General features: G+C 34.7%; 1 non-coding gene and 1 pseudogene across 1 annotated transcript; both read left to right on the plus strand.

Annotated features, from left to right (window-relative positions):
* Positions 1–19,472: 19,472 nt before the first annotated feature.
* On the plus strand, positions 19,473–20,079 carry LOC114091845 (E3 ubiquitin-protein ligase RNF13 pseudogene; annotated as a pseudogene).
* Positions 20,080–43,043: 22,964 nt separating this feature from the next.
* LOC114092410 (small nucleolar RNA SNORD42) lies at positions 43,044–43,106 on the plus strand. Its single transcript, XR_003582712.1, has one exon. It is a non-coding gene; the product is annotated as a small nucleolar RNA SNORD42 (small nucleolar RNA).
* Positions 43,107–72,089: the final 28,983 nt, after the last annotated feature.

A 72,089-nucleotide genomic window follows, 5' to 3' on the forward strand; every position in this document is an offset into this window, starting at 1 on the left:
GTAATTTTAGAATCTCTAGGTAGTTACAGAAGCTGTGTATCCCATGATTTGCTACATAGAATTTCCTTTGGTCAGTTCAAATGATTCTAAAATTTAAAAAATATATATATATTTCTTTCAAATTTCTGTCAATTTGTGTATCGTTGTCTTAGTAATTACTAAGATGAGGATGTGAAATACTTTTTTTTCTTTCTGAGACATAATCTCACTATACTGCTCAGGTTGGTCTCAAATGTGGGGGTTCAAATGATCCTCTGGCCTCAGCTTCCAGACTAGCTCAGACTATAAGTGTGTGCCAAAAACAATACACACTTTCTGTTAACCCATTCCTTAGCCTTCTCAAATATTGAAACCTCATATAACTATAGTCTAGTCAATAAAATCACAAATTATAAATGGGCAAATAAATTAAACAGACACCTCTTGAAAGAAGAAATACAAGTGGCCAATAAATACATGAAAAAATGTTAAATATTATTAGCAATTAGAGAAATACAAATCAAAACTACTCTAAGATTTTATCTCACTCCTGTCAGAATGGCAATCATCAAGAATATAGGCAACAATAAATGTTGGTGAGGATGTGGGGGGAAAAAGTTATACTCATTCGTTGCTGGTGGAACTGCAAATTTGTGCAGCCACTATGGAAAGCAGTATGGAGATTCCTCAGAAAACTTGAAATGGAACCACCATTTGACTCAGCTATCCCACTCCTTGGTTTATACCCAAAAGACTTAAAATCAAGATACTACAGTAATGCAGTCACATCAATATTTATAGCAGCTCAATTCACAATAGCTAGACTATGGAACCAACATAGGTGTCCCTCAATAAATGAATGGATGAAGAAAATGTGGTATAAATACTCAATGGAATATTATTCAGCTTTAAAGAAGAGTGAAATTATGGCATTTGCCAGTAAATGGTTGGAGTTGGAGAATATCATGCTAAGCAAAATAAGTCAATCCCACAAAACCAAAGGCCGAATGTTTTCTCTAACATGTGGATGCTAATTCACAATAAGGTGGGGGGGGGGCAGTAGAGAAGAATAGCGTTACCTTAGATTAGGTAGAGGAAAGTAATGGGAGGGAAGGGATGGGGATGTGGGGATAGGAAAGATAGTAGAATGAAACAGACATTATTACTGTATGCAGATATGTGAGTACATGACCAATATGATTCTACAACATGTATACTCAGAAAAATGAGAAATTATATCCCATCTGTGTATGATATATCAAAGTGCATAAATGCATTCTACTGTCATATATAAAACAAATTAAAATTTTTCATCTCACTCCAGTCAAAATGGCAGTCATCAAGAATGCAAACAATAATAATTGTTGGAAAGGACATAGAGAAAAAGGAAAACTTTTACACTGTTGGTGGGATTGTAAATTAGTACAACCACTATGGGAATAAGTATGGAGGTTCCTCAAAAGATTGGCATATACCACTCCTTGGTATTTACCCTAAAGAATTAAAGTCACTGTACTATAGTAATACTTGAATACCCATATTTATAGCAACACAATTCACAATGGCCAAACTATGGAACCAATCTAGGTGTCCATCAATGATTAAATGGATAAAGAAAATGTGATATATATTAAAGAAGAATTAAATTATGTCATTTGCAGGAAAATGGATGGAAATTGAAACCATTATGCTAAGCAAAATAAGTCAAACTCAGAAGGTTAAGGGTCACATATTTTCTCTCATCTGTGGAAGCTAGAGGGCAAAAAGGGAAAGAAAAGTGTGGGGGAGGGGCAGGGATCTAATGAAAGTTAAAGAGAGATCCATAGAAGTAAGGAATCAAGGGGTGAGAGGAGGGAAGGGATGGGGGAATTCCTGGGGATTGGTATTGGTCAAATTATATAGTTATATTGTGTGCATGTATGAATATGTAACAACAAATCCCATCATTATGTTCAACTATAATACACCAATAAAAATATGAAAAGGAAAAAGAAGTAAACAAACAAAAATACCCAGAAATTTTCACTAATACCTAGCTCTCATTGTTGACAATGTATTTACATGTTTGCTCAATCATATTATGCACATAGTTCTAGAACAGCTAACTCATACCTTCATGAAAAACAAACTGGCACACAAGCATATAGTTGAGAACCAATTGCTACCCACATTGAGAACCATGCTTCCAACACATGAACTTTTGAAGGACACTCTCAAATTTTATCTAAAGCATACCCACGTATATGTTAAAACACAATTTTCTAAATTTGCTTAGATTCATTCTATTCTTCACTGTCCTCCATCATTGTGACTGTAATTGATTTATAATGAAGTTAGATTGACATGTTGATATTTCCATTTTATTTTCCTTCATTCCCTGTATTCTGTTTGAGTCCATTGATTTACTAATTTTTTTGTTCATTTAGAACACTATCATGGTTCTAAAAGTCAGAAGTAGTTTTTGAAATCCCCAAAAAAATCCCCTTTTTTTAATAAAAAGTGTTTATCACTTTTGCCACTGTTCCCATTTCCCTGTTCTGTCCACCTCATTCCTACCCATTTCCTGTACTTGACTAATCTGATTAGCTTCTTGATCATTCCTTGTTTTTATTTTGCCAAATAGATAAAAACTTGTCAATTTCCTTATGGACCTTTCCTTTTTTTACATAAAAGATTTTATAAATGTATACATTTTGATTTTTTTTCATTTAATAAGGATTGGAAATCATTTAATCTCAGTTTATAGTTCTTTTCCTCATTCTATCTTAGACCTGCATGATACTCCAGTTTGTGGTTGTAACAAGGATCTTTATCTTGTTGGAAGTATGGTATTGATCTATGTGTCTATTTTTTTTCCTAAAACCACAGTGCTCTGATTGTTTTGATTATTTGAATTTTTGTTAATATCCCATTTTATCTTATATTGATTTTTATGCATTGTCTCTTGCATTTTTTGTGATTGTACTCCAGATTTTAGTATACATTTTCACAGTCTACTTAAAGTGACTGCAGTCTTACAACCACAAAAATGTATTATTCTCTCCCCTGTATGTTATAGTTTTCATATGTATAACATCTATATACTTTTAAATGCCCCCCCAAAAGTGTATATATATATATATATTGTACTAGGGATTGAACGCAGGGGCACTCAACCACTGAGTCATATCCCCAGCCCTATTTTATATTTTATTTAGAGACAAGGTGTCACTGAGTTGCTTAGTGCCTCACCTTTGCTGAAGCTGGATTTGAACTTTTGACCCTCCTGCCTCAGCCTCCAGATCATCTGTAATTACAGGTGTATCTTTGAGGGTGATGCCTGGCTCAGAGATTTTAAGAGAAAAAGGATTATGCATTATATCTACCTGGATGCTAATGCCTCTTACTATTCCTTTAATAATCTGAAGATTATTACTTAAGATTACTACTTCCGCTGGGCTCAGTGGCACACACCTGTAACCCCAGTGACTTGGGAGTTCTGAGGTACAAAGATCACTAGTTCAAAGCCAGCCTCAGCAATGGTGAAGTCCTAAGCAACTCAGTGAGATACTGTTTCTAAATAAAATACACAAAAGTGCTGGGGATGTGACCCAGTGGTTGAGTGCCCCTGAGTTCAATCCCTGGTACCAAAAAACAAACAAACAAACAACAACAATTACTACTTCCTTTAACAATATGAAGATTAATAAATAATCTGAAGATTATTCTAGTATCCTTTCCTTTCAGCTTGAAGAAGATCCTTTAGCACTCTTTCAGAGTAGTTCTGTTAGTGGTGAATCTTCTTAGTTTTCTTTTAACTAAAAATGGACTGATTTTGCCTTCATTCCTAAAGGTTATTTTCACTAGCACTTTAAAGGTATTTTAGCCTCTATGGCTTCTAATCGTAAATATTGTAATTATTCCAATTGTTGTTCCCTTTTATGAAGGAAAGATTTTTTTCTTTATCTTTGGTGTTCAGTAGCCTATGATGTGTATGAGCATCATTTTCTTTTGAGTTTTTCTGGTTTGTGGTTCACAGAGCTTCATGAATATGTTAATTTATATATTTTACCAAATCTTATAAGTTTTGTCATTAGCTTTTTTCAAGTATTAGTTTTTCAAGTACATTTTTCCTGCAAATAAAGAATCTCTTCTCCTCATGGACATGAGTATTAAATATTTTGAAACCATTCAAGAAGTCCCTGTCACTTGGACTGTATTTCGGTTCAAGTGGTAAGAGAAAATATGCAAAATATACAAATATGCAAATTATGAGGTGGTAAGAGAAAAGATACATATGCAAATTATGAGGTTTCCCCTGCACTGTGCAAAACAGGGCCCTTGCTTCCCGATTCCTCTTTTCAGAGAGATGGACTTTCTGTCTTGGTTTTGGGTGATCATGCCATAGTTGATGTGCCTTAGATGAGACCAGTGTTAAGGCAGGGCTGAGAGAAAGAAAGTCAGTCAAAGAAAATGGAGATTTCTACCTTTCTGTTGCACTGAAAGATAGAAAAAATTATGGTCTATTTCCTGATGCCTGCTATCTACTTACTGATATGTTCTGGCCCAGAGTTAAAACTGGAAGATGAAGCAAGGAGAAAAAGGTAAACAAAACAAGAGAATACCTCCTACATGTAGGTCTTTCCTTATGTTTTGATTTCCTGTTCCAATGTGCTTATAATTTACTTTTTGGGGGGGGGCAAGTGCCAGGGATTGAACTCAGGGGCACTCGACCACTTAGCCACATCCCCAGCCCTATTTTGTATTTTATTTAGAGACAGGGTCTCACTGAGTTGCTTAATAACTTGCTTGTGCTGAGGCTGGCTTTTTGCTCACCATCCTCCTGCCTCTGCCTCCCAAACCTCTGGGATTACAAGCGTGAACCACTACAACCAGTTTTATCATTTACTTTAAATCTCAGGTAATTTATTTTATTTATTTATTTGTTGGTCTTAGTTTTCATATGTAATTAATGTAATGCTGTAGGCTTATTCATTGTGGCTGGAATCATGTCCTGTCTTCTTATTTTTAAGTGATAATTTTATATGTAGTTCACAAATAACAATGTGAAGTAATGGCAGATACTAAACCTTGATGTTAATATTTTCTGAATGAAATCTAACTCTCCTTACCATCAGCAATCCATTAGTTAAAAAATCTACAGTTCTTATGAGGAAATGAAGTTGACAAAATTATGCTATGTGCATGTGTGAATATATCACAATGAGTCCCACTATTATGTATAGTTATCATGCACCCATTAAATTTTTTAAAATCACCATTGCCTAAAGTTGAAGGAAGGAAAAGTTGCATGAACTCCACTTCTCATTCTGCTGTCTGGTTTTCCTTTTGAATGAGAAGGCAGATCTCACTTATCTCAACCTAAATACAAAACAAGAGTGTTTTATCTTGAGACAAATCACAGTCAGCAAACTAGACACAGGAAGAAGAGAAAGTTCTTATAATTTGCTTCCAAAAAAAGTTAGCAACGACTTTTCAGGTGTCAGGTTATCTTCAATTTTCCAAACAACACTTTTCTAAACAATTGCTTATATAGTGTATCCCCAACAATCTGAGTCGACTAGAAGTCACTATGCAATTCCTTCTAAACTGGAGATCTCATAATGGAAAAGACACACCTCAGCAGGCATACTGAAATTTCAGATATTCAAATAACAGGTAATAATTTTGTGATTTTTCAGAATATAACTGCGTACTTTTTCTTAGCAGGTAATTTCTGCAAATGGCCATATCACCAAACCTATGAGTTTGCTATTTTTGATGATTATCAGAGACTAATAAAACTTTTCTTTAGTAACCCCGAAAGTGAAAATATGGAATAAGTCTGCTTTTTTTCATCATAAAATGGGTCATAGAAATTGACAGAAGCCCATTTTAGTAGATACATTTACTCAAGTCAGTACACCAATAAAGCCTACATTACATCCTATTTCTCTGACCTACAGTCATTACCATTCAAGATTTTAAGTTAAAATATAAACTATTTTTTAAGAAAATTACACTTTACTTAAAAAGATTGAAAATGCAAGTAAATAAGAGCATCTTGTTAATTCTATTATATTTATTTATTTATTTATTTTTTAGCATTTATTTTTTTTATTTTTTTAATTTTTTTTTAATTTTTTATTGTGGGTTGTTCAAAACATTACAAATTTCTTGACATACCATATTCCACACTTTGATTCAAGTGGGTTATGAACTCCCACCTTCACCCCATACACATATTGCAGAATCACATCAGTTACACATCCATTCATTTACATATTGCCATACTAGTGTCTGTTGTGCTCCGCTGCCTTTCCCATCCTCCACCCTCCCCCCTCCCCACCTCTCCCCTCCCCTCCCCTCCTCTCTCTCTACCCCCTCCACTGTATAACCCTGAGGGTCTCCTTCCATTACCATGCAATTTCCCTTCTCTCTCCCTTTCCCTCCCACCTCTCATCCCTGTTAAATGTTAATCTTCTAATTCTATTATATTTAGCTGTAAGTTCAACTCCAAAATTCTGCACACGTTAAAAAACATTGGTGTGATTCATAAATTTTAAAAAAGAAAGTTTAAAAGTTATAGATAAGCAAATCCTTGAAACTAAACTCTGAATAATTACTGATTGGCTAATATAGGAGCAATGTTAGATAAAGTAAAAGGCATCCTCAAATCTCTGTCAGAAGACACTAATGTTCTCCTAAAATAATTTAATTTACTTATCTTAACACCAAAACAAATAAGTAAAACACAGGGAATGATATTATTAAAATTTAGAGATGTCCTTTCTTCATAGAATTGGAAATACATAATTGTTCAGTGATATAAATTGATTTATCAGAAGTTCTTCTTACCTTTGGCTTCCAATTGGGTTGACCATTCTCCATTTTATTTTTTAAATGTAGCTATTTAGAAAAAAAAAAACTTTTTAAATTTTGTTTTATTTTATGTTTTTAAGCAGTGCTGGGAATGCCCGGGTCTCATACATGTTAGTACTTTACCACTGAGTTCCACCCTGCCCATAATTGAGCTATTAAAATACACAATACTTTTTAACCTGAATATGTTTTAACTTGAAGATGTTGGTTAAATACCAGTTTGTGTATAGGGTGCTCCCAAATTATAATTAAGTTCTGCTTATTGGTAACTTTGGGTTCTGTTTTGCACATTATTGATTGGGTTGAGGGTACAACACAGTGATAAAATACTTTCTTAGCATGCATGAGGCCCTGGGTTCCATCCCCAGCCTGGTAAAAATAAAGTGAAAAATGCATGTGTATGTATGTGTGTAGTTGATTATGTACCATGTGCCATGAGAAGTTGTAGTTAAGAATATAAAAAACTACACTCAAGAATATAAAATACATAATTTTATTTGGTTCTCTTTTCAAGAAATAGCAGAAAGTATCAATATTATAGAAGACGTCAGACAGCTAAACTTCAAGTCAATGAATAGGGTAAAACTGCCTTCATAAACCTATTTAAACCTCATAATAGCAGTGGGAGACTTTCCCAGAGACAAGCTAAATTTAAAATTATCTGAACTTTCCTGAAAAATATCCAAGATTTTAAAGTGGAGGAGGCCTTAGCGGCCATTCATCCTAAAGGCTACAAATTCATTTTGCACATTATCTGCAAATGTACCACAGCTTTGAAGTAGGATTGATATGTGAAGATAGAAAGATTGGGATAGTTATTAAAGCAAGGTTGGGAATAGGGTTTGGGCAATGTTTACACTGAAATTCAGTTCTCAAAGCCTTTGTTACTTTTTCTTTGGGTATATTCTGTGCATGTGCAGTTCAGGAGTGAAGGGAAGGACTATGGCAAGTCTGAGATCATAGGCCTACCTGAACCTTTCTAATTCATTTGCTAACATTACATAGACCAAAGCGTTTTTTAATAAAATCCATCTGATATGGCACTTGAACTGTGATATTCTAGTTTGCCACCTATGATGTATTTAATTTTTTAGAGAGAGAGAGAGAGAATTTTTAAATATTTATTGTTTAGTTTTCAGTGGACACAACATCTTTATTTGTATGTGGTGCTGAGGATCTAACCCAGCACCCCCGCACATGCCAGGCGAGTGTGCTACCGCTTGAGCCACATCCCCAGCTCCAATGTATTTAAACATACATTTTTCCAGGAGAGAAAATTGGGGTTCTAAATGAAAGTGATTTAGGCTAAAAGCAATTTGTTTAATTAGCTAAGAAAGTAAGAATTGGAATTAGGTTATCTATGGCAGCGCCCAGTGCTTTTCCTACTAATCCCAAAGACCTTCTTTCTCTATTACTCTATTTTTAATAACAGTAAATTCTTAAATAGAAATAAAATACAAAAAGAATAACTGGAAACACATTTAAGGTTAAATAAAGAAAGTAATCTTACTTTGAGAGAATTAGCAAAGCAGAACTGAGATGCTGGGAATAACTCAGAAACACCCTAAATAAGTCTTCTGGGAAGTGAGCACCTTCTGTTTAGTTTAAAGAGTTAAATTCCTTTCACAAAAATGCATTTACACAGATACTGTACATAATAGCACTATTATAGAAAGGAGATACTTACTATAAATTAATGTTCGTAGATATCCTTTATTGCTTGGGCTGCTTCTAGGTAAGACTGCACATGTGAGCAGTGGCCTATGTGACCTTTCTCATCAACTATAATGAGGTCACCTTGTAGGTTTTCCAATCCTTGACATGTGGAATCACTTTCACTTAATTAAAACATAGCCGCAAAATATAGCTCTTGAAATGAAGCCTATTATAAAGATAATTGCCTAGTGTGAAGCATTTGGACATTACAAAATAAACACCTTAGTTTCCTATCTTCTGTTTCAACTTGAAAATATTATATCCTCAATTCAGATTCAAAATTCATGTTGTGGAGGGCTCACCCCCTTTTCTCCTCCTCTTTTTTGCTTTCCTCTTCTCTCACCTTAGATCTCTTATTCTAATTCAAATATTTAATCAAACATTCATTCATTTAACAACCATTTGTTGAGATTGCTGCTAGGCCCTGAGGATACAAAGATTTTCAAATTGTGCTAATATGGCTTAAACTCTACTTGGAAAGCAAGATATATAAGTAAATAAAAATAGTAGGTAATAGCTATTAAAGTAGAGATGTGCAAAAGTGTCTGAGGACACAGAAGAGTGAGTGGCTATCTCTAATTGGTATAATCAGTAAAGGCTTCACAGAGGAAACTATGTTTAAGCTCATTCTAAATAAATAAAGACTTTTCCAGACTGACAAAATGAGAATTGCAGTATAGATAGGAGAAATACTATGATTAAAGGAGTTTATTAAAGAAATGGACTTTGTCATCCATCTTTTTATACATAGTACTTAGTTCCATGTCTGGGATATTATAGGCAAGCAGTAAATGTTTGTTGTAAAAAAAGAAATAGTGTCTATAAGGAGCTATAAATTTTGGGTTTGATGAGAGTATGAGATTAATGTGAAGGAGATGTGGTAATGACATAGGTTTGGATAGATAATAAAATATCATTAATACCAAGCTAAGGAGTTCAACCTTTATATCATGATCAGATGAAAGGAATAACGTGTTACAATAGAATGTTGACTGATTTGAGCGGAGTAATAGTGGGAAGAAAATGAAAATTAGTAGGCTCTAGAAGTGGTCCTAAGAAGAGACAATATGCCTTGATGAAGAGAGGTGGATTTGAAAATAGCAATACAAAGGACAAAATGGATAGGGGAAAACCTGGTGACAGTAGGACCTGATAGGAATCCATTACCATAATGCGTGGAGAAAATTATATACCCCTGAATAAAGAAAAAATGATCAGGACTAAAAGAAAGTGATGGACTTTAAAAGTACATTGAAGGTATAATCTCCATATCATAGTGCTTGAGAATCATTGTTGCAGAAAGAAATCAAAGATGAAAGTTACATTCTGGGCTTGAGCACATTGTTCATTAACTTAGGAGAAGAGAAAAAACAAATTTTGGGTGAATTCTAGAAATGTAATTCTGTTTTGGAGATAATACATTTGAAATAGCATGGGTTAAATGAAATTGACAGTTAAAAATTTAGAGCTTACAAAAGAAGTGGATATTGTTTATGTTATTTTTTATTTTATTTTATTTTTTGGTACCAGGGATTGAATTCAGGGGCACTTGACCACTGAATCACATCCTCAGCCCTCTTTTGTATTTTATTTAGAGACAAAGACTCACTGAGTTGCTAAGTGCCTTGTAGTTGCTGATGCTGGCTTTGAACTCATGATTCTCCTGTCTCAGCCTCCAGAGCCACTGGGATTACAGGTGTGTACCACTGTACCAGCATTGATGTTATTTGAGGGAGGAAGATATTTTCCATTTTCCCTCTCTCCAGATATTTTTTCTGTCCTTCTCTGCCCAGCTCTTGTTCCAGGAGGCTAAACTTTATGGAGTATATCACTGGAATCTCTTGCCCTCATGTTATCCTTGAATTTAGCTCATTACAGGAATCAGCAGAAAGTAAGAGGGCAGATGGATGTAAATCTCAGTGACTCAGGAGGCTGAGGCATGAGGATTGCAAGTTCACAGCCAGCCTCAGCAATTTAGCAGGGCCCTAAACAAGTTAACAAAACCCTGTCTCTAAATACAATATAAAAAGTGCTGGGGATGTGGCTCAGTGGTTAAGCATCCCTGGGTTCAATCCATAGTACCAAAAAAAAAAAAAAAGTAGTAGAGACGTATGTGTGAGTATTTATTTCTTTGATCCTTGCCTGTAAGGTCATGGATTAACTCTGTCCCTCTATTGAAGCCTCTCCCCTTTTCCCTGAACCCATCCCCCTAACTGACCTCTACTATAAGCTTTAGCTCTCTATTCAGATTTTAATAATTATGCTTGCCCCATATTTTTCCTTCAGGTCTAGAATTTGTAACAATTTCTTTTTTCTTTAAAGATGTTGATGGACCTTTATTTTATTCATTTATTTATATGTGGTGCTGAGAATCAAACCTAGTGCCTCACACATGCTAGCAAGTGTTCTGCCACAGAGCCCCAGCCCCAGCCCCACAATTTCTTCTATTGTTACTGCAGCATACTACCCTGTCCCTAGCTGGCTCCCTTTAAACCTTTCTCATATCTGTATAAATAATCTCTTTTTTAAACTCTCCTTAATTCCATATTTGACTGTGGTTATTCTTTGCCATACCCTGCTTTATATAATCAGCAATGGAGGTATTTGTTATAAACCTATATAAAGTAAATAGGAAAATTATATTAGAAAGCCAATATAATATAAAACCCATAAATAAATATCAATAAAGTCATCAAAAATTATAATTAATGAGTCAAGAAGGCCTTTTAACAAAAAAAAAAGATATAATCAGAACTTGGAAGAAGAGTTGAAAATCTAAATAAATAAATTACTTTATCTGTTACATAGGAATAAAAGTTGAAGACTCAGGATGACATTAAACTCAAGATGAAAAATAAATAGAAACTCATAATCATAAAAACAAGTGGTTATTTTTTCCCAAATGACATTATAGTAGCCTATAGTATTGTTACCATACCCACCACCAGTGTATGTCTTGGATCATCTTAGTTGTAATTTAATGACTGAGTTTTGGTATCAATACAGTTTTCCACTAAAAGAAATGAAGAAATTTTCTGAGTAGAAGGAAAACAAATATGAGCCTGTCCCTCTATTTTTATTCCACAAAGTCAGTAGAGGAAGGCACAGAGTTTCAAACCAAAGGAATTAATAATCTATTCAATGAAATAATATCAAAAAATTTTCCAAACATGAAGAATGAATTGGAAATCCAAATTCAAGAAGCCTACAGGACACCAAATGTATAAGATTACAACAGATCCACACCAAGGCACATTATAATAAAAATACCCAACATACAGAATAAAGAGAGAATTTTAAAAGCTGTGAGAGAAAGGAATCAGATTACATATAGGGGAAAACCAATTAGGTTAATAGCAGATTTTTCAACACAGACTCTGAAAGCTAGAAGATCCTGAAACAACATATTTTAAGCTCTGAAAGAAAATAGGTGCCAATGAAGGATCTTGTATCCAGCAAAATTAAGCTTCAGATTTGAAGATGAAATAAAAACCTTCCACAATAAACAAAAGTTAAAAGAATTTATAGGTAGAAAACTAGCATTACAAAACATCCTTGGCAAAATATTCCATGAAGAAGAGATGAAAAACACCAATGAAAATCAGCAGAGGGAGGTAGTACCCTAAAGGAAAACCTAATCAAACAAGAAAATCAAGTCAAGTTAAATAACAAAAATAAACAAATATGGCTGGAAATAGAAACCATGTCTCAATAATAATATGTTATAATATTAATGGCTTAAATGTTAATGGCTTAAACTCACCAATCAAAAGACACAGGCTGGCAGTCTGGATTAAAAAAAGTCTCAACAATATGCTACCTCCAGGAGACTCACAGGAAAAGACATACACAGACTGAAGGTGAAAAGTTAGGAAAAATCATTCCACTCACATGGACTGTGGAAGCAAGCAGGGGTTTCCATCCTCATATCAAATAAAGTAGGTTAATAAGCCAAGGTTAATCAAAAGGGATAAAGATGGACATTACATACTGCTCAAGGGAAACATACACCAACAAGACATAACAATCATAAATATATATGCCCCAAACAATGCTGCAGCCATGTTCATCAAACAAACACTTCTCAAGTTCAACAGTCAAACTGATCACAACACAATAATCTTGGGTGACATTAACAAACCTCTCTCGTCACTGAACAGATTGTCAAAACAAAAGTTGAATAAAGAAACTATAGAACTCAATAATACAATCAATAACTTAGACTTAACTGACATATATAGAATATTTCAACCTGTGTCAAGTGGATACAATTTTTTCTCAGCAACACATGGATTCTTCTCTAAAATAGACTATATAATATGCCACAAAGCAACTCTTAGCAAATATAAAAAAGTAGAGATATTACCATGTACTTTATCAGATTATAATGGAATAAAATTGGAAATCAATGACAAAATAAAAAATAAAAATTTCTCCATCACATGGAGACTAAACAATATGCTACTGAATGAACAATGGGTTACAGAAGACATCAAGGAAGAGATTAAAAATTCTTAGAGGTAATTGAGAACATAGACACAACATATCAAAATCTCTGGTACTAAGAGGAAAATTCATTGCATGGAGTTCATTCCTTAAAAGAAGAAAAAGTCAACAAATAAATGACCTCACACCACATCTTAAATCCCTATAAAAAGAAGAACAAATCAACAACAAAAGCAGTAGAAGGCAAGAAATAATTAAAATTAGAGCTGAAATTGATGAAATTGAAACAAAAGAAACAATTGAAAAAATTGACAAAACAAAAAGTTGGTTCTTTGAAAAAATAAATAAAATTAACAGGCCCTTAGGAATGCAAACGAAGAGGAGAAAGAAAACTCAAATTACCAGCATACATGATGAAAAAGGTAATTTCACAACAACATTACAGATATACAGAGGATAATTAGAAATTATTTTGAAAACTTATACTCCAATAAAATAGAAGACATTGAAGGCATTGACAAATTTCTTAAGTCATATGATTTGCCCAGATTGAATCAGGAAGATATACACAATTTAAACAGACCAATATCAAGTGATAAAATAGAAGATGCCATCAGTAGCTTACCAACCAAGAAAAGCCCAGGACTAGATGAATACACAGCCGAGTTCTACAAGACCTTTAAAGAAGAACTAATCCCAATACTCTACAATTTATTTCAGGAAATAGAGAAAGAGGCAGCACTTCCAAACTCATTCTATGAGGCCAATATTACTCTGATCCCAAAACGAGGCAAAGACAAATCAAAGAAAAAAACTTCAGATCAATATCTCTAATAAACATAGATGCAAAAATTCTCAATAAAATTCTGGCAAATCGAATACAAAAACATATCAAAAAGTTTGTGCACCATGTTCAAGTGAGATTCATCCCAGGGATGCAAGGTTGGTTCAACATACGGAAATCAATAAATGTAATTCAACACATCAATAGACTCAAAGATAAGAATTGTATGATATCTGGGCTGGGGATGTGACTTATGCAGTAGCGCGCTCGCCTGGCATGCGTGCGGCCCGGGTTGGATCCTCAGCACCACATACAAACAAAGATGTTGTGTCCACCGAAAACTAAAAAATAAATATTAAAAAATTCTCTCTCTCTCTCTCTCTCTCTCTCTCTCTCTCTCTCTCTCTCTCTTTAAAAAAAGAATGTATGATAATCTCAATAGATGCAGAAAAAGCATTTGACAAAATACAGTACCCTTTTATGTTCAAACACTAGGAAAACTAGGGAAAACAGGAACATATCTCAACATCATAAAGGCTGTCTACACTAAGCCTCAGGCCAACATCATTCTTTTTTAAAATATTTTTTAGTTGTTGATGGACCTTTATTTTATTTATTTGTATGTGGTGCTGAGAATTGAACCCAGTGCGTCACTCATGCTAGGCAAGCGCGCTACAACTGAGCCACAACCCTAGCCCCAGGCCAACATCATTCTAAATGGAGAAAAATTAAAGGCATTTCCTCTAAAAACTGGAAAAAGACATAATTTCTATTCAATGTAGTTCTTGAAACACTGGCCAGAGCAATTAGCTGAAAGAAATTAAAGGGATATGTATAGGAAAAGAACTTAAATTAGCAATATTTGCTGATGATATGATTCTATACCTAGAAGATCCAAAAGCTCCACCAGAAAACTTCCAGAACTTGTAAATGAATTCAGCAAAGAAGCAGGATATAAAATCAACACTTATAAATCAAAGGCATTTCTGTATATCAATGACAAATTCTCTGAGAAGGAAATGAGGAAAACTCCCCATTTACAATAACCTTTAAAAAAATAAGATACTTGGGAATCAACTTAACGAAAGAGGTGAAAGATCTACACAATGAAATCTACAGAACCCTAAAGAAAGAAATCAAAAAAAGACCTTGGAAGATGGAAAGATCTACCTTGCTCATGGATAGGCAGAATTAATATTATCAAAATGACCATACTACCAAAAGAACTATACAGATTTAATGCAATTCTCATCAAAATCCCAATGGCATTTCTCATAGAAATAGAAAAAGCAATTATGATATTTATCTGGAAAAATAAGAGACCCAAAATAGCTAAAGCAATCTTTAGCAGGAAGAGTGAAGCAGGTGGCATCATTATACTAGACCTTAAACTATATTACAGAGCAATAGTAACAAAAAAACAGCATGGTATTGGCACCCAAAGAGACTGGTAGACCAATTGTACAGAATACAGGACACAGTGTCTAACCCACAAAATTACAATTATCTTATATTAGACAAAGGTGCCAAAAACATCATTGGAGAAAAGATAGCATCTTCAACAAATGTTGCTGGGAAAACTGGAAATCCATATGCAACAAAATGAAATTAAACCCCTATCTCTCACCATGCACAAAACTCAACTCAAAGTGGATCAAGGATTTAGGATTAAACGAGAGACTCTGCATCTAATAGAAGAAAAAAGTAGGCCCTAATCTGTATCATGTGGGATTAGGCACTAAGTCTCCTATAGTTCAAGAATTAAAACCAAGAATCAATAAATGGGATGAATTCAAACTAAAAAGTTTCTTCTCAGCAAAAGAAACAATCTATGAGGTGAACATCCTGGGAACAAATTTTTACCCCCCACACATCAGATAGAGCACTAATCTACTAATTTCTAGGGTATATAAAGAACTCAAAAAGCTAAGCACCAAAAAAAAAAAAAAAAAAAACAATAAAAAATTAAAAAAAAAACCCAATCAACAAAATGGGCCAAGGACCTGAACAGTCACTTCTCAGAAAAGAATATACAATCAATCAACAAATACATGAAAAAAGTGTTCATCATCTCTGGCAATTAGAGAAATGCAAATCAAAACTACTCTAAGATATCATCTCACTCCAGTCAGAATGGCAACTATTATGAAGATAAACAACAACAAGTGTTGGCGAGGATGTGGGGAAAAGGGTACACTCATACATTGCTGGTGGGACTGCAAATTGGTGCTGCCAATATGGAAAGCAGTATGGAGATTCCTTGGAAAACTGGGAATGGAACCACCATTTGACCCAACTATCCCTCTCCTCGGTCTGTACTCAAAGGACTTAAAAACAGCATACTACAGGGACACAGCCACAACAATGTTTATAGCAGCACAATTCACAATAGCTAAACTATGGAACCAACCTAGATGCCCTTCAGTGGATGAATGGATAAAAAAAAATGTGGTATATATACACAATGGAAATTTACTCAGTAATAAAAGAGAATAAAATCATGGCATTTGCAGGTAAATGGATAGCATTGGAGAAGATATTGCTAAGTGAAGTTAGCCAATCCCAAAAAAACAAATGCCAAATATTTTATCTGATATAAGGAGACTGACTCATAGTGGGGTACGGGGGGAGCATGGGAGGAATAGATGAATTCTAGATAGGGCAGAGGTGTGGGAAGGAAAGGGAGGGGGCAGGGGGTTAGCAAGGATGGTGGAATGTGATGGACATCATCATCCAAAGTACATGTATGAAGACACGAATTGGTGTCAACATACTTTATATACAACCAGAGATATGAAAAATTGTGCAGTATACATGTAATAAGAATTGTAATGCATTCTGCTGTCATTCACTTTAAAAAAAAATCAATAAAAATAGTGTCTAAGGTAGCATTGAAAGGACAAAAGTCCCAAATTAAAATGATTGTGATCATTTAGGCATCGAAAAAGAAAATAGTAATTCTAAACTATTGAAGCACATGTAATTTGTGAAAATATTGAATCTGTAAAGTCCAAATATTTAATATAGAGAATATAAAATGTCAATATAAACAAAATCAAAGAAGGATTAAAATAACAGTATAGACATAGATGGTTATTGGTTTTGTTAAGTGTCAGCCTTTTATAATTAATATTTTTCTATTTCTCTATTTAAATCATAAGTCTGTATTCCATTTCTATATCCCGTTATCATACAGAGAGAAATTTGATTTCCAAAAACTTGAAATTTTTTTCTCATTTGCAAAATTTCTCTCCAACACCACTACCAAAAATAAACCTAATAAAAATGCCAAGCTTCTTTAGAGTTATTTTGGTATTTAGATTATACTGTGCTTGAAAGTTTACATATTCTGTTTCTCTGTGTTTATCAAATTTGTTTAGTTCTGTTCATTTATCTCTGTATACATTTAGTTTTAGTGTTTGTTGTTTCCCAATCTTTTCTATTCATTTCTATTTTTGAAAATGTACAACAGTCACATCCTTATAAATCTTATCCACAACAGTGACTAGATTTGCCCTCCCAACTGAAATGATTTTTAAATCAATAAAATATATAAGATGATGGATTTCAAGATACTGGGCTTCAGAGAATGAAAGTGACCCCAAGAGAAATAAATGAGAAATAGATCCTGTTCCCAGAAATCAGAGCAAAAAAACCTCATAATTCACGAAGCATTAGGAAGGGTGCTCAGATGAGTTTTGCCTCTGAAGTAGGACAAATTATTCCTAGATTAATTGCTGCTCTCCTCCTTTCAAACCTTGAAAACAAGATTCATGAGTATCAAAATGATTCCAAGTAACTTAACTGCATCTCAGAACAAAGCTCAAAAAGACCTTTTGGAGTACAAAATAATACAGCATTGGGCAAGGTAAAATTTATCACATCTGACATCCAATAAAAGATTTTAAGGCATCTAAAGAGTCAGGAAAATAGGACCCAAAATGAGGAAGAAAGTCAAAGTACAAATCAAAGAGACTAAATTTTGTTTTGTTATGATCAGAGATTGTTGCTTTTAGCTTTTCCTCTTACTGGTACCTACTGAAATTTTCTTCATGACCTGATACATGACCAATTCTGAACATGTATTATGGTCATTTGAAGAGAAGATATATTCTCTATTATTTACTTGTTATATTGTTTAGATCTTTTACATTCTTTTCTATTTGTCTGAAAGTCTCCTTCTTTACTAAATGTATTTCATCCTGAATTCATTTTTCCTATCATCAGGATCATTATGTCTACTTATACCTTGTATTTTCTCTGTATACATTGGTTCATTACTTCATACTTTAGCCTTTCTGTGGGTTTCACTATGTGAATGAATCTAAAATTTAATAGGTGAGCTCAATCTGAAATTCTTTTTTAATAGGTAAGCTAAGTCCATTTACTTTTACAGAAATGAAATGTTTTGGTAGCAATAATTTCATGCTATTTTATGCTGTACTAATATATGCTATGCTATATTTCTAGGTGTGTTTTTGTTTTGTTTTATGATTGTCTTCTAAAATGCTGTGTACCCCCCTTTTAATTCAACTTCTGCTATTTTTAAATCACTTTAAATAACATCTTTTTGACTCCCACTTATTAATTTTCTTTGACTTATAAAAATTATATATATATATATATATTAAGGTATACAATTTAATGTTTTGATATACATATACATTGTGAAGTGAACACCACATTTTAGCTTATTATAGAGATAGATACACACACTTACATACACAAATGACAATAAGATATATATGTAGCCTCTATCTTATCATTATTTGTATATGTGTTTTATGTGTATCAAATATCAATATGGGGGCTGGGGATGTGGCTAAAGCGGTAGAGCGCTCTCCTGGCATGCGTACGGCCCGGGTTCGATCCTCAGCACCACATACAAAGAAAGATGTTGTGTCTGCCGAAAACTAAAAAATAAATATTAAAATTCTCTCTTTCTCTCTCTCTCTCTCTCTCTCTCTCTCTCTCTCTCTCTCTCTCTCTCTCTTCCTCTCTCTCTCTCTCAAAAAATATTAATATGGGTGATAGTTTAAAATACTGTATAGGTTTTGCCTCAATGGTGTTGCCCCTTCTCCAACTTATAGACTGTGGAAGTCAGTGAGGATATTCAGTTATGAAGTCAGAAACAGGACTTCTGCAGAAATTCAGGGGACACGTTTCCAGGTGACTATATTTTTGGTGCTGGGAATAGAACCCAGAGCCTCACACACGCTACACAAGCACTCTTCCACTGAGCAATACCCTTAGCCCTTCCAGGTGATTTTACTACTGGATGTTGCTCTTTCCAGAGGGATGCTCATACTGTCAGCTACAGTATGAGCATCCCTCTGGATGCTACCTATCCTGACTGATAGCTACCCTATCCTGACTGTTCAGCTCTTTGCATTCTTAAATGTACTGTCTATAGAAGCAGGCACTTTAGCAATTTAGTATAATTTTGAAAATGCATCTTAGACATTTAGTGATCTTCCAGCAAGATTCGGTTATAGATTTCCAGCTGAAAGTTTAAAGGGTTTTTCGATTAACTCACAACCAGAGAATACTTACAAACCTGTAGTGCCTCCACCAGGAAAAGACAATTCATCTCATACTTTCATAGTATTAATTAGAAAACTTTGTAATTTCAATGTAAAAGTTTTAAATACACAGATAGCAGGATACAAAGTAGACATAACTCACAATGTTGATTCTTATGACCTCATTAGCACAGAATCCAATGACAGTCATATTAAAGACAATTGACATTCTGTCTTTATTAATGAATCATCAGCTAATTGCCTTAAAGATAAATTAACATATGAAAAAGAGGCCACATCATCTTAGTTCCAGAACTTAGACTTCCTCTGGGATATTACCATTCTTCATCAGAGTGGGCATCTCTCTTATCTTGACAATCAGTTTTACCATCACAGTATTTGTACAGGACAGAGAGAACTAGAAGAAATAGACTTCGTAAAGATCAACTTAAGAAATGCCCTATACATAAATTCAAGCAGGGAGATGAGTATAATGTAAAGGCCATTTGTTAGGATAAACATGAAGATGGAGATAAGCTCAGAATTCTTCCCCATTCCCGTGTTTATCACTGCAAGTGTGCAGACCCTTGGCTCACTAAAACAAACAAACAACAACAAAAAAAAACCTGTCCACTTTGCAAGCAACAAGTTGTTCCTTCTCAAGGTGATTCAGACTGTGACATGGATAATAATCAAGAAGAAAACAAGGTGTCAGAACATACTGCTTTACTTGGACCTTTAGCTTCTGTCAGTGTCCAGTCATTTAGATGATATCACATGCATGAGCTTTGTCAGAATCCCATTCACATCAGAACCTGACAATCTTCAGGCTATGGAAGATCACAATGAAAATACAGGTAATAAGTAATACAGAAAATTAGAATTAACAAATATAGTGCTGTAGTCCAATTGCAGCTTAATAATGAATGGGATTACTACATAATACTGTTTGACTTTCAGAGGGTTTTATTTTCTTTTATGTTTATTTAAAGTTATGTAGTTTTTTTTTTCTTTGTTTTTTGTTTTTTGGCTTACAAATTGTTTATTTATTTAGTTTTCATGTCTGATTACTGAAACTGGCATTTTGATCTAGTATTTATCTCTTGGAGTTACTACTAATAAGTAGACCAGACCAGTGCTATACCTTGAGCATCAAGTCAGGTCTTTTAGGATGAAATAGAACAAAATGTTTTTAGAAATTCTTATTACAGTTTAAGATGACAGTATGCAAATGTCTTATGATTCCACAGAAAGTCATGAGCTAAACCAACTCTTAATGGCCATAGAGTTTGTTTGTTGTGGTATTTCCCCAAATTGTCATGATTAGTGACAGGAAACAAGGTAATTTAGCATTTTTCTTCTTATCAGCACCACAAGGAAACTCAAAGCTGTCTTTTTCCTTCCTGATCCTAAGTAGCCTTATTCTGATGGGAAAGGTCTGTGGCCAATGCAGATTTCAAAAAGTTTCTTAAGGTTTTTAACATTATAGTGCAATGTATTAATTTGACTCAATACTTAACATCTCTGGATCTGACTTACTGAACTTCTGTGTCATTAAGGGCTTTGTGTTGTTGTGATCAAAGCAAAAAGAAAAAAAACACAGATACACCGAACTTAAGCAACCTTAAGATTTGGAGCAGATTCCTCTTAATAACAGCATCTTATGTTAATCAGACCTGCTAAACTATTTACAGAGGAAAGTATTCTAGTATTGGATTTGAAAATAAGTGTTGATTTTCAAGAAAACTAACAATATATTGATGCAACATATTGTGAAAAGTTAAATTATATTGAACATCATTATAAGTTTGTAGAAAATATAGACATGTATAAATGAGGTGCTAAGAATTTTTTAAAGTTTATTTTTTAGCTAATACATAAAACCATATGATGCTAAAAGTTTTTATATGGCCTTGTATGAAAGGAGTTTGAAGGCTAAAAAACATGTTTTCTACTTTAAGAAAATAATACCATATATATTGCATTTACTACTCATATAACATCAGTGAAGTTTATTTACATGCCTCTCTTCACTTCCCATTTTTACATGTGCTATTTCTACTTCGTCTGAACATACAATATTTACCTTCTAATTTGTGTACTTATTCCCACTTTTTAATCTTAATTCTATGATTGCAAATATTCAGCACTCATCTTTAGTTCTTTTGCCTGGGCATCCCCAGTCATGTCTTGATTAAACAAAGTTAGTCTTTACTAAATTATTCTGAAAGGGCTCATGTGTGTGATATCATCTTACGTGACAGCAATTTTCTCCCAACAGCCTTGAAAACTGAATGATTGTTTGATTAGATGAAAACTCTTTTGCTTGCAATTTATTTCTTTGAGAATTTTTTTATTTTGATTTTTTTAAACTATTTTTAGTTGTAGATAGACACAATATCTTTATCTTATTTATTTATTTATTTAATGTGGTGCTGAGGATCAAACACAGTGCCTTATACCTGCCAGGCAAGTGCTTCACCACTGAGTCACAACCCCAGCCCAGGTTTTATTTTTAATAAAACTCCACTGTTGACTTGCTCTGCCACTGCCTGTGAAGACTGATGCCACTTGATTTTCTTTCCTTTGTAAAAGATGAATTTCCCCCATCCCTAGAAGACCTGAGGATACAATCCTTATACATTAGCTGTAATTGTTTTATTAGGCTATTCCCTTATACACTACTCAGGGATCACAATAGGGCCCTTAGATATTTAGATTTGTATCTTCTTCTACTCCTTCTTCTCCTGCCATACTGGGGATTAAACCCTGGACCTCACACATGCTAGGCAAGCTTCTACTACTAAGCTACATACCAGCCCTTTTATTTTTTCCATAAAAAAGCCTTTTTGATTATAGTCCTGAATATTATTTATGTTTTATTTTTTACTTCTCTTTTTTAAGGATTCAAATTATAAACATGCAATATTTCTTTGTTTATCTGCTATATCAATTCTTATGTAATTTTATCTACTCACTATTATTATGTTTCCATTTCCTTATTTTTAAACCCATTATTCCAGAGCTATCACATATATAAAATAAATTATAAAATAAATTTTATTTTAATTATACAGTTGTATACCTATTTCGCTTCTTAACATTTTCTTTATATATTATAGTTACAAGACTTTGTAATAAATATGTTTGCAAATATCTTCTTTTAGTCTGTTGCTTGACTTTTCATTTTCTTCACTGTGTCTTTCAATATAGATGGTTAATTTTAATAGAGAATACACTGGCTTTGCATCTTACGACCTCACTAAATTAAAAAGTTCTAGTAGTACTATCGCAATTTCCTTTTCTTTTCTGTTTTTTTTTTTTTATTTCTTATTTTTTTAGTTGTTGACAGACCTTTATTTTATTCATTTTTATGTGGTGCTGAGAATTGAACCCAGTGCCTCACACATGCCGGGCAATTGCGCTTCTGCTGAGCTATAGCCCCACCCCACAATTTCCTTTTCAATGCATATAGCCAAGTCATGTATAGTTTTCAAAGATTCATATGTAGATGATCGTGTTTTCTATGAACAGAGATAATTTTATTTTTTCTGGTCAAACTATATACCACTATATACCTTCAGTAAATGCTCCAGGGTCAAATACCAAACCACCAGAGGTAGCCCCTATGCTCCAGCACCTGCTGAAATAATTCAAACTAGCCAATCCTAAACCTGCTTGAGGTCGGTGATAGCAACTCAGAATCAAAGAGCCTGATAAAGAAGGTGTTTCAGGGTGTGGATTTATTTGGCTGCTTAAGAAAGGAAACTGACCTGTCTCTAATTTGGGCCAAGATAGTTTGTTAAAACCATACTAAAAATACCTGTTAACATTTTACAATCCACATAGAGTCAATGTTGCATAACTTCAAATAAAATGCAGAAAACTTTGCAATCATAAAGGTCAGCTTACCAGCTTCCAATTTTTTTTTTTTTGTTTGTTTTTTTGGTGGTACAGACAGGATGCAACCTAGGGCCTCACACATTCAAGTCAAGTGCTCTATTACTGAGCTATATTCCCAATCCCCCTTCCTGTCTCATATGCTATAGTTTTATGTATTACATCACCATCGATTATATACCCTAAAAAAATGTTATAAAGTTTTCCTTAAACTGTCATCTGTGTAAGAAAGTAATCTAAAAGAAAAATACTTTATATTTTATATTTTCCATTTCTAGTGCTCTTCATTTCTTTGTGCGGATCCAACTTTCCAATGACTTGGAATCAACTTCCTTCTGCCTAAATAAATTCCATTACAAATTCCTGTGATGTAGGTCTAATAGCAACAAGTTCCCTTCTATTTCTTTTCTATAAAAAGTCTTTATTTTCTTTCATTCTTGAAAGATATTTTCATTGGAAAAAGCAAACATGGTTGAAAGGTTGAGTTTTTCATTCAGCACTTTAAAAATGTCTCATTCTCTTCTGAGTTCCTTATTTCCTGATGCATAGCCAACTATTCATTCAGTCATGGCTCCCTGTATGAAATATGCCATTTTTCTGTTTTAAGGATTCAAATTATAAATATGCAGTAAATATAAATATGCTGCTTTCATGATTTTCTTCATTTTCGCTTTCAACTGTTTGATTATGAAGTCCCTAGAAATAGACTGTTCAATGTTCATTGGTTCAAATTTGTTTTTCCTCTTTATTCTTTTGATATTCTCCTTTTTGAACCCCAATTACATCTATTTTAGTCAATTTGCTATTATCATCAAATCTCTAAGGGTCTGTTAATGTCATTAAAAATTAATTTTATTTTTAAGAGTAGTCTTAGGTTTACAGAAAAAAATGACTGGAACATATCCAGAGTTCTTATATATTCTCTCCCCTGCATGTCTACAGAGCCTTTTTTTAATGTGTTATGGTCTCCCAAAAGGAGACACAGAAGAGACTCAAAAAACAAAGTTTGTAATACTCATAAGAACTAGAAAAAATAAGCATGGTATGTCACATTGAGCCACATGGGAAAGTACCATCACTGGTTAGGTAGCTGATGGGGCAGGAGCAAGGAGAGATTAGATCATGACCTATATTGGAATAGCTATGAGAAAGGCAAGGAAGCATAGTTTAAACAGCTTAGGATTGGTTGGTTTGAATAATGGATGTATTCTAAACTGCAAAGGTAAGCCCTATGTACCCAGTTGCCTGGCATCTGGCCCTGGGTTGAGTAAGGCACAGGAGTATTGCTTCCTGGGGTATACAGGTCAGATAGAGTAGATATGGCTCTGGATTGGTTAGTTTGCCTAACCAAGGCATATTCCGGGCTGAACCCTTTTCTATCTCTGAGAACTGTCAAGCCCAGAGAGGGCAATCTCTCCTCATCCAGAAAGGTTTTAAAAATTGTCAAAATATCATAATACACAGAAAATAAAAATAATAAACTATGTGGTAAACAATACATTTAACATCCTTCACCAAAGTGGTAAACTTCTTAAAATTGTTGACCCACACTGAAATATCACTATCCATAGTTTACATTAGGTTTCATTGTTGGTGTTGAACATTCATTGGTTTCGTCAAGTGTATAATGACATCTGTCCATCCTTAAAGTATCATATGAAGTAGTTTCATTGACCTGGAAATCATATGTTCTGCCTATTCATCCCTCGTGACCACCAACCCCTGGAAGTTAGTAATCTTTTACTGTCTCTATAGTTTTGCTTTTTCTAAAATGTCACATATTTGGACTCATGCAGTATGTGGCCTTCTTTGTTTTGTTACCTCCATTCTACTTTAAAGTCCATCAATAATGTGTTTTTTTTACTCTAGTAATTTTTTTCACTTTTTCAATTTGTATTTATATTTTTAAAATCTTTTATTTGTCTGCTGAGATTCTTTTCTCTTTCCATTATTTGAGTTTGTGTTTTCATGTTGTTGAGAATAATGATTTAATAGCTGTTTCAAAATCTGTTTACTAATTCCCTCAATGGTAGATCTTGGGGTTTGTGCCAGCTGATTGTCTTTTTCTCTTGAAAAGAATTAATTTATTCCCAGTTCTTCTTATCTCTTATTATTTGGATTGTTTCCAGGATATTATAGACACTATGTTCTGCAGAATCTGTATTCACATATTCTTCTGTGATGACTGTTATTTCTTTTGTTTTAGCAGCCAATTAATTTGGTTGGGTTCTAACTGAAAACTGTTGCCTGCAAAGCAGATGACATAAAATATTTGTTCTTAGTTGAGCTGCTTTGTTATGCTCCACACATATGTGGTTTGGGCATTATTCAGAGACATTAGGAGATAGAACATTAGAACAAGATTCACTCTTGTTCTTTGCCTTCTTGGTTCCCTTTTCTTTCTTTCTGGTGTTCATGATTGCACCAGACTCAACCTTCTTAGTCTTCAACCCAGGAAGCCTGCAGTTTTTCCTACAGATCACCAGCTGTGCTAACTCTCATACTAAATGCTATGAAAACAGGGAGCTCACAGTGTACATCTGCTTTGTCAGTGCATGGACCCTCTAGCCAAATCTTCCTGCTTTTGTTTACTCCCCTGTGACTTTGATTTATGCCCAGCATTTATAATTGTAATTTATGAGAGAGGTTCTTAGTCATTATCAGGCACTTAGTCATTTTTCTTTTCTTCCCCCTCTTAGATATTTATTTGAATTTTTTCTCCTTTGGGCACCTAGCAAAATAATCTTTATTTCTTAAACTTTTCTTGAATTTCATTCCTGAGTTGGATCACCTCTCACTTCTTTTTGTTTGTTTTCATGCTGAAGTTTGAATTTCAGAGTAGACATTTATTTTATATTTGCAAATCATTTTTTCCTGATGCTTAAATTCTGATAGAGTACTCAGGGTTTTTGTTGTCTTTATTTCTACAGAATTTTTATCAGCTGAAATAATTTGATCTTCACCTTGTATTTTTTATAACAGTTTTATATAGGTGTAGATTGGTGTTTAAAATGTTTTACCTCTTCCAGAAGAGCACTACTTGCCAAGTGCAAGATGTTTTAGTTACTGACTACATTGCTTATTTTAAAAGAAGTATGTGTCTATGTGTGTTTTTAATCAATGTTACATTTTTCTCCAGGTGCAAGGGTTTTTGATTTTATGATTTACTTTGGTTTCTGTATGACCCTTAATTTCCTCTCCTTGTTTCATTTTCTTTTCTCTATATCAAGCATCCAAGGGATACATCTGCCTTCTAAGTTGCCACTCTTGCTATCAGACATATTATCTTTTCAAAATTGCTACTTATTTCTGAGCACTTCCATATCCATTTTTTATAATTCATCACTACCCAGGTCTCTTATCCAGCAGCTTTCAGATTTTTCTAAGCATTTTCTTTCTCAAAGAGGATTCCTCTTTTTACTGGGAGTCATATGTTTCTGGTTCTGTATCTCTTAGTTCCCTGCTCCTTTCTCCTTTATTTCACATATTCTACTTAATTATCTACTTTGTCTTGGGTCATGATTATGCAAGTTTGGAATGTTTAGTTCACACTTACAAGTACTTTAGAATTTATACTAATCTCTGTATCTTGCTTATGCTGTAGACAAGAGATAGAAAGAATTTAGTTCGCTCTTCTTGTTTGTGTGACTTCTTGGATTTTATATATACACATATATTTTGGATGATATATCATACAAAACATATATATATATATATATATACATATATATATGTGTGTGTGTGTGTGTATATATATATATATATATATATATATATATATATTCAGATGTTAGTAGCTCAATTTATCCTACGGGAAGCCAGAAGTTCCTAGACTTTCCTTTGTTACTAATGTGCACAAAGATAGCATTGCACCTCTAAAAATATATTTATCTAGATATTTTTTTTTCATTTTACTAAAAGATATGCCACTATTTCTTAATGCCCATATGGTGATATAAGGGCTTTTTATTGCCACCTGTTCAAGAAAAATTGTTAACACTATTCAAATTCAATCAAGTTCTTGCAATGTACTTTCCAAGATGGAAAAATTTTTTGAAGTACTAATTGTAGTGGCTGTCATTTCCAGGTAGAAGACAATAATATTTCTAAACACTATGTTTATTATTGTACTCTGTTTATAGACCAATTAAAATGCAAAATTTATATAGCAAGACCATTTTTATAATCTCAATCATCATGTTTCACTAGAAATCTGTTAAAATTTAATTATGTGGAACTTACATATTGAGAAGGAAATAATCTATTTTTTGTTAGTTCTGGGCCTTTTATGCAGCCATCTGTGCTCAGCAAGTCATAAGACCTGGAAAGGGTCTCTAAGCTCTTCTTAAAAGATTCCATTGCAGAGTCCATGATCTTTTTTAACTGCCTTTACTTCACTTCAGAACATTTACACATTTTTGCTTAACATATGATAATTTATTCAGTATGTCTGCTGAGCCTCTCCTGAAATTTCTCACTAAGAAAACAGTAGAAACCAATTAAGAACCTAGATAACAAGAGACGTTCTTAATTAACTCTGTAGAAATCATTTTAAAGGTTCCCTTAATGCAATGATTGTGACCAACCAGAAATTTATATGGGCTCTGTTTTTTTTTTTTTTTTTTAAACAACAGAATGAGTTCAGTTAGTTTGCATGCCTTTTCCTACAGGGCCATGTTTTAACTCTCAATTTTGAAAATCCTTGTTATTTGTCAGTACACAAAAGACAGCAAATAGTAAAGCCATAATCCAAAAATAGATGAAGTATTGGAACACAGCACTGGAGTCTATTTTCTCACTAGATTATAAGGTGAAGAAAGGTTGTTTCATATATTTAGCAAATGCTTATTGATGTTGTAATATAATAATGCAATATCAGGTCTTATGAATACAGAAAAATCTGCTAGGTGCATTTAGATCTAGGACATCTATTGATTATATATGGTGGTTCCTCTTCAGTATAAGCTCTGGGATTATTAAACTCCTTCTGACTATTATTTATTCATTCACTTGGAGAGTGTTTATAGCTTCATGTGGAAATGAGTAGGGGAATTTCTCTTTTGAAAGAGCTATATATAGCAGGGTGTGGTGGTGCACACCTGTAATCCCAGCAGCTTGGTAGGCTGAGACAGGAGGAGAGCAAGTTCAAGGCAAGCCTCAGCAACTTAGTGAGGCTTTAAGCAACTTAGCAAGACCCTGTCATAAAATTTAAAAACGCCTGGAGATGTAGCTCAGTGATTAACCACCTCTGGGTTCAATCCCTGGAGAGAGAGAGAGAGAGAGAGAGAGAGAGAGAGAGAGAGAGAGAGAGAGAGAAGAAGGAAGGAAAAAAGAAGGGAGGAAGGGAGGAAGGAAGGAAGGAAGGAAGGAAGGAAGGAAGGAAGGAAGGAAGGAAGGGGAAAGAGAGGGAGAAAGAAAAAGGTATTGTGTTGTTTTATGCATGTTCTGCCATGGACAAGAGGCAAAACCCTACTTTTCTTAAGCCTTCTCTAAAGCAAATTAGAGAAAGACTTAGAGGGTACCACTGAGAGAGTTTGAAAATCTTATAGAATTTGGGAAGCATAGTAACTCTTGCCCAAGAAAACAAAAGATGAGAGACTAGTTAGTATTATTGGTCTAAATGGCTCTGGCCAGTCTGTCAACAAACTGAAGATGGGGGAAAAAATACATGTGTTCAAGAAGCAAATGTGGACCTCTTTAAGGAAAATAAAACCTGTTAACTTTTTTTGTTGTTGTTGTTCTGGAGATTGAACCCAGGGGTGCTTAACTACTGAGCAACATCCCCAGCCCTTTTTTTATATTGTATTTAGAAAGAGAGTCTCACTAAGTTGCTGAGGCTGGCTTTGAACTTGTGATCTTCCTGTTTCAGCTTCCTGAGCTACTGGGATTACACACATGTGCCACCACACACAGTACCCTGATGACTCTGAAAAGGGACCACGTGGGGAGATCTGAGCACAGTATTGGGATGAAATCCAAAATTTATGAGATAAATGAGGAGATTTTAAGAAGCTAGTTAAAGAAGCATTTTCTCATTAAAAGACCTATATTGGGAGATCCCTAGTAGGGAACCTCCAAAAAGAATCCCAAAGTAAGGAGGAGAGGGATATGGGAGTAGGAAGGATGGTAGAAGGAATCTGACATTATTACCTTACGTACATATGTGACTACACAACTAGTGTGATTCTACAGCATATGCAACCAGAAGAATGAGAAATTATACTCCACTTATGTATGATTTGTCAAAGTGAATTCTACTGTCATGTATAACTAATCAGAACAACAAAAAAGGTACTAGGGACAACTAGGAACAATGCCCCAAGACTGAATTTTAAATTTAATGGAGAATCTCAGTGCCTTTGAAATAAATTGTGGGCATCCTACTACCATTTTCTTTGAATTCTATGTTTTCTTAAAGAGCCACAGATTGAAAAGGTATTAAAAAGTGAACTATATTTTGCAGATTTAAAAAAAAGAATCCCAAAGTAAAAAAAAAAAAATCAATAACATTGCATTCCCCATCTTCAGAAAAACACAATGCCATTTTGTCATTTTTCTGTACTTATGTTTATCCCTCACTGAAACTTGGTAGGAGACAGAAATCTTGGCTAGTGAGCAGGGAAGAGAAAGATCAGAAGATAGGGAAACTATTGACTGTGTCCTCCTCCTCAACTCCAGGCTTTTTCTTCTGGTCAGGCTCCAGTTCAAAGAAAGCAAAACTTCAAATTAAATCAGAATTTAAGAGTTCTGTTGATTATATTGGACTGAACTGAGTAATGTAACCACTACATTGAATTAGATCCTTTAATACTTAATAAAGGAAATATTTTCTTATGACCTAAGAAAAGAAGAAAAACTCTGGGATATAAGTGAGTTCCCATTCAAGGAGTGGTTAAAAGGAAAATCTCAAGGCAGGTTTTAAAGAACAATGAAAAAAGTAATAAAATTAGTTTCTGCTTCCAACCAATTGATTGACTCCTGGTGCTTCAATAAACCAGTTAAAGAAAATATCAGATGGTATGCTCTGAGAAATTATTGTTATATATCTCTTGTGTGGTTGTGTTTTGATTTGTGAACTAATTTCTATGAAAAGCCTTATACTGAGGCAATATATTTTTCTTTTGAAAGATGGTTATTTTAAAACTCAGTTTAATGTTCATACATGCTCATTAAAATTTTTGAATTCACAGAAAAGTAGAAATGGAAAACTAATGGTCTGACCTTCATTAATAATTTGGCATATTTCCTTTCAGTAATTTTAGGCATGATTTCTTATTTGTTTCTATTATATTTGTAAGAATTTATTTTGGTACTCGGGATTGAACTCAAGGGCACTTAACCACTGAGCCACATCCCAGCCCTTTTTATGTTTTATTTTGAGACAGGGTCTCACTAAGTTTTTTAGGGCCTTGCTAAATGGCTGAGCCTGTCTTTGAACTCGTGATTCTCCTGCCTCAGCCTTAGCATGCTGGTTTTAAAAGTTTACATCATGCATTTTTTCCACCTTATAATAAAATAAAAGGCAGTTTTAGTATTATTTCAATCACTTTGAACCGTTACTTTTTTCCTTTTACTTATTTATTATTGAGTTTATATTTAATATATTAATAAGTACAGATTCTAATTATATAGTTCATTGATGTTATTGGGGTTTTTTGGGGGGAGGGTTGGTACCAGGGATTGAACTTAGGGGTACTGGACCACTGAGCCACATGCCCAGCCTTATTTTGTATTTTATTTAGAGGTAGGGTCTCTTGCTGAGTTGCTTAGTGCCTCACTATTGCTGAGGCTGGCTTTGAACCCATGATCCTCCTGCCTCAGCCTCCAGAGCTGCTGGGATTACAGGCGTACGCCACTGTGCCTGGCACCATTGAGTTTTGATAATATTCATTCATATAACCATCAACCAAAAGCAGATAAAAATTTTCCATGGTATGGATGTACTTGAGTTTGTTTAATCATTGAACTGTTGAAGGACCTTACTTTGTAAGTTTCCTCGTGCTGCTTTAAAATAATGCTCACTATCCAGGATCAACCACTGTTCTGATTCCACCCCCCACATTATAGATGTTGTTTTACTTTCTTCAAATTTCATACAAATGGAATCATGTATTTTATGCTCCCATGGGTCTACCTTTTAATGCTCAACAAATTTTGGAGATTAATCTATGTTGTGCGTATCAGAAGTTAATTGTTTTTTTATTGTTGAATAATATTCTAGCATATAACTACTTCACAGTTTTGGTTACCCATTCTCTTATCAAAGGATATTTGGGTCTTTCTACATTGGGCCTATTAGGAAGATCGTAAGGCTGCCTTGAACATCATTGTAAAAATCTGTTTGGTATTTATGAGTTTTCATTTCTCTTGGTGTAGAATTGCTGAGCCAAAGGTGTTTGATTACTGTTTTCAGAAACTATATTTTATTTCATAGTGTTTGTAGTATTCTTGATACCACTATCAAGTTTGTAGAATTCTACCTGCTCCACATCCTTTTCTGTAGTTGTTTTCCTTAGTTTTATTTTTTCCTTAACTTATCATTTTGAAATAATTATGAATTCACAGGAAGTTGCAAAAAGAATACATAGATGCTTTTTTGTTTGACATACATCTGTAGTATGTCAAACTTAGAAATGGACATTGTTTTACTTACTATTTGATATATTAATAAGTACAGATCCTAATTATATAGTAAGTAAACTACAAACTTCATTGAATTTTTACCAGTTTTTACATGCACGAACTTGAATGTGTCTCTGTGTATGAACATGTGTGTGTATAAAGTTCCATGCAGTTACATTCCATATTCATCCACAATCACAATCAAGATACAGAACTGCTTCATCATCACAAAGAACTCCCTTGTACTATCACTTTTTAGTGGCACCCCTCCACCCTTCCTGTGTGCTCTAGCAACCATAACAGTGCTCTTAGTCCCTGAAAATGTTATTGTTTTGACTTTTTCATGTGTTTGGGGGTTTTGTTTTGTTTTTTTGTTTTCTGCCTTTGTTTGTTTCTTCACAAACCAGCCTCAAACTCAAGATATTCCGGCCTCAGCCTCATGAATAGCTGAGATTACAGGTAGGGCACCATGGTTAGTTTTAATTTTTATAATTTTGTCGTTTTGAATATATTACATTAGTGGAATCATACAATAGGTGACCTTCTGTGAGTCACTTTTTTTCACTAAGCATAATGCCCATGTTGTTGGGAATATCAGTAGTTTGTTTCATTTTATTGATGAGAAATTTTCCATGGTATGGATGTACTTGAGTTTGTTTAATCATTGAACTGTTGAAGGACCTTTGAGCTCTTCTAGTTTTGTCTATAAAAATTCATGTATGGGTTTCTGTGTGAACATGAATTTTCATTTCCCTGGAATGAATGAGCAAGACTGCAAATGCTGGTTTGTATGGTGACTACATTTTTAGTTTTATAAGAAACTGACAAACTATTTTCTGAAGTGGCTCTATCATTTTACATATCCATATATCCAAGATTCCTTTCTTTCATGTGAATATCTGGTTGTAGCACATTTTGTCACAAAACATAAGTTGGTGAGGCTGGTTTTGAACTCCTGATCCTCCTGCCTCAGTCTCCCAAGCCACTGGCATATGCCATTGTAAATAAAATAAAGGTATTGTGTCCACTAGCAATTTATGAATGATCTGTTTCTCTGTATCCTTGCCAGCGTTTGGTATTGTTGTTGCTATTATTACTTTAGCTGTTCTAATAGGTGGTGTTTAACTTCTTTCCCCTTGCAAATTTGCATTCTATATATCATATTCAGGTCTTTTCACATCTTTTGCACATTTTCTATTGAATCTTTTTTTATTCTTGAGTTTCAATATTCTTATATATTCTAGATGCAAATCCTTTGGTGCATGTATGGTTTGCAGATATTTCCTCAGAGTCTGTGCCTTGTCTTTTCATTCTCTTAAATCTTTTTCAGAGAAGAAAATTTTATTTTTGAATACATTTAATTAATCATTTTTCCTTTTTGTAAGTTATGTTTTTTGGGTCATGTCTAAAACTCAGGACCTAGCCTAAGGTTCTGAAATTTTTCTTCTAAGAATTATTCCAAATGATTTATAGTCTTACATTTTATATTTCAATCCATAATTTACTTTGAAATAATTTGTGTACAATGTGAGAATTTTAGGTCAAGTTTCACATTTTGCCTACGGGTATCTAATTGCTCAAGCAACATTCTTTGGAAAGACTTTCCTCCACTGAAAATATTTTCCAACTTTGTCAAAAATCAACTGCTGGTATTTCTATAGACCTATTTCTAGTCTCTTGATTCCATTGCATTGATCTGTATATATGTCTTTCAGGCAATAATACACTTTCCTGGTACTATAGCTAGACAGTAAGTTTTAACATCAGGTCAAATGATTCATCCCAATTTATTTTTTTACAAAATTGTTTTACTATATAATATTTTTTGCCTTTTGGTATAAATTTTAGTTTGTCAATATCTGATGAAAATCCCAATCGAATTTTAATAGGAATTACACTAAACATTCATTTGGGGGAAATTCGCATCTTTACTATGTTGAGTCTTTCAGTCCATGGACACACTATGTATCTTCTGTTAGTTAGATATTCTTCAACTTCTTTCATCAACATTTTATTTATAACACATCATTCCTATGTTTTGTTTTGTTTTTGTGGTGCTTGGGATTGAACCCAGGGCCTTGTGCATGTGAAGCAAGCACTCTATCAACTTAGCTATATCCCCAGCCCCCATTCCTGTTTTTGTTAGATTTATACCAAAATTTTTCATTTCTCTGATGAATTTAAAATGGTATTGAGCTTTTTCATTTTGGTTTTTAAGTATTCATTGCTAGAATAGAGTTATAAGACGATTATTTTTATCTTTTGATCTTATATCCTGAGACTTTATTGAATTCAATACTTCTAAACATTGTTTTCGCTGTTTTTTGTTTGTTAGTATGTTTTGAATTTCCATGGAAATTTTTACATTGAAAAATTGTGTCTGGCCTGGGGTTGTGGGTCAGTGGTAGAGCATTTGCCTACCACGTGTGAGGCACTGGGTTTGATCCTCAGCACCACATAAAAATAAATAAATAAAATAAGGGTATTGTGTCCATCTACAACTAAGAATATATTTTGTAAAAAATTGTGTCATCTATAAACAATGACAGTTGCATTTCACTTTTTCTAATCTGACTTTTCTTACCTTATTTCCATGGCAAGGATATAAAAACTATGTTGAATAAGAAGAGTAACAGTGAACATCATTGCCTTTTTCTGTCTTTTTATGTGTATGTGTGTGCAGGGGTACTGAGGATTGAATCCAGGGGTGCTTTACCACTGAGCTACATCCCCGGCCCTTTTTATTTTTTTATTTAGGAATAGGATCTCTCTAAGTTGCTGGGGCTGGGTTTGAACTCCCGATCCTCCTGCCTCCAAGCCACTGGCATATGCTATTGTACCTGGCTTGTTCAGCCTTTTTAATTGGAAATTCTAGAATGTGAGTTGTAGTATCTCATTGCAGTTTAGTTTGCATTTTCTTGCTAAGTAATGATAATAAGAACTTTTCAGCATGCTTAATCTTCATTCATATTTTTTTAAAAAGCTTTTTTTCTTATGCTCTTTTATAAAAGCATTAAATGATATACATCAACATAATTTTGGTGTATAGTAAAGATAGGTTTCCTTTCTTTCATGTGAATATCTGGTTGTAGCACATTTTGTCAGAAAACATTTTCTGTCCTCATTGAACTGAATTGGTGACTTAATTACAAACTAGGTAATAATACATGTATGAATTTATTTCAGACATTCTATTCTGTTCCTTTTGTCTACATACCTATCCTTCATAACAATCCCACAATGTCTTAATTATTACAGCTTTATAGATATCTTGAAATAAAATAGTGTGAAGTCATCAAACTTTGTACTCTTAATGCCGTGTTTCTGGCTATTTCAAATTTTTTAAATTTCTTCATAAACTTTAGAACTAAATTGTCAATTTCTGAAAAAGAAAATCTGCAAGAATTTTTAGAGAAGTATATTGTATCTACTGATAAATTTAGGAGAATTATGCCTTACAAACATTTTTCCTATCAGTGAAAATATTACATCTCTTCATTCATTTAGGCCTTCTTAAATTCAATTTTAGTTCTTCCACTAGTTTTTAGATAAAAACTCTTTTTTTATGTTTGCTTTTCTGATGGCAAAATGCATAGTCAACTTATTTTATATACCTTAAATCCTTATGATGTCATTCAACTTACCATGTAAAAAGGAATAATTAGTTACCATTTATTCTACTCCAAATCATTGTGCTAGTGTTGTTTAATATTTCACTTTCACATATGCCATAAACTCCAAAATATATATTTTTTTAACTTTAGTTTACTGTATTTTCTGCCCTTGGTATTCTGAAAATTCACTTATAGTAAAGCAAAATTCTGTGTTTGTCCAGCATTTCATTTCTATTTGATAAGTACCTGGGAGTGAAATGGTTAAGATTTACAATAAGTATATATTGAAATTTTAAAAAAATATTTTCCAAAATGTTTGTAGCATTTTACATTCCACCAGCATTACAGGCATTTTCTAGTTACCCTATCTTTGGTAACTTATAGTATAGTTAAGTTTTTACATATAACTTGCCTAAGTTGAATGAAGCAGTATTTTTTCCTTATGGTTTCCATTTGCATTTCCTTAATGAATAATGACACTGAGCATCTTTTCATGAGCTTATTTGTCACTTATATATATTTTTTGATTATTAAAATCTTTGAACTATTTTAAATTAGGTTTCCTTACAACTGAGTTCTCTATATATTCTAGATATATGTCTTTATCCTAAGTTTTACAAATATCTCACCTATTCTAAAATTTTATTCTTTCTAAGAGCTTTTTGAAGAATTAAAGGTTTGGGCTGGGGATGTGGCTCAGTGGTAGAGTGCTTGCCTAGCATATATGAGTCCCTGGGTTCTATCCCCAGCACCAAACATATAGATAAAGAAGAATGAAAGGTTTATTTTAATTTTTTAAATATCCAATTAATTGAACTTTTTTAATAGCTTGTTGGGGGTTTTGTTGTTGTATCTTAACACTTATATTTGTATCTATGATGCCTTTTTAGTGAATATTTGCATATGGTATTAGGAAAAGGCACACTTGTTTTTAGCACAGGTATATCAAATTATCTGCTTTATTGGTTTGTGTGTATGTGTGTGTGGTTGCTTTGGAGTTTACAGTATACTTCTTTAACTATTATGATCTCTCTTTAAGTGGTCTTTTTCTATTTCATGAATGGTATAAGAACCAAGGGTATATTCTATTTTTTTCCTTGTTGCCTTTGGACAATTGCTATTATACATTCTATGTCTTCATTTCTTATAAACTTCATAATACATTATTACTATTTTGCTTTAAATAATTAATATCTTCTAGATAAATGTATTTAAAAATATATACTCACATATTTATCATTGCCGTGCTTTTCATTCCTTTTTGTAGATTCAGATTTCTATCCAACATTATTTTCCTTTGGCCTGAAAGATTCAGCATTTCCTATATTAACATATAATAAATCTGTTGGTGATAACTGTTTCAGCTTTTTGCATGTGTGAAAAAAAATTTGTTGTCATTTTTGAAAGATATTTTCACTAGTTATTTCAGTTGTCAGGTTTTTGTTCTGGCTGTCATTTGTTGTTTTTGTTTGTTTGTTTGCTCGTTTGTTTGATATGTCATTACTTCAATGATGATGTCCCACAACCCTCTGGCTTGCATTTTCCTGAAGAGTTATCTGATCTTATATTTCTCCCTCTGTTTAAATGAGGGGACATTTCCTACACCCTTAGAAGAAGAAAATAGTTTTCCTGACTCTCTAACTCTAAAATCTCTTCTTTATTGTTTCCATGAAGGGTTAAATCAATGTAACTTTTTTTCTCCCTTGAGATATGCCATTTCTCCATACTGATCACATTATTTTTATTTGGGTCTCCATGATCTGTTCAGATTAGATTATACACATAGTAGTTTTCCTCCATGTGTGTAAAGCAAGGTTTTGATTAATTTAATTTGAGTACCTAGAGCCAAAGTTCATAGGGTCCTTAACCATCAGATGCTTACATAGTCTCTTTTGTGCTCCTTGAAAAAGTAGAGCTTACATGCTCTCTTCCAGTTTTAGGTACTGGCCTTAAAGACACTTTAGAAACTGGTCATAAAGCTTCCCATGCTTAGTGATTACCCTTCATTTTGAGGACAAGTTCCTGTTATCAATTCAATTTCTAAGTGTTCTGGCTCCTAAAGTCATTCTATTATTTTAGTGTCCTTTCTTCCTCATACTGAGTAATACTTTGTATTTGGTTTAAGTCTAATATCTCATATGTTGGAATGCATAATATTCATATGACCTATAGAAATTGAGGTTCCTTTTTTCTTTTACTACTAAGAAAAAAGATAAAATTAAGAGTCATTGGCTTTCCTGAGCCCTAGTGCAACTAGAAATAAGACTTAAATTTTTGTTTCCAAATATAATGTGGTTTCTATCATATAAGGAAAATAAAATATATATCATAAAAGTGAATAAAATAGTTTTGGGTTCTTCAGATAATAGTAGCCACACTCAAAACTGCATCTATATATATTATGTATATAATATATATATATATATATATATATATATATATATATATATATATTCTTCAGAGAGACTATTTCATTCATGAAATTATGTGTGTTCTTTTTTGGAATCTGTAATTCTATGTTATAAATTCTGGTTTCTGTTAAGATCTTTATATATTGGTTATTTTCCTACCAAAAATAAAGCAATTTTTCCTTTCTGTTCATAGAGCCTTAAAATATTATGTAACTGATTTTCTAGGCCTCACTTTTAGAAAATATAGACTGACAGAAAAAACACTTCTAGAAATACAGCCATAGAATATAACTACTGAAATGATATAGATATCATCTAATCCAAATCATTCATTTAATAGATGAATAAAGCCAAGTCAACCATCTGCTGACAGAATCTGGACTAGAAGTCAGTCTTCCCCATACTCACAGTCCATAGCTATTTCAGCTACATTAGGCTGCTTACCCCTTCATGTAATGACATCCCCCTTGGGTAGCTCAGCCTCTGCTTCACCTCTCACAATTTTGCTTCACTTACACCATTTGAATTTTTAGGATCACACATTGGAAACTCCCTTTATAATGTATGTACTTCAGATAGCTATTGAACATAAACAAGCAAGAAGCCTATCCAAAATGCAATAGAAATTTAATCTTCTCACAGCCTACTAACCACTGAATTCATCTTTAAAACATCCTTATGTGATCATACTAACAGACTTGCATTTATCAGAATGCAAAGCAAATGGCAGTAAATTATTTTTTTTTTGCATGTGGAGAGTTAATCGCTACTGTATCATAATATAAAATTAAGAGAAAATTGTACTTCTGAGATGAATATAGACTTGATCAAACTTCTTGATGTGTTTATGCTCACAAGAATAAGAACTAATCATTTTAAAAATATTTAAAAGGCAAATGATGATCTAGTCACAAGAGCAGAAAACTTTTTGTCGTTCTTTAAGCTCAGTTCTCCATTATGAAAACTCTTCAACTAATTTTAAAGCTAAAAAATAAGTTAAAATACATTGGCTGGTAACTGCAATCAACCAGTGAAACAACTTATGGTTGTCACATTATAATGGTCAATTTATTCTTGCCACCCTCCTTAGAAACAGGTTTTTGGACATTCATTGATCATCATTTAGAACATTAGTATACCAGGTGGTATATGTATTTGAAACAAGGTAATTTTTCAAAAGACTCATTAATATTAGAATTTCCAAAGCTGCCATTTGTTTTATTATGTGTTTTGGCATCCAGCACAATTTTATGTCCTGAAAAACAGATTGTAGCCATTTCATCACTGTCTCTGCCTGATCAACGTCAATATTATTGTATTAGCAACAAATCACTATTAAGAATATGTTCCTTGATAATGGTGATAAATTATGTTGGGAAGTTCCAAAAGATAAGTATTATAGTTGGGCTGGGAAAGATTTTCAAAGTTCATTCTATAGCCTGAGAACTTAACTTCAGTCTCCTTAATCTTCCCCTAAATTTAATTTATGTTTTTTGAGAAGAGAAAATTTTTGTTTACCCTTTAATATAATTCAAATATGTAGGTTTTTGAAAAATATGTTATGATCCAAGGCAAACAAATTAAAACATTCATTTGTACTTTGCATCCCTTAAAATATTACAAATAATTATAATACCTAAAATCTGAGAAGCAATTTGATTTTACAAGGGGATTGCTAGCAATATTAAAATTATCTCCAGTTTGAGAAAGAGTGTCAGGGTGACATTTACCTTAAACTTATAATAAAATGGGAGTTGAGAGAGAGTTTGCATGATATACATAAATTCAAAATGTCTAACATTTTAACCTATGTGTTTTGTCTTGCACTCCATTCCTCTTTTCATTTAGCCACAGTTTTTCTAGCATATCCTCTGTAAATGCACTGATTAACCCTCATAACTGTGTCTATGTGGGACTTTAGGCCTTATCATTTGATTGAGTGAATTATACTATCAATGGCATCAAATAAATGTTTTTCTTCTATCAAATTTGATTTTCTTCAGATCTCAGTTTAGACCTGAAAGTCAAATTTTATCCTTCCAAGCTGAATTAGTGGCCCTTCTTCATCATTATATGAGAACATTTTATGTTCTCTAACTTAACGCTTATTATTCCCCAGCATTATAATTGTTCTATTATTTGCTGCCTGCTCAACTAGATCATGTGCAATTAAAGGGCAGGCACCTTTTGTTTCCCTTGTTCATCCCACAGCTCTATTACCTAACATAAGTCCTGGTACATTGTAGATGTTATATAAAATCTTAATGAAATATTGAATTTTAACTGTTAATAGTGGTACTAGATAGGAATGGTTCTAAATGGGTGATATTTTTAACCTCTATTGAGAATATTTCCAGATCTGAATTGATTGGGAATTTGTAATGAACAATCTGTTCTGTTTCTACTTCTACCTTAAGCCAACATTTATTGCTCAGATAAGAGGGATGAAAACCATTGTCCTGCCAGTTGTACAGATGTTCACTCAATATTCAAGCATTACAAATTTAAGAACTAATCATTAGTGATGTCTAAGTCAATGATTTAGTTGTAGGCTGATTATGTTTTCTGATGATTAATGATTTTTAGAAACCTGCCATAATAGAAGGCCTAGTTTCATTTCAATAAAGACCTCTTATTCCATTTTACCCAAAGATAGCTTTCCAGAGGAAGTTGGTTAAGATTCTGTCAGATTTGGAACAAAAATCAATCATCATCATTGAATATACAGCTTAAGGTTCCTGCTCAAATTTTTACAGGCCACCAAATATGGGAGAGGGGACTATAGATTCTAAATATGGTGTTGCTCTGAAATTATGACAGGAGATGAGAAAAACATCATGCTCCAAACCTTACAGTGATTAGGAGCACTATTAAATAAACAAAATTGATCATATGCAGAAGTCCTCCACCATAAAAGATGAATTATAAATTTATTTTGAATGAAGTTTCTCCCACAACTTCATCCTAGGTACTATTACTCCATCTTATCAAAAGGACTAAAATATATATGTCCATTAAGCTTTGAAAACATACTGTTGTAAAACTTTCATGGTGGAACTGTTTGTAGACAAGAGCGATTCAGAATTAAGATTGGATTGGTGTTGATCCAGCCCTGTCCAAGAGAATAAAGTCTATATTTCAACAGATGTGATTTTTCTCTTCATATACTCATAAGAAGTGTTCTTTATAGTGGAATAGGGAGAATACTCTGGGTTTTCCACCACCTGCATTAACTATCCATGTTAGATTTCTTCAACTGATTTACTCATTTAAAAGCCTATTATTGACTTGTGTACTCAATTCTAGATGAAGAGTAAACACTAGGCAACAGAGATTATCAAGAAAGTCTTTCTTGACCATGTCTTTTTTAAAAAAATGTACATTTTGAATGTATCAATCCATTTCAAGTAGGTGGTAGGGATGATTGAGGGAAGAAATTTCCAGAGTCCTTGTCTCTACCAGCTAATACATATGTGCACATAACAGTTTAGGTAATAATGCACTTGGATAATTCTATCTTGAGTGGTTATAATATTTTCCTTTTCCTTTTCACTTTCCAAATAGCCCTTTATCTTAAGAGCACTTGAAAAGAAAATATTTCCTATTGCTTAAAAGCAATACAAACCCCCCCCACATTTTAGCTGGGGATATAGGTCAGTTGGTAGAGTGCTTGCCTTGCATGCATAAGGCCCTGGGTTCAATCCCCAGCACCACCCCCCAAAAAACCCCACGTGTTATCAAAAAATGTGTGATCATTCATACTCCTCGTTGCACACCTTGATTTTTCCTTCTAGAAAGAAACTATGCTATCAACTTGGCAAATTCATTTATTTATTAATAATATTTTTTTTTACATTTGAATCAAATGGGGTATAATTTCTCATTTTTCTGAGTGTACAGGTTACAGAGTCACATTGGTCATACAGTCACGTATATACATACAGCAATACTAGTGTCTATTTTATTCTGCTGCCCTTCCTATCCCCCCTTCCTCTCCCCTCCCCTCCTGTCACTTCTCTCTACCCAATCTAATGTGACACACTTCTTTTTTTTTTCCCTCACATAATATAAATAAATAAATAAATAAATAAATGAAAGAAAAAGATCTTAGAGAAAGCTCCCTCATTCCTTCCACCATGTTGGGGACAAAAAAGCAGCATCTATGAACCAGGAAGTGGGTCATCACCAAACAAAAAAATCTACCAAGGCCTTGATCTTGGACTTCCCAGCCTTCAGAATTGTGAGAAATAAATTTCTGATATTCATAAAAATAATATTTATTAATATTAATATTTTATCTATTAATAAAATTTATTTATTTATTAATAATATATATGGTTGTATCTTACAAAGATTAAAGCATAAATTAATTAAAAAAACTTAAGAGAAGCTCTTTCCTGCCTCCCTGTACCTTCTTGATGTAAGCACTCTCATGTCTCTTTCTTTTCTGATAACATAGGGATTTTTGATATCAAAATTGAAGACTCTGCCCCAAGTATTTTATTCTCCAAAAGCACATGCATAAAAACTTGTAAGCACTTACACAGTATTTTCAGTAGAAAATTTCCCTCGAATTGCACATTGTTTATTTTGTAGTGTGTGACCTGTGTGAAGTCAGATGGGCACAAACTAGTATGTAGTCAAATTGTAGGGACTCACTTTCTCCAGAATGCACACACATATATATTGGTTATATTGCTCAATATGATACTATCAGACATTCATTCCTATGGATTTTAAACATAAATACAACTGAGTAGAGGAACTCTTAAGCTTCTGTCAGCTGAATCATTCTCTAAGAATCATGTAATGCAGAAATAACATCAGAGTTTAAATCGGAAGAATTTCAGGAACACAGCAATTTAATAGAAATGTCTAAAGAGTGGCAGAAGAGAAGCAATAAAGTCCAATATTCCTCATTTCAATTTTTGTTGGAGCTTAATGCAACCATGTAAATGAGCACATTTGTTCAGTGTAATATTTAATAAGCATCAACATTTAGGAAAATATTGGAGCAAGAAGAAATCTTAGAGATTCTATAATTCAGATTTTTCACATTATATAGGAAGAATAGCCAGAAAGAGTGACTTGAGCCCCAATTCAGTATTTCTCCTCTATAACAAACTGATCTTTTTACTGTGCTATAGAGAAAGTATTGGCATAAACTTACTAATTAAATTATTTTGTATTGTAAATGATGGAAAATTCACTATTTGGAAAAGAATGACATGAACAAAGGAACCACTGACTAGAAAAAAAGAAAAAAGAAAGGAAAAAAAGTACTTTATATGACAAGAAAATATTCCTGCCTCTTGGTAACATAAGCTGCATGTTCTAGCATTGACCTGGTCTTCTAAAATGAAAGTAGTCAGGAACATGCAAGCAAGATAACTTATCATACAGGTTGATAGAAGATAAATGCCTTACTTTAACATACACTGAAAGCATATTTGCACTACAAATGGTGTCCTATGTCTAAGAAGTCTTTTCAACTGAAAAGGTTTTAATTTGTCAGATTGCTTCCCACATATCCCCCTAGAAGATGGCACTTTGCAGAGGAATGGGTGATCAACAAGTAAAGTCTGCTAACAAAAAATAAAATTGGAGGGGCTGGGGATATAGCTCAGTTGGTAGAGTGCTTGGCTCGCATGCACAAGGCCCTGGGTTCAATCCCCAGCACCACAATAAATAAATAAATAGATAGATAAATAAATAAATAAATATAGAGGTCACAGTTTAATAATATACTCCAAGGCCAACACCCTATTGTGGCCATGTAGCCAAAACTTAAGTCATCCTGACTTCCTACAAAGGCTAACTCTAATCATAAACAAAATAACAAATATAAGCATTATGTCCTGGACAGTATGATTCAGTGAAATTAAACCAATTAGCTATAAACCAATCAGCTTAACCAGCTCTGCTAACCTTTACAAGAATGTAATGTTTAACAGTCAATCAACAAAAAGGTCAAAATACCTCCTCCTTTATGCTTTGTAAACTAGAACTGCTATGCAGGATGTGCATGAAGCTTCTTACCACTTACAGTTTGAGGTCTCCCAGTTCACCAAATTATTCTTTTGTATGCACAACAATCGCAATTTTAAAAAATTTGACAAGTTTGATGAAGAACTGGAATGATATGAAGGACATGACTCACTGCATTAGGGAATTTGGAGCAGGGAAAAAAGTGATTTCCTCCATATAAACATGTACTGTAGCTTCCATCTATAAAAGTACCAAAGTCTGCTCAAGCTTAGAAGTAAAGAAAGTAAAAGATCTAACACTTCGAGTTCTTAACTAGGTCCAATTCTCCAGGTTTATTATTCTGCAGGGCAAGTAGTTGCACATCATTGAGAGACTAATGGTGCAAAATGGAAAGAAAGTTTAAACTCATTGAAAGTCTATTATATCATTCTCAGCATAACACAGTACCCTGAGGATTTCAAATCTAGCCTTGCTACAAATTATACTCAATTCTAGCTGCACTCTAGACCCCTTTTTAGATTGGAAGCTTCAAGAATTAAACTAACTTGAAGTCAACAATACCTTATACTTCCTTTCTAGGTAAGTTTCATCTTTACCTTCATCCACTATTATCTTTGGTTCTGGAATGTGACTCTAAACCAGGTCTGGACTTTGAATCAGAGTGTTTTGATGGACAAAGGAAGTACTTGCTTCATGCAGGTTTCCTATTTTGAAGTAGTTCAACAGCCTGTTTTAAGTCTGGAATGTGAAACCAATGTCACCTCTTGCTCCTGTGGTATCCTTTGGCTTTCTGCTGTGGCTCAAACCAAATCTTTCTGGAAATTATAGGTTGCCTAAAACAAATGATCTGTACATTCCAATATGGCTCTCCTTGTTCTGGAAATCCTGCTGTATCTAACTTGAGAGTGCAGGATTCCCCACACAGGTGAGGACCATTATAAAATGTACATTAAAAATGTAGATGTGTAACCGACGTGATTCTGCAATCTGTATTTGGGGTAAAATTGGGAGTTCAAAACCCACCTGAATCAAATGTATGAAATATGATATGTCAAGAGCTTTGTAATGTTCTGAACAACCAATAAAAATAAAAATAAAAGAGAGTAAGAGTTAAAGTGCCCAGGCTGTGGAGCCAGGCTGCCTCCATTGAAATTTTCGTTCCATTTCTTGCATTTTGACCATGTGGGACATGTAATTTCACATCTCCATGTTACAGTCTCTTTATTTGAATAACTTAGATAACTAACAATCCTTACTGACTGTGATTTTCCTGAGGGTTTAACAATGCATGTAACATACTAAGAACACAAAACATTACCAATATTATTTATTATTTCTATGATTTTTATTTCATTCAAGTCTTCTGTATAAAATGAAAGTATAGGGATTAAAATCATTTTTAGTGAGGGAGGCACACAGTTATAGCATTTGGTTATGACGATAGCTAACTAGCTCTCAGGAGAATTGGGGAAAGTTGTTAGGAATATTATTCTAAAATTAGACATGCAAAATGAGCAGGAATTAGGCAGAGTATGAAGGCATGTTGTGGGAGTAATCATGTTCTAAACAGAAAGAACATCCATGAAACAATGGGGCATGTGATGAGTTCAGAGAACTAAGAAAAGTTAAGTACGAACAATGATGGGTCATACTGACACAGACTATGTAAAGACCATAAATGGCTTTGAACTATGTGCCAAGAAATTTCTATTTTACTATTAGGCAATGGGAACTCTTTAAAGATTTTAAACAAAAGAATGAGTGGGTCACATTCACATTTTAAAATTATTTACTTTGGCTGCACTATGGTAAATGTAGGGAGAATAGGCTCACTAGTGTAGCTCAGTGGCAGAGCACTTCATCTACAAGTCTCAGGTTCAATTACACACACACACACACACACGCACGCACACACACACACACACACACACAGCTGCAAGCTCACTAAAGGGAAACAGTTACATTTTAATGGAAGCAGGTATAATGTACTTGTAAAGACTGAATGCAGACCCTATGAGATTGGCATAAGGATACACAGACTCATCAATGAAACAGAATTAAGGGCTAGAGAGAAATGCTTACATTTTTGATTAATTGATTTTTGCTAAGACAATCCCATGAGAAAAGAATAATTATTTCAACAAATGATTCTGAATCAACTGGCTGTCCATATGCAAATAAAGATGAATTTAGACCCTTGCCACACATAATATGCAAAAAATAGCTCCATATGGATTATAAACCTAAATTTAAGAGCTAAAACTTTAAACTTTTGGAAGAAAAACATAAGAGACAATCTTTGTGACCTCAAATTATGCAGAATTTTTTAGATATCATACTGAAACTACAGTCCAAAAAGAAAAAAATGATAAATTGGTCTTCATCAAAATTAAAAACTTCTGTTTTTTAAAATGCACCATTAAAAATGAAAAACAAAACAAAAAAAGCCAGAATGGGAAAAATGATACTATAATACAAAATATCTGAAATATTACTCCTTTGATTTTATAAAACATGGTCACCCCAAGAACAAATTTTAAAAAAGAAAAGAATAAAACATGGTCACCCCAATACCCATGGGTTTCAAATGCATTTTGAATACATGTTGTGTAGGGACCCATGAAAATAATTACTTAAAATACACATTGCTAGAGACCTTATGAAATTCTAATAAATTCAGTTATGAGGAATTTGGTGTTTTGGAATGGGTATCTGATCTTACCCCAAATACTATTCTTTAAATATTCTAGTCCCCCCTTTTTTAGTCAGTCCCTCTAAATGAAACACATGCTGTTTGCCCTTCACCCTAACTTTTTAAAATATATTGAGGTCATGAAAAAAATGATAGGAACTATTGGGCTGCCATTTTGCCGCTTCCCCCTTAGATTTCTTCTTTATCTGTATATTTCTTCTGAAAGAAATTACACAAGGCTTTTGTTGATAGAATTATAGCCAGTCGAAATGAAATTGCCAGGAGCATAGGCTTTGAGGTAAGTCAGATTGTCTTCAAACTTACTGGTTGAAGTAGGTTATTTAATCACTCTTTAAGCTTCAGTTTTTTATCTATGTAGTGGGAGAATATTACCTATTTCTCAGGAACTACATGAAGTGATGCACTTAAAATTAAAACGTAGTACAGTAAATGGTATGACATATTGAAGGAATGGTCACTATTCTTATCACTAGGAAATGGATCTGACTTTTTTTTTTCCTGAGATGTCCTTTATTCCTGTTTCACAGATGAGGATACCAGGCTGGACCTTCTGACAAGTGAAACCACCAGGGTCTGACTAAGCAGTCACTGGCTGAGAGCAGCCATCTGCTGGCTGGGAAAGGGATTGGGTGGGAGGTACTGGGCAGCAGTCTCAGGGAGAGTGAGTGGGACAGTGTAGAGGCAGGAGGCATGGCAGAGAATTACACATAGGGATGGAACATCCTGTTCCTGTTGCATAAGTGCCATTAGCCCTGCTTCATAATATACCTGCCAGGATCTGACTTTTTAACATTAGATAAATATTAAAATGTTACTGTATACATGGTTATCATTAAATTAGACACTACATTTCTCCCCAGAGACAAAAAACTAAGAGTTGATGTCAGTGAAATTTTCTCAGAGTGCTCAAAATATAAAAATAAAGTGAAAGAACACTGAATTCAATTTTGGCCCTTGTCCTCTCCATATTCATTCATTTAAGTATTAATAGTTATATAGTTATTGAGAACCACTTAGGATATATATATATATATATATATATATATATATATATATATATATTAAACAAATATGGTACCTGAGTCTATGGAGTTTACAATCTGGTACAAGTAGCAGAAAATAATGAATCAAATAATTATATAACTCACTAAGTCCAGGGAAGAAAATGAATATAGACAGGTAATGACATGTGATGAGGGCCTCATGGTGGGTATGTAATCAGAATGGTGTCTTTAAAGAGTCACCATTTACAGTATCAATCTTGAAGAATGATAATGAGCTACTCATATAAGCCAGTGACAAAACACTGTAGATGGGAGGATGAACATGTATGAGAGCCCCATAAGGGGAGGGACCTGTCATGTGCAATGAACTGAGGGGAGGCCTGGAAAACTGGAGAGTAGTGATCAAGGGCAGAATGCCTTCCCTAAATTGAAGTAATTAGGTGGCAGATCATTTAAAAACTTGTATGTCATGGTAATTAATTTGGATTTTATTCTGAATGAAGAAAATCATGTTAAGAAGAGAAGAGAATGTGTTAAGGTTTAGATATGAGGTATCCACCAAAAAAGCTCATGTGTGAAGCAATGCAGGAATGTTCCGAAGTGAAATGATTGGGTTATGAGACCCTTAACCTAATCAGAGCATTAATCCACCCATATGAATTAACTGGGCAGCAACCGTAGGTAGGTATGGTATGGAAGGATGATTTAGGTCTCTGGGGGTGTGCCTTTGGGGTTTATATTTTGTCCCAGGTGAGTGGAGCTCTCTCTTCTTTCTGATTGCCATGTCCTGAGCTGCTGAGCTGCTTTCCTCTGTCATACTCTTCTGCCATGATGTTCTGTCTCACCTCAGGCCCAGAGCTATGGAATCCACAAGCTATGGCCTGGGATTTTTGAAAATGAGCCAAATAAACTTTTCTTCCTCTTAATGTTTTTGTTGGGTCTTTTGGTCCCAGCAACAACAACAAAAAAAGTGTTTTATATATATATATATATATATATATATATATATATATATATATATATATATATATATATATATATAATATATATATAAATTTTTAAAAGAACTTTATGACTTCTACATGTAGCAAAGACAATTTAGGAGACTCTAAGAGTAGCCTGTGGGAGTGATGACAGTAGCCTAAACTATGTTGGTGATAGTGCAGATGAAGATGTGAATTAAAGATATATATATAATATCAGCATTCATCTATGGATTATACATGTGGGATAATGGAAAGACAAATATTAAAGATATTAAGGATAACTGTAAGGGTTCTAATTTGAAAAACTAGGTTGACTTTACTGCCATTTATTGAGATATGAAAGACTAAAACAGAATAGGTAAGTGTTGATAGAGCTAAAGTTAAATTTGAAATGCCAATGAGATATCCAAATAAAGAAAATAAGTAAGCAGAAGGAATATAAATCTAGAAATTCCAGGGGCAGATCAGGAATATAGAGAGAGATTTGAGAAATTGAAGGTATCCATAGCATTTGTGGTCAGAAGACTTAGAGATTTCAGAGAAAGAGTACAGGTAGAAGAGAGATGTAAGAAGTGAGAACCCTGGCACTCTAACATTTAGTAGTCGGAAGAGAAGAGAGACCAGTAAAGGGGACCTATGTGCAAAAGCTCCCTAATGTGCTTTTGTTTCTCTTTCTCACTACTATCATTTCAATTCTGGCTACTGCTAGAGCTCTACTCAATCAAAATGGTGGAATTTTTTCAAGATGCAAGTAATATCTTGGATATTCATTTTCTTAATTCTTATTTCTGTACTTTACACAAGCTCTGAAACAGTCTTATGTAGGAACTATAAAATCGTTTCATGCCGGGCATGGTGGCACACAACCTATAAGCCAACTATTTGGGAGGCTAAGTCAGAAGTATCACAAGATGGAGGCTAGCTTCAGTAACTTAGCTAGACCCTGTCTCAAAATAAAAATTAAAAGGGGCTAGGGAGGTAGTTCAGTGGTAGAATACCCCCGAGTTCAATCCCTAATATCTCACCCCTCCCCCCAAAAAAACAGATTCAAATAATCCACATCAACACAACCACTCTCTAGATGATGCACTTCTATAATTATGTAAAATAGTTTATGCACAGAGGTTTGGGTGAAATTTTTGAGGGAATGATATCTGTTTGGTGTGTCCTTTCAAAGTATAGACCCACATGCAGGATGAAGATTAAAAAAAACACATTTAAGTCTATATACTCCTTCTACTAATGACACCGATGTGAGATTTTGACACATTTCAGAGCATTCCTCATTTGGACAGATTTGCTAAGATGAGAAAATTACAAATTGTAGCTGACTTTTGAAATAAGTGACAAGGAAAAACTGGTAAACTCTTCCATCATTCTTGTTTTATGACCTCTGCCTTATCTTCAGAAGTTAAACAATTAGAAAGGTAGGGCTGAGTGCTTTTTGTTATTTTTGAGTTAGGTATCTTAAAATGGATTAGGGTGACAGGAGATTAACATGCCAATCCAGTCATCAGTGTGTGGATTTCCATTTACCTAAATACCTAGGGATATTAACACAGATTTGTTGTATAGGTTGGGGATTACCTCTAGAATTTTCCCATCATTCGATGTCATTAAACATTAGCCTTTTTTTCTTTTTTCTTTTTCCAGACAGTTAGTAAGATTTTTTTCAAGGAGGACTATTATAATGGGGCGTAGCATTAGAAAGGAGAGGTGGGGCTCAACACCCTAGCCTTTCTTCTTAACATGGAATTTTTAAGGATATCTGAAAAAGGTGCTCTGTTTACTTCTTCTGTACTATTAATTCATTTGTCTTTTTAAAAAATGTTTTTTTTTTTCTTTTTCAGTACTGGGAATCAAACCCAGGACTTGTCACATGCTAGGCAAGCACTCTACCACTGAGCTATATCTTCAGCACCAGGAAGAACTTTATTTTATACTTTGTGAGGTGAATACACTATAAATAGTAAAATATTAATAATTACCCTCACAAATCACTGCTACTAGTCAAATAGGTAATATGACATCCCCTTCTCAACAGATACTCACCTATCTGCTTTAAAGAATGAATCTACTCATTACCAGTTAAGAAGACAGGAGGACACATACAATTGAAAGGCTGAAAGTACTATTCCTGTGAAATTTTAACCAAAATTTACTAAATTTTCTGTGGTAGTATCCATTAATGCTTGAGACAGAATTTTCTGAGGACTGAAAAAGAAAAAATAAAACTGTAAAATTTTTATGGTGTCTAGCCCCTCTTAAAAATATAAATAAAACAAATTAGGAAAATATTATGTACATATTTGTGTCTCTGTGTCTTAGCTACAGATCAAACTCCAGGTAATGGCTCCAATGAGAAGAGTTATAATATCACAATTTGGTTTTCTTTTCAGAGGAGGGAGAGAAAGCATCAAAGTCATTTGTGTATTCCTGGTACCTAGCTTGGTACAGATACATCAAAGGTATGCAAAACAGGATTGAATGAGGGATGGATACAAAGTACAAATTGTGTAATTTGTATCTTTTTTGCTTCAGCAAATTATGCTTGCATCCTTCAATCTCCTTCAAAGCATCTATTTCATCTATTTCACAGAGATTTTTTTTTCTTATTACAAAATAAATATTTTATTTTTTTAATATTTTAAATATAAGTACTGTATAAATAAATTGATTTCCTAGAGAAGAGGCACAGGGAATGAAATTAACCAAATTATGTTATGTAAATGTACAAATGTCTAATGAATCGCCTCATTGTGTATAATTATAATGTACCAATAAAAATTAATTAAAAAATTGGTTTCCCAGATCATCTTCATTACTGAAAAATGTGAGGGTTTGAGTTATGGTCACATATGTATTTTGTTTTTGCTGTGATTAAACTTAAATTTGCTCTAATTCTGACTAGAAATTCTCCATCCTCCATTTTTGTCTTTTATTTCCCTCTGTAAAAGGGAAATGATCAGAAAGGAACTTAATATTAGCATAAGGAACTTAATGTTAATTGTGTGGCCACTTCTCTCTGCTGTTACTGTAGCCTTGGTTGTGGTAAGACAACTACTTATGAATCTGCTACCAAACTTCATCATCTATGGCAAGATTCATAGTGATTTAGGACTGAGCAGAAGAAATTTTTCCAGTCTATCATAGACCACCTGGCTTCTCACAGCTCACAAATGTTTTGCACCCTTGAAGTTGTCTTCCTCTTTCAGGTTTATAGCACCCTCTGTTGGGAAAAGTCTGCCAAACCCAGAAAACTATGTAATTGGTTCTACAGGTTAGTTTTTGTTGCTATTTCATACCAGTGATTAACTGAATTTTCATGACCTCTACCTGTAGAGCTCTTTGTTTAAGGTGCTTAATTTGGGGGATTCAGAGACCTGATAAACAGACCATTAAAATCCCTCACTTTTTTTTCTGTAGGACCCAGGGGACTTGCAAATGAGACTCTTGCTGGCTTTCATGGATATCCCAGAATTCTGTGGATCCAAGAGATGTCTGTGGATATCAATTTTTATCATAACTCTTACTATCCCAACCCAAAATAGAATTCATAGAATCATAGAGTCAAGGCTTCTTTTAATCTTTAGTTGTACAAGAATTTTTTTAAGAAATGCACTAATCATTTTCAAAGCTTAAAACCAAACATAATATGCAGTATAATACAATGAAATATTTCTGTTCCTAGATCAACCTGCACACAAACTGATAGCCCAACATCTATTGGAGGGCAATTGCCTAGTCTCTGAGCTAGTATAAGAGGTTTGGGGGCCACTTGGACAAAATGGTTGGAAATGTTAGTTGTTGCACAGTCATAATGACCAAGGGAGAAAATATTTGTAAATATTATGTAATTTTTTTATTAATTAAGAACTTCATATAGGTATATCAAGGAAATAGTCTCAAGGGTTCAATTTCTTTTTTTTTAATTTTTTATTGTTGGCTGTTCAAAACATTACATAGATCTTGATATATCATATTTCACACTTTGATTCAAGTGGGTTATGAGCTCCCATTTTTACCCCATATACAGATTGCAGAATCACATCAGTTACACATCCATTGATTTACATATTGCCATACTAGTGTCTGTTGTATTCTGCTGCCTTTCCTATCCTCTACTATCCCCCCTCCCCTCCCCTCCCCTCCCCTCTTCTCTCTCTGCCCCCTCTACTGACATTCATTTGTCCCCCTTGTATTATTTTTCCCTTTCCCCTCACTTCCTCTTATATGTACTTTTGTATAACTCTGAGGGTCTCCTTCCATATCCATGCAACTTCCCTTCTCTCTCCCTTTCCCTCCCACCTCTCATCCCTGTTTAATGTTAATCTTCTAATCATGCTCTTCGACCCTACTCTGTTCTTAGTTACTCTCCTTATATCAAAGAAGACATTTGGCATTTGTTTTTTAGGGATTGGCTAGCTTCACTTAGCATAATCTGCTCTAATGCCATCCATTTCCCTGCAAATTCTATGATTTTGTCATTTTTTAATGCAGAGTAATACTCCATTGTGTATAAATGCCACATTTTTTTTATCCATTCGTCTATTGAAGGGCATCTAGGTTGGTTCCACAGTCTTGCTATTGTGAATTGTGCTGCTATGAACATCGATGTAGCAGTGTCCCTGTAGCATGCTCTTTTTAGGTCTTTAGGGAATAGACCGAGAAGGGGAATAGCTGGGTCAAATGGTGGCTCCATTCCCAGCTTTCCAAGAAATCTCCATACTGCTTTCCAAATTGGCTGCACCAATTTGCAGTCCCACCAGCAATGTACAAGTGTACCCTTTTCCCCACATCCTCGCCAGCACTTGTTGTTGTTTGACTTCATAATGGCTGCCAATCTAACTGGACTGAGATGGTATCTTAGGGTGGTTTTGATTTGCATTTCTCTGACTGCTAGAGATGGTGAGCATTTTTTCATGTACTTGTTGATTGATTGTATGTCCTCCTCTGAGAAGTGTCTGTTCAGGTCCTTGGCCCATTTGTTGATTGGGTTGTTTGTTCTCTTATTGTCTAATTTTTTGAGTTCTTTGTATACTCTGGATATTAGGGCTCTATCTGAAGTGTGAGGAGTAAAGATTTGTTCCCAGGATGTAGGCTCTCTATTTACCTCTCTTATTGTTTCTTTTGCTGAGAAAAAACTTTTTAGTTTGAGTAAGTCCCATTTGTTGATTCTAGTTATTAACTTTTGTGCTATGGGTGTCCTATTGAGGAATTTGGAGCCCGACCCCACAGTATGTAGATTGTAGCCAACTTTTTCTTCTATCAGACGGCGTGTCTCTGATTTGATATCAAGCTCCTTGATCCATTTTGAACTAACTTTTGTGCATGGCGAGAGAAAGGGATTCAGTTTCATTTTGTTGCATATGGATTTCCAGTTTTCCCAGCACCATTTGTTGAAGATGCTATCCTTCCTCCATTGCATGCTTTTAGCCCCTTTATCAAATATAAGATAGTTGTAGTTTTGTGGAATGGTTTCTGTGTTCTCTATTCTGTACCATTGGTCCACCCGCCTGTTTTGGTACCAGTACCATCCTGTTTTTGTTACTATTGCTCTGTAGTATAGTTTGAAGTCTGGTATCGCTATACCGCCTGATTCACACTTCCTGCTTAGCATTGTTTTTGCTATTCTGGGTCTTTTATTTTTCCATATGAATTTCATGATTGCTTTCTCTATTTCTACAAGAAATGCCGTTGGGATTTTGATTGGCATTGCATTAAACCTATAGAGAACTTTTGGTAATATCGCCATTTTGATGATGTTAGTTCTGCCTATCCATGAACAGGGTATATTTTTCCATATTCTAAGATCTTCTTCTATTTCTCTCTTTAGGGTTCTGTAGTTTTCATTGTATAAGTCTTTCACCTCTTTTGTTAGGTTGATTCCCAAGTATTTTATTTTTTTTTAAGATATTGTGAATGGAGTGGTTGTCCTCATTTCCATTTCAGAGGATTTGTCGCTGATATACAGGAATGCCTTTGATTTATGCGTGTTGATGTTATATCCTGCCACTTTGCTGAATTCATTTATTAGCTCTAATAGTTTCTTTGTAGACCCTTTTGGGTCTGCTAGGTATAGAATCATGTCATCTGCAAATAGTGATAATTTAAGTTCTTCTTTTCCTATTTTTATGCCTTTAATTTCTTTCGTCTGTCTAATTGCTCTGGCCAGTGTTTCGAGAACTATGTTGAACAGAAGTGGTGAGAGAGGGCATCCCTGTCTTGTTCCAGATTTTAGAGGGAATGCCTTCAATTTTTCTCCATTCAGAATGATGCTAGCCTGAGGCTTAGCATAGATTGCTTTTACAATATTGAGATATGTTCCTGTTATCCCTAGTTTTTCTAGAGTTTTGAACATAAAGGGATGCTGTACTTTGTCGAATGCTTTTTCCGCATCTATCGAGATGATCATATGGTTCTTATTTTTAAGTCTATTGATGTGGTGAATAACATTTATTGATTTCCGTATATTGAACCAGCCTTGCATCCCAGGGATGAATCCTACTTGATCATGGTGCACAATTTTTTTGATATGTTTTGTATCCGATTTGCCAGAATTTTATTGAGGATTTTTGCATTTAGGTTCATTAGAGATATTGGTCTGTAGTTTTCTTTCTTTGAAGTGTCTTTGTCTGGTTTAGGAATCAGGGTGATGTTGGCCTCGTAGAATGAATTTGGAAGTTCTCCCTTTTTTTCTATTTCCTGAAGTAGCTTGAGTATTGGTATTAGTTCCTCTTTAAAGGTTTTGCAAAACTCTGCTGTATACCCATCCGACCCTGAGCTTTTCTTAGTTGGTAGTCTTTTGATGGTTTTTTCTATTTCCTCAATTGATATTGGTCTGTTTAGGTTGTCTATATCCTCCTGACTCAATCTGGGCAGATCATATGACTTAAGAAATTTATCGATGCCTTCACTATCTTCTAATTTATTGGAGTATAGGGATTCAAAATAATTTTTGATTATCTTCTGTATATCTGAAGTGTCTGTTGTGATATTGCCTTTTTCATCCCGTATGCTAGTAATTTGAGTTCTCTCTCTTCTTCTCTTCGCTAGCATGGCTAAGGGTCTGTCGATTTTATTTATTTTTTCAAAGAACCAACTTTTAGTTTTGTCAATTTTTTCAATTGTTTCTTTTGTTTCGATTTCATTAATTTCAGCTCTGATTTTAATTATTTCTTGCCTTCTACTTCTTTTGCTATTGTTTTGCTCTTCTTTTTCTAGGATTTTGAGATGAAGTATGAGATCATTTATTTGTTGGTTTTTTCTTTTTTTAAGGAATGAACTCCAAGCAATGAATTTTCCTCTTAGAACTGCTTTCAATGTGTCCCATAGATTCTGATATGTTGTGTCTGTGTTTTCATTAATCTCTAAGAATTTTTAAATTTCCTCCTTGATGTCTTCTATAACCCATTGATCATTCAGTAACCTATTGTTCATTCTCCAAGTGATGTATTCTTTTTCCTTCCTTCTTTTATCGTTGGTTTTCAGTTCCATTCCATTATGATCAGATAGGATGCATGGTATTATCTCTACTCCTTTATATTGTCTAAGAGTTGCCCTGTGACATAATATATGATCTATTTTTGAGAAGGATCCATGTGCTGCTGAGAAAAAAGTGTAACTGCTTGATGTTGGGTGGTATATTCTATATATGTCAATTAAGTCTAGGTTATTAATTGTGTTATTGAGTTCTATAGTTTCCTTATTCAACTTTTGTTTGGAAGATCTGTCCAGTGGCGAGAGAGGTGTGTTGAAGTCTCCCATGATTATTGTATGGTGGTCTATTAGACTCTTGAACTTGAGAAGAGTTTGTTTGATGAACATAGCTGCACCATTGTTTGGGGCATATATATTTATGATTGTTATGTCTTGTTGGTGTATGGTTCCCTTAAGCAGTATGTAGTGTCCCTCTTTATCCCTTTTGATTAACTTTGGCTTGAAATCTATTTTATTTGATATGAGTATGGACACTCCTGCTTGTTTCCGAAGTCCATATGAGTGATATGATTTTTCCCAACCTTTCACCTTCAGCCTATGTATGTCTTTTCCTATCAAATGCGTCTCCTGTAGGCAGCATATTGTTGGGTCTTGTTTTGTGATCCATTCTACTAGCCTGTGTCTCTTGATTGGTGAGCTTAAGCCATTAACATTTAGGGTTATTATTGAGATATGGGTTGTTCTTCCAGCCATATTTGTTTATTTATGTTACTAAACATGGTTTGTTTTCCTCTTTGATTCTTTTTCCCCCCTTTACTGTCCTACCTCCCACTGTTGGTTTTCATTGTTATTTTCCATTTCCTCTTCCTGTAATGTTTTGCCAAGGATGTTTTGAAGAGATGGTTTTCTAGCTGCAAATTCTTTTAACTTTTGTTTATCGTGGAAGGTTTTAATTTCATCTTCCATCCTGAAGCTTAATTTCACTGGAAACACAATTCTTGGTTGGAACCCATTTTCTTTCAGTGTTTGAAATATGTTATTCCAGGATCTTCTAGCTTTCAGAGTCTGTGTTGAAAGATCAGCTGTTATCCTGATTGGCTTACCCCTAAATGTGATCTGCTTCCTTTCTCTTGTAGCTTTTAAAATTCTCTCCTTATTCTGTATGTTGGGCATCTTCATTATAATGTCTCTAGGTGTGGGTCTCTTATGATTTTACACATTCGGCGTCCTGTAGGCTTCTAGGATTTGGGATTCTGTCTCATTCTTCAAGTCTGGGAAGTTTTCTCGTATTATTTCATTGAAAAGATTGCTCATTCCTTTGGTTTGAAACTCTGTCCCTTCCTGTATCCCAATGACTCTTAAATTTGGTCTCTTGATGTTATCCCATATTTCTTGGATGTTCTGCTCATGGTTTCTTAACAGTCTTGCTGAGCTGTCTATGTTCTTTTCAAGTTGAAATACTTTATCTTCATTGTCTGATGTTCTATCTTCTAAGTGTTCTACTCTGCTGGTAGTATTCTCAATTGAGTTTTTAAGTTGGTTTATTGCTTCCTGCATTTCTAGGATTTCTGTTTGTTTGTTTTTTATAACCTCTATCTCCCTGTATAGTTGATCTTTTGCTTCTTGGATTTGTTTATGGAATTCATTGTTGAAGTGATCTTTCATTGTCTGATTTTGCTGTCTGATGTCTTCCTTGAGACTCCAGATCATCTGAAGCATGTATATCCTGAATTCTTTATCTGACATTCCATCTGCTGCAGCTATTACCTCTTCTAACGTTGAGTTGACCTGCATTGCTTGTGGTCCTTTCTTTCCTTGTCTCTTCATACTGTTCACGTTCCTTTCTACTTGGTGAAACTGTTGTGCTATTGAATTTTCCCCCTATATATTTATATTGGTCTTGTATAGTTGCAAAGTCTCCCTCGCAGGCTCGGGCGGCGGCTCTGCCCCTCCTCCAATTGGGGCAATGTGCCTACCACGCCGGCAGGCTGCTGGGCCTGCTCTGCCGGTCGGTAGCAGGTCCACCTACCTTGCAGGCGCGGGCGGCAGCTCTGTCCCTCTGCGGGCCGCTAGGCTTGTTCTGTCGGTGGTCGCAGTTCTGCCTACTTTGCAGGCGCAGGCAGCGGCACTGCCCCTCTGCAGGCCTCTGGGGCTGTTCTGCCAGTGGGTCGCAGGTCCGCCTACCTTGCAGGCGCGGGGGGGGGCGGCTCTACCCTTCCTCAGGCCACTGGGCCTGTTTTGTCTGTCGGTTGCAGGTCTGGCCTGTTCTGATGGTGGTCACAGTTCCGTCTACCTTGCCGGCGCGGGGGGAGGGGGTGGCTGTGCCTCTCAGCAGGCCGCTGCTCCTCTTCTGCCGGTGGGTCGCAGGCCCGCCTACCTTGCAGGAGTGATTGGATGTTCTGCCCCTTCCCGGGCCACTGGGCCTTTTCTGTCGGTGGTCACAGTTCCGCCTACCTGGCAGGCGCGGGGGGTGGGGGGCGGCTCTGCCCCTCAGCAGGCCGCTGGTCCTGTTCTGTGGGTGGTCACAGTTCTGTCTACCTTGCCGGCGCAGGGGGAGGGGGCGGCTCTGCCTCTCAGCAGGCCACTGCTCCTCTTCTGCCGGTGGGTCGCAGGCCCGCCTACCTTGCAGGAGTGATTGGAAGCTCTGTAAGGGTTCAATTTCAACTTACAATCTTCAATATGTATGTTACTCTAAAAACACAAAGCCACATTCTGAAATGAGTTCATGCTAAGAAATAGAGTAAGTCAGCTTACCTCATAGCCTAATTTCTAGGGCACTGGGTTAAAAAGGATCCATTAGGTATTCATTAATGTGCTATGTCTTCTATCCTTTGGAATATTTGTTGTTAGTTTCATAATGCTTAATGGTTCTGGATTAAACTATCTTGATTTTTTTGTTTGTTTGTTTTTGGTTCTGGGGATTGAACCCAGGGCCTTGTGAATGCAAGGCTAGCACTCCATCAACTGAGCTATACCCCCATCCCAATTATTTTGATATTTTTTGTGTCATATATGTCCTTTCTTCACAGAGTAAAATGTGATATAGCAAGTCTAAAGTTCGTAAAATGCTAACTCTGGTGTGCAAAATGATTTTTTCCCTAAAACAGAATCTATCTTCTCTATTGTGGAACATCTTAAACCATTCAAACTGAACTGATGACTGTAAGTTTTTCTCAGTCAAATGGTGTTTTCTCCTTATACTTTGCTTTCTCCCCAGTTACATCAAAGGTCCAAGGATTCAATATTATTGGGATGAGGTACCTCTAGGTGGTGAGTATTTGTTTGTTTGTTTGTTTTGGCCCTTGGTAAATATTCCTGGTAGCATCTACTGAAATCCATATAATATCTAGTTAACAATCCTTCCAGGATGCTTTGTATCCTACTAATCATTACATCTTTAGGTTTGCCATCCCTTCCTTTAGCTACCTTTTGCTCTACTCACGAGAGACAGAAAATATTTGAGTGCCTTCCCGTTCCACTCTGGGCCTTCGGAAATTGCCAGAACAGTTTGACATGCTCTATCTTAGACATACTATACCCTTGTTTCTATGGTACTGTCACCTAAACATGTTGGCACTAAAAAAATTTTAAAGCCTGTGACTACCTTAAAATTCACCTTAAGGGTAAAGCATCAGTATCCTTTCAGATCTCCAAACCTATATGCAGTTTCAATTCTTTCCATCCCAATTGTTATGGCTTGGGTCTTGTTAATAGTGTAGATATGAGGTATCCACTAAAAGCTCATGTGTATGATAATGCAAGAAAGTTTAGAGGTGAAATGATTGGGTTGTGAGAGCCTTAAATATTCAGTGCATTAATCCACTAATAGGGACTAACTGGGTGGTAACTGTAGGTAGGTAGGATGTGGTTGGAAAAGGTGGTTCATTGGGGGCTTGCCTTTGGAATACATATTTTGTCCCTTGCTCTCTGTTGCCATTTTCTGAACTGCTTTTCTTCACCATATTTCCACCATGATGTTCTGCCTCACCTAGGGTCCAGAGCAATGGAGCTGGCTATCTATGAACTGTGACCTCTGAAACTGTGAGCACTAAATAAACTTTTCCTCCTCTAAAATTGTTCTTTCCAGGTCTTTTATTTATAATAGAAAAAATAATTCTTACATTTTCCCCAAAAGCTCACTTATTGAAGGTTGGACACCAAATGATAGCACTATAAAGAGGTAGGCATAGTTGGAGGAAGTAAGTCATTGGGGAAGGTGTGCCCTTGAAGGATATATTGGGATCCTGATTTCTTCCTCCTTTTCTCTCTGTTTCCCAGCCACCAGGAGGTGAGCACCTTTGCTCTACCATGTGCTCCCCTCCATGTTGTTCTGCTTTGCCACAGGCCCAAAAGTAATGGATCCAGCTGACCATGGACTGAAACTTCTGCATCCATGAGGCAAAATAAGTGTTTCCTCCTTTTAAGGTGTTTATGTTAGGTATTTTGTCATAGTGACACAAAACTGACTAACACAACAACCCAAGGACAAAGCTAGAAAATAACAATTCTTGGAATCACTTCTTAGAAGTGCCCACAAGAGTTTTTTATTCTTTTCTTTTAGATATATTCTCCTCTTTCCTATAGTTGAGAAGATATCTTATTTTTTTTAGTGTGGAAGAATTTACTTATGTATCATTATACATTATTTCAAACCAATTTTTTATAGTTTTGGCTTTTAGTTCTCAAATTTTCAGGATTTTGGAAGTTTTCTCTCTAACCTGTTTTTCTGCCACTGGTTCCAAAATAGACTTTAAATTGATTTTTTCCCGACATTTCATCCATAACCTTTATGTCCCAAAGCAATGACTGTCAAGGACTAGCTTGAAATGAAGAAAGTTTCAAGGTAAATGGATATTCTAGAAAATTAGAAAACATATTAGTTGGGACTTCTAAATGTTATACCATGACAATAAAATTTCCAAATAACACTGTAATCAAATTGTGGTGATATGCCCTGGGATTGTCAACTGGGGTGTAAAAGAATCAAAATAAAACATCTTCTTTTAGTCTCAATAACTATTGCAAATATACACATTCTTTTAAGCCATTTACCTATCAACAACATTACTTTATCTGCATTTAAAGGGAAAGAGACCCCTTACAGAGAGAGTAGAGCTAAATATTGTAGGAAAAAAAACAACAAAACAAAAACTACAGGGGCTGGGTTTGTGGCTCAGTGGTAGAGCACTAGCCTAGCACATGTGAGGCCCCGGGTTTGATCCTCAGCACCACATAAAAAGAAATAAATAAAATAAAGGTACAATACCTTTGTGTCCAACTACAACTAAAAAATAAATATTTAAACAACAACAACAACAAAATGCTCTTCTCTAGAAGTAAATGGGTGACTTTCAGCTTATAAATGAGAAGAAAAATTGAGTACCCTCCACTCTAGTCTTAGAAACACAAAACTTTGAGCCAGGGAAGTCTTTTTCAAAGTGCCTTTCAGAACAAGTACAGTTCCCACTTATCTATGGGTTTAGTTAGCCATGGTCAACTGCCTTCAGTTACTAGTGAGTACAGTAAAGTAGGATATTAAGAGAGTGAGAGAAGTTGTATTTGCATTTCTTTTATTACAGTATATTGTTATAATTATTCTATTTTATTATTAGTTATTCTAATTTTATTATATGTTGTTAGTCTCTTACTGTGCTTAATTTACAAATTAAACTATATCATAGATATGTACAGAAATGTAGGAAAAATCATAATATATATACGGTTCAGTACTTTTTGAGGTTTCAAACATGTTCTTTTGCCTTAGAACATGTGGATGTCCTCCCACCCCCTGCGGATAAGGAGGAACTACTGTAAATTTTTCAGTTTGAATTTGTTGGTTGAGAAAGAATATAGAAACCTCAGACGAATATATAGAATTTCTTCTAGTCCCAAGGTCTTCTTTTATTTTTCTTTCAACCTTAAATCTTTTCTGTTTCTTAAGGTTACCTCCACCTGTCATGCATTCAATGAAATATGCCTTAGCATGATAGTATATGAGGATGTTACCAACATGAAAGGAATCTTTTTTGGTAACAAGTATCACAACAACCCATCTCCTACTGAATTTCATCTTGCCCCTCTCTTTGGTGGCCATATTGCTTCATTATGGTGATATTTCACCTCCCATAAACCATTACTCTTTTATTCTGAGCCTCTTCAATCACTACCACTGCTACCCTTGATGTTGCTGCCTCATCATGATCTTCATGTCATCTTCATGCTATGTTGTCTGTATGAACCACCATGAAAAGTTTCCTTTGCCATACAGAGGAGAAGCTGAGAATCACATTTCCTAGAACACCTTTTCTCATGTTTTCTGGTTAAAATTTGCCAATGAATGATATATACAATAGGGAAAGCAGACGAGAAAGATTGATCACTATCCTCTGGAAGGAGCTGCAGGAAAACCAGTGGGAAGAAATGAGGTTGAAATGAACTTCTAGAAGAAATTCTCAAGAATAACCTGCACAAAAGGGATGAAGGGAAGGAAGGGAGATGTGAATGGAAAAGACAGTAGAATGAATTAGACATAACTTTCCTGTGCTCATATATGAATTCATGACCAGTGTAGCTCCACATCATGTACAACCACAAGAATGGGAAGTTATAATCCACTTATGTATAATCTGTCAAAATACATTCTACTGTCATGTATAACTAAAAAGAACAAGTAAAAAATAAAAGAATCACCTGCAACCATGCTTCATACCTTCATAATTGATGATAGTCCTCCAGACATTCCTGGTAATCAGCTGCTTCAAGGAACATTCTTGAGAACCACTCACTTCACTATTGCAGATTGCAGTAGTTGGGAAACCTTCTAATTGTTCTTGGTATTTACTGTGGTTTGGGAATGAGCTTAGGAGAACCATCTGCTTCAATACCAAAGGCTGAATTAATTGGTTGTGACTTCCCTGACCTCTGCTCCACCTGCTTTTCCTTTCAAAAATTGAATAATTCCTTATTCTCCCCAAACTTTCGTGCTCTGTATATAAAGAGTGGCTCTGGTTTCCTGATCTAAGCCTAAATTCATAAATTTCATCTCTCTCCACTTTACAAATTTCATGAAACTCTTTACCAGATTTCTAATTTCCATTCTTTTTCTATTTGGAACAAAGAGGAGCATCCTCCAAAACTTTTTACACTGGATTGAACTAGTCCCAGTGGAGGTTTTAAGTATTTTTATTCTTTGGTAAAAATTTCATCATTTCTACAAGAAGAGCTCAAGATATTAAAACATTTACTTTTCAATACTGAGATGGTTTAGCATTCATAGGACATAATACTTCCTAAATACCCAGAAAGAATACTTAGCATTAACCTCCCAATACCCCCTCACACTTTTTAAATTTTAAATAGGAAGATTCTCAATTGAAGAGTAGGTTCAATGATGTCCAAGTAATTAATCTGCTTCTTAGTGTCCATGTAATTAATTTGCCTCTTAGTACTTTTAACATTGAAGGTTCTAGGGAGCAATTTGTGTATTGCATGTTTCCTAGCAAAACAAATTGTTGTCACTATATATGTCTAGAGAATTTTTCTTCATAAAAAAATGTATATATCCGTTTGCTTATGTCCACCCCAGAGATTATATTCTTTGTCAATTTGAGAAAATGGTTTTAAAGACCTAAATTCTAAAAATATTAAGTTCCTCAATATATAATTGACCAGTCAAAATTTTACAGAAATGTCCACTTGTCCTCTGAATATTTCAAGACATATAATTGATCAAAATTATACCTGAGATTTGGCTAAATTTTGACAGATGTTCATTTATAGAAATTTATTTCTGAAGATACCGGCAGTCTTGAAAGATCTGTTCTTACTATTTGGAAGGCTACCTTATATAAGCAAAGTGGTATTTAGATATAATTATGGAAAACTAAAAGTTTCTCTTTCCTGGAATGTAAAGTAATAGTGTTAAACTCCATGCCTCAGTCCTCTTGGATATAAATGGAGTAAAAATTTGCCTTGTTGAAGCATTAAATGAATAATTATCAAAAATATGGAAACAGTTATTGGTATTTTGAGTTTGTTTGCTTCGCCAGATGGACTCCAGCTGTCAAAAACCAATAAAACACCTGCTGAATCATTTCAAAAAGGGATGTTATATACTTGCTTTTATCATTGAAACATCAGTAGCCCAGATGCCTATCAGCAACTTCAGTGAAAGCATCACCAAGTGACATTCCCCAATGAACCCTTCATATAAAGAGAGAACAAAAATGAACACATTCATAATGTACAATTTTGTCAAGGCCAGCAGGAATTTGATACTTTCAAAATGTTTTTCATTGGGCTATAAGGAGTTATCCTTAAAACTGAGCCAACACTGGAACATGATTTTCAGAAGAGAAGTTGAAGGTTAAGGAATGTGTGTCAAGTGAGCATGTAAAATATGTGTTTTCCCATAGATACTCTTTGTTTCGCCTTTTAAAAACATTTTATGCATGGGCATTCAGTATCTTCATGTCCCCTCTACATCTGTGATAATGAATAGATTAATAAACTCATTGATTGTGAAGAATCATTGACTTGCTGCTCAAAGGAAACTTTTAGCCAAAGAAAATTACTGGACAACTACTGGTTAAACCCAGTGAAATAAATATTACTGGAGCAATTAAGATGGTACAGGAAGATATTTGGAGTCAAGAGTACATTCTTGGTACAGCATGTTTTATTTCATGTAAAGCTAATTCTGTTTATTTTTTGTATTTCTGAATTATTTATGTATTTTCATGTGTACTATTTATCTTGACCCACATTAGTTATCAGTAATTGATATAGGACTTCACTACCAAAATAAGCAAACACAGGTGAGTGCACATTTGTATGCTAGGATCGTTTATTGATTCATCTTAATCTAATTTCCCTTATTTTTATTTCAAACTCCATTACATGAAAGCCACCCAATTTTTGTGTCACATACACCATACAAACAGGAAAGCTTTGATCCCTATGAAGAGTTTGAAATAATCATGGAATAAGAGGGATAAAATACCAGGGGAATTCATTACATAATAATTGAATTCAATAATAAGAATGTGACTAAAACTCCACAAGAGATTCTTACATAAGAATGTTCAATGAGCTGGGTGTGGTGACACAGGCCTATAATTCCATCACCTGGAGAGGCTGAGGCAGGAGTATAACTAGTTCAAAGCCAGCTTAAGCAATTTAGTGAGGCTCTAAGAAACTCAGGAAGACCCTGTCTTAAAATAAAATACAAAAAAGGGCTGGGGATGTGGCTCAGTGGTCGAGTGCCCCTGAGTTCAATCCCTGGTACCACCCCCAAAAATGTTTAATGAAACTCCTATATCATACTTGCCTATACTTATTCTTATGAGGGAAATAATAATCCATCCATGTTTCTTTAAAATCCAACAGTACTTAATATGGTCAGGTCCTTGTATTTATCCTGTTATTCCATTTTAACTTTTTCCTGATTTCACCGATTTACCCGCCCTCAGGGGATACCAGCTGTTTCAGGACCCATAAAGAACCTGATTAGAGAGAAGGATATGTGAGAGCTAATTATAGATGAAGGCAATTCAAATACAAAATAGCTACAGGAAAGGAACTATTTGGCCAAAATAAATTTGGCAAAATAAAAAGTGCACAGCTATCTTTTTCTAGCTGTGGCGCTATGTAAGAATAAATTAGAGCTCACCCTCTGCTACCTGCAAAAAGAGGGATTCTTTAGGCACATGTTTTTAAATGTGGGTTTAAAGTCCCACACAGAGAGATATTGTAATTCCTCAAAGGGAAACCTGGCCACACAACTTCCTATTTCTTTCTTATCCTTCAATCACAAGTTGTATGAAGGTAGTTGGAACTGCACACTATAAACTAGACTGATACTTATTACTGTGTGCTTAATGACAAGAGTATACTTGCTCTCAATCAGAGCTGCTGACTTGAAAATAAAGACAAGATTTGTAGGCAAATATAAAAATTCAGTGATTACACTAAGGGAAATGATGCTATTGTCATGGAAACCATGGAAGGGAACCCAAAACATCTTGTAAATATCATTTCTTTGTTGTGTTGATCATTTGTTTGTCAAAAAGCTTTTCAATGTGTCTAATAATTTCAATTAAGAAAAACCAATGTTTTAAATGTTATGTGTCTCAAATATTTAATAACCAATATTCTCTGAACAAAATAATGCGTAAAATTGGCAGCAGAATGGCAGCAAATTCAGAAGTTCCAAAGTGATCCTAATGCTTTTTTTTTTCTTAGCTGAAGATTTCTTAACAGGTGCATTCTGGTCTAACAATCAATGTGAATATGTCTTGTATAGAAAGGGAATTATCTGAAGTGATTTGCATGTACCAAGATAGTATTTTCTAATGTTATTTAATCACTTTTTTTTTCCATGCTAAAGATTGAGCCTAGGGCCTTGCACATGCTAGGCAAAAGCTCTATCTCTGAGATAAACCCCCAGCCCTAATCACATTTTTAACATTTCATATGTTGGCTTCTTTTCTTCTGTTTCCAAACAGAATGAACAATCCTAAAACAAGGAAATTGAGCTAGATATCTTCTGTTACACAACCTGTTTTTTGCTCATTAGCAATTTAAATTAACTTGATGTTCATTGAATAAACTGAACAATTTGGTTTTTTAGGTGCTAAAATAGCAATGTCCCATGTAAACCATTTTACTAAACAAAGCAAAGTTTAAATGGTAACACACAATTAGTACTGAAGAAATATTTTGGAATGAATGAATCTGCTATTAAGAGTCCCACAATTAAAACGTTTTCCCCCCACAAATTCTAAATCTGTTCTTCTCTATTCCATGATCCAATCAATCCCTTTTCTTCTTTTGGTCTATTTTGCTACTTAGATTTATAAACAGATACATGAAAACATAAAACAGCTTTTCTCTTTTTTCCCTAGGAAAGCATCTCTCACAAATATCAAGGATTTTATTTGATTTTTATATTATGTCAAAATAACACCAACAGCCTAGAATCAGGATTTCTTCCTAACTTTAGTTGCAAATAACATCTCTTCCCATCTTCAGGAAGAAAGATCAATGTTGGTATTGATTCACTTAACACTAAGGCCTGAAAACCTAATGTAATTGTCAAATAGCCTCTCCATCATTTCAACAAAGTGGAGAGAAAAGGGTTCGAAAATACAGTTCAGGAACACTTTTAGGAACTCTATAAAAAAATCACATAAGGACAATTTTTGGAACTACAATTTTGTGACTCTGGAAAAAGTAGTTGAATTACATTTCAAACATAGGCACTTTAGAAAGGATTACACTTTTCACCTGTGTGCTGGGTCTGGTTGTAAAATGTGAATGCTGGCTTATCTGACAATAGAACCAAACCTAATAATGAGGACAATGGATTATACTTCTAGGATTCCAGCCTCTCCCTTAAGGATTTCAACTGCTTTTCAGTGGTTTGCTTCATTAATCCTCACACCATCCATGCAAGTTCAGCGGGAGGTAAGCATATCATCCTTGTTCTATAAACAGAGAAATTGATCTGCTAAAAGATTAAGTGATTTGCTTGCAATCAAGCAATGAGTCAGAAATGGGGTAAGGCAAAGAAACCTGATGTGACAGCGAAGACTAAAGACAGGAAGCAAAATGGAAAATAGAAGACCTGGGTTGCTAGTCAACCCATTGTGCTCAATTGTTGTTTATTATTATTGTTTTAAATGTCCACAAACCACAGGATGAGAAGAAAGTAATATTTGATGGAAAAACACAAAAATAACATGATCTCAAGATCAGGAACTTTCAAAACTGAGGACAACAATTTCAAACCACAATCATCATGAAGACTAGCTAAGATACCTGGCTGACACTAAGCTGCAAATAGACTCCTAATGTTTTATCTTTGGTGTCTCTTGAAAAGTTACTTACAAAATATTCTGGAGGGCTTTACAATTCCATCATCATATAAACAATTGCTTTCATTGTGAACTAAGGATGTCAGATTCCTTAGGTCCCAACTGAATGTTTTCCTCTGCCATTTCATACCCTATTTATTTAATGGCTTCACCCCTTTCCTAGTCATCTTGGTTAGATATTACAGGATTTGTCTTTGCTCATCTTCTCTTGCTATAACTGACAATCACAGGCTGGATAATTCATAAAAAAAAAAGAGGTTTAGTTCTTACAGTCCTGGAGGCTGGGAAATTCAAGCCTGAGCAGCCAACTCTGGTGAGAGTTTTCTTGCTGGTGGGGACTCTGTAGAGTCCCAAGGCAGCACAAGACATAATATGGCAAGATAGAGTAAGATAGACAGAAAGGACCCACTTTTCTAACAAAGCCATTCTCAATAGCCTATTAATCCATTAATCTCATAAACTAATAAATCAATCCATGAGACCAGAGCATTCATGACCCAATCACCTCCTAAAAGTCACACCTCTCAAATACAGTCAGGCATTGCTAACAATGAAGATACTTTCTGAGAAACACATTATTAAGTGATTTCATCATTGTGAGCACATCATAGAGCATATGAATACAAACCTAGATGGAATAGCCTACTGAACACTTAGGTTATAAGCTATGGCCAATTGCTTCTAGATAACAAACCAGTACTGCATGTTATTATACTCAATACTGCAGACACCTGTAACACAACACTAAGTTTTGTGCATCTAAACATATCTAAACAGATTCTACCTGCATCACCACAAATATCTGAATAAAGCACTGCTTTATGACACAATGTTAAGACATCACTAGATAATAGGAATTTTTCAACACCATTACAATATTTTGGGATTACCATCATATATGTTCCATCATTGATTGAAATATATGGTGCACAGCTGTATAATTAACATACAACTTTTGGAATTAAGTGTCTAATCTATGAAATTTTGAGGGATTCATTCAAACCATAGCAGGATTCAAAGAGCTTTGGACTTAGAAAGAGTAGCTCAAAATTTATTTAGTCTAGTGTTTCTTTTTCTTATTAATTGTTATTAGAGTTTTATTGTTATACAAAGTATTTGGGATCATCCTGACAAACTCATACATGCATGGAATTTCATTTCAGTTAATGATCCCTCCCTTTTGCCTCCCCCTTTTCCTTCCTATCCTTCCTCCCCTTCCCTGTTCTCCTTCCTCTACTCTACTTTCTTTCCCTCATCTATTTATATTTGATTGATACTTTTCATTTATACATAAAGGTGTTTTTAAAGTTTGTTTTACAAAAGAGTAAGTGGATAAAATACTCCAAAGAACAGTATTGTGTCATCAAATAAATGTGTAGAAAAAAATGCTACATTTCTAACTCTCAATTTTATGAGGTTCACAGTCCACATAAAGGCATTAACTGCACTAAGAAGTTACTCTATAAATATGTTTCATTTGTTAGGGTCATGATTTTCCAAAACTCTTTGGCCATGAACTCATTATTGTGGAAGTGTATCATACCAGTATAACACCTGTGGAATGGAACTCATATAAAGACTAATCCATTCATTTTATATTTTATAGAATTCAGAGGGAGAGAGAAATTGTATCCAAGGTCACATGGCTAATATTTGCTCAACCACCGGGAAATCTATAACAAGTTTCATCTAGCTGTGAGAATCCTTTTCCAAACACAAGCAAAGGTATCCTTACAGTTGTAGTCACCATTACCAAGTGGCATACTGAGGCTACTATTTTTGTGGGGGGATAGGTGAATGAGTTTTAAAGTTTTTGTATGGAATAACTTGATGCTTAGAATATATTCTGTGACAGCCTGTAAGGTAAGTTTATTTTTCTCGAGATAGAGAAACAGGGCAGAGTGAGTAAAGAGGGATACATCAAAAGCAATCCAATTCTATTTGTATCAAATATTCCAGTGAGAGAGACCAGCTGCCTTTTAGTTAACAAGGGTCTTGGGGGCATCAAGAAAAGTTGATTCAAAATTAATTTATTTTAGAGAATGAAGCCAAAATTTGGAATTAAAAAAAATGTAGAAGCAGCTAAGCACTTTTTTCCTTACTTATACTGGCAAAAGCAAACTCCAAAGCTTCAGAATGCTCAGCTTTTTAAACTTACCTGATGATATTTAGCTAATTTGATATCACATATTTTTTCAGTTTTATCTAGGAAGGTCTGGGACTAAAGATCATTATGCATAAATGAAGAAGGTGGCTGCCTTCTTACTATGCATTTACTGCTCCATGAAGCCCATCCACACTAAAACTTTGCTTCCATTGAAGCCAAAAATTCCATTTAAATTCCAGTAAGCCCAGCATAGTTACCTGCCTGCAGAATCTATTTATGCAGTCGTTGAGCATATACGTGCTAAGCACAAAGCAAATTCTCTTAAGAGAGGTGACACTTTTACATGAACGAGCTTAGCATGTCAATCAAAAGAAGAGAGGAGGCAGCACTCATGGTGAAGAGGGTGGCAGTGGAAAGGAAAAGTGAAAAAAGGAAAGTTTCGTGCTTCAGAGACTAAAGTACTTCTATTGGAAAGGAGCTGTGATGATTATAAAGAATACAAAGATGAGTTCTGTTTTTTATATGGAGTATGAAGTGAGAGAGATGGTACAATAAATAAATCAGTTCACCATATAAGAGGTCTGAAAATGATTTGATGAGATCATTAAGAAGAGATACTTAGCTTAGGCTGGGGGATTCGAAGGTAAGTTGAATCATGAAAGATGAGGCAGAGATAATCGAATGGAAAAAGATGGATATGGAATTCCAGGCAGAGAGTGGGCATAACACGAGCCACAGCTTAGTAGCTTGGTGTAGCATATAAAAGCATACAGAGCTAAAAGAAAATGCTCATTATCACAGATTATGAGCAATAAATGAAAGATGAGTAAAGCAGGGCTTCATGTCAGGAGTTAAATCCTATATAAATGGGAGAGTATATCCAGATCAATAACCTAATCTTCCACCTTATTTTGCTCCAGCCTCACAATCTAGCACCATATATATTTTCTTAGCTTCTGCTGGTATGTGTTGTCTAGGTCTGCAGCTGTTTTTGAAGTATAGTCCCTTTCCTTCCTTAACAGGTCCTGAACTTCGCCACCCAGTTTGTGTAAACTGACCCAAATTTTTAGCCCAGTGGTGAGGACAGGAGGTGAAAGTAAATCCTGATAGGAAGCAAGTTGACTTGCAGGGCAGAAGCCTCTGCAAAGTCTTCAAGCAAAGGGGGACTGATAGTCTGTAAAAGGCAGAAATGAGTTACTAAAGGAGAATCTAGGATTTCAAGGATTTTGGTGAATCGAAATAAATGTTCCTATCCTCTCCACTCAGGGTCCCATTCTTCTTAACCAGAGCTTCAAATTCAGCAAATATATATTTCAGGGATGAGCATTCCATCTTCTTGGGACTTCTTTTTGGGGGATGAGGGGTACTGGAGATTGAATTCAGGGGCATTCAGCCACTGATCCACATCCCCAGCCCTATTTTGTATTTTATTTAGAGACAGGATCTCACTGAGTTGCTTAGCACCTTACTTTTGCTGAGGCTGGCTTTGAACTTGTGATCCTCCTGCCTCAGCCTCCCAAGTCACTGGGATTACAGGTGTGAGCTACCATGCCTGGCTTCCTGGGACTTCTGTTACTCTAATAATTAAGTTTTGGATACAATCTTTTCCATCCTTAAACTGCAGGAGATAACATTCTATTTCCATGCTCCCAAAGAGTGCCCCTGACTTTCACACTTGACCTTCAGTTTGTGATTAATTACCCTTAGTCTTTCCTGGCTTTTCTGTAATGAATCAATGGTACTTAGCAAAAAACAGTTCATTCCATTGTTATCACTAGTATTGTTCCACATAAACTTTTAAAAGCCTGAAATATTGTGCCTTTTCCCCCTTCTATCAGTATCCCATGCTACCTTACAACTTATGAAGGTTTTAATAATTTCATGCATACCAGGGGTTGTCAGTGTTTCACGTTCCCCTAGAAATGAGGACCCTAATTGATAGTTGACCAGCAGGATATCCATCTGCAAAATCCTATTTTAGAGCCTGTTCTCTTGGATTAGTTCTAGAACTAATCCCTCTTAGGGTTACCTGGGATACAGACCCTGAGGTGGAGATTTACATTTAGAAAGTTTATTGTGGAGTGACCTTGGGGCCAATTTGCTGTGGTTTAGATATGAGG

Source organism: Marmota flaviventris, chromosome X (genome assembly GCF_047511675.1).
Source record: "Marmota flaviventris isolate mMarFla1 chromosome X, mMarFla1.hap1, whole genome shotgun sequence".
Taxonomy (NCBI): Eukaryota; Metazoa; Chordata; class Mammalia; order Rodentia; family Sciuridae; genus Marmota; species Marmota flaviventris.